At 40.0% G+C, this 72,089-nt stretch overlaps 2 protein-coding genes and 1 pseudogene across 3 annotated transcripts; all 3 read left to right on the top strand.

Moving 5' to 3' along the window:
* Positions 1-9,006: 9,006 nt before the first annotated feature.
* LOC132226321 (microtubule-associated proteins 1A/1B light chain 3B-like) lies at positions 9,007-9,722 on the top strand (annotated as a pseudogene).
* Positions 9,723-17,298: 7,576 nt separating this feature from the next.
* On the top strand, positions 17,299-69,245 carry MRPS31 (mitochondrial ribosomal protein S31). Of its 2 annotated transcripts, none has more exons than XM_059684511.1 (7): positions 17,299-17,532; positions 20,849-21,133; positions 33,532-33,687; positions 34,931-35,071; positions 41,677-41,750; positions 49,837-49,980; positions 68,945-69,245. In XM_059684511.1, the coding sequence occupies exons 1-7, from the start codon at positions 17,336-17,338 to the stop codon at positions 69,172-69,174; spliced, it is 1,227 nt and encodes a 408-aa protein (XP_059540494.1). In that variant the 5' UTR covers positions 17,299-17,335; the 3' UTR covers positions 69,175-69,245. The 2 variants fall into 2 exon arrangements, with proteins under 2 accessions (XP_059540494.1, XP_059540493.1); XM_059684510.1 differs by having other exon boundaries at positions 17,302-17,532; positions 33,529-33,687.
* On the top strand, positions 43,482-48,799 carry LOC132228316 (ubiquitin-conjugating enzyme E2 variant 1-like). Its single transcript, XM_059684509.1, has one exon. The coding sequence runs from the start codon at positions 45,441-45,443 to the stop codon at positions 45,732-45,734; it is 294 nt and encodes a 97-aa protein (XP_059540492.1). The 5' UTR covers positions 43,482-45,440; the 3' UTR covers positions 45,735-48,799.
* Positions 69,246-72,089: the final 2,844 nt, after the last annotated feature.

Raw genomic sequence — 72,089 nt, 5'->3', positions numbered from 1 at the left:
TAATGGATATATGAGGAAGAAAAGAGAAGGAGAAAAGAACAGATAGCTTATTTAAACAAGTAATTGATGAGAACATCTCAACCCTATAGAAAGAACTGGACTGTCTCATCCAAAAAGCTAATAGAACACCTCATTATTCAAATCCAAAAGGCCTTCTCCAAGGCACATTATATAAAGCTGTCAAAAATTAACAATAAAAAAAGAATTACTAAGGAAGCCATGGAAAAGAAGATAGTAACCTATCAAAGAAACCCCATTAAATTATCATTGGATTTGTCAGAAGAAACTCTACAACTAGAGTAAAGTGTAATTAAAATATGAAAAGAGAAAAATCACCAGGAAAGAATAATATATCCAGCAAAGTTATCCTTTAGAAATAAAGAAGAAATAAAGGCTTTTCCAGACAAATAAAAGCTGAAAGAATTTACCATCACAAGACTTGCATGACAAGAAATGCTAAAAGGTGCTCTTCTGCCTGAAACAAAAAGACAAAATGACACAAAATTGTGAGTAAGATGAATAACAGACAGAAGCAGGAATTGCAGCTCTTGTTCAGAATAGGACTGAATTCCTAATTAAAAGGCACAGAGTTACAGGATGAACTAAAAAACAAGTTCCTGCACAGCCAGTGTGGCTTAGTGGTTGAATATCTACCTATGAACCAAGAGGTCATTGTTTGATTCCTGGCCAGAGGACATGCTCAAGCTGTGGACTCGATCCCCAGTGTGGGGCGTGCAGGAGGCAGCCAATCAATGATTCTCAAACCTCAGAGGGAAGGCAGGGAAGGGTGGATGGGAAGAGATCAATCAATGAACTTGTATGCATATATGTATAACGTGTGGACATGGACAATGGGGTGGTGAGGGTCTGGGGCGGAAAGGGGAGGAGGCTGGGAACAGGCTGGAAGAGGTTAATGGGGGAAAAAGGAGGACCTATGTAATGCTTTCAACAATAAAGATTTTTTTAAAAATCATTCTATTCATTGATGTTTCTATCTCTCCCTCTCACTTCCTCTCTGAAATAAATTAAAAAACACACACATATATAAAGTTTTAAAAAAATAAATAACAAATTCCAACTATAATCTTGTTATATTAGGAGATGCTTCTCAGCTACAAAGACAAACATAGACTCAAGGTAAGGGGGAAAGATAATATTCCAAGCAAATATTATTCAGCGAAAAGTGGGTATAGCCATACTTCTGTCAGACAAAATAGATTTCAAGATAAATAAGAGACAAAGATGGGCATTTTATGACAAAGGAGACAATTCATCAAGGAGATATAACACTTATCAATACATATATATACATATATATCTCTCCAACCTGGGAGTACCAAAATATGTAAAACAAATACTAACAGACCTAAAGGGATAAATTGACAAAAATGCTATTATAGTGGGGTACCTAAATATACCATTGACAGCAATGCATAGATTATCCAAACAGAAAGTCAGTAAGGAAATAACAGCCATAAATGACCCATTAGACCAAATGGGCATAACTTATATCAACAGAGCTTTGCATCCCCAAACACTATAATTCTTCTCAAGTGCACATGGAACATTTTCCAGGATAGACCACATATTGGGGCACAAAACTAGTCTCAATAAGTTTACGAACACAAAAATCATACCAAGTATATTTTTTAATCACAACAATATGAAAGTGGAAATTAGCTACAAAAAGAAATTTGGAGGCTCTGGTCAGGCAGCTCAGTTGGCTGAAGCATTGTCCTGATATGCCAGGGCTGGGGGTTCCAACCTTACCAGGCCACATACAAGAATCAACCAATGAATGCATAAATAAGAGGAACAACAAATTGATGTCTCTCTCTCTCTCTCTCTCTCTCTCTCTCTCTCTCTCTCTCTCTCCCCTCTTTCTCTCTCTCCTCTCTCCAGCTAAATTTTAAAAAACAAGAAGAAAGCTGGGAAAACCACAAATATGTACAACTTAAACAACATCTACTGAACAACTACTAGGTCAAAGAAAAAATAAAAGAAGATATCAAAAGATGATACATAGAGACACATGAAAATGATAATACAACATATCAAAATTTTGGGAATGCAGCAAAAGTAGTACAAAGAGAAGTTTATACCATTACAGGCCTACCTGAAGAAAAAAAAATCTCAAATAAACAATTTAACATTTCATCTTAAAGAACTAGAAAAAGAACAAATAAAACACCAAGGCAATAGAAGAAAGGATATAATAACAATTAGAGCAGAATTAAACAAAACACACAATAAAAAGACAATAGAAAAATATTAATGAAACAAAGAGCTATTCTTTGAAAAGTTAAATAAAATTGGCAGTTCTCTGGCTAGACTCACTAAGAAAAAAGAGATAAGACTCAAGTAAATAAAATCACAAAAAAGAGAAGTTACAGCAGACACCACAGAAGTACAAGGACTATAATAATATTATGAAAAGCTATAAACCACAAAATTCTATAACCTAGACAAAAAATTAACAAATTCTTAGAAATATATAACCTTACCAGACTGAACCATGAGGAACTGGAAAACCTAAGTAGATTGATCAACAATAAAGAAATTGAAACAATAATCAGAAAGCTCTCCCCTCTGAAAAAGTCCAGGACCAAATGGCTTCACTGGTGAATTATACTAAACATTCAAAGAAGACTTACTACCTACCCTTCTCAAGCTCTTCCAAAAAATTAGAGAGGGAATATTTCCTAACTCATTGTATGAGGCCAACATTATCTTGATACCAAAACCAGGCAAGAACAACACACACACACACACACACACACACACACACACACACACACACACCCTTACAGGCTGATATTCCTGATGAACATAGATTCAAAAATCTTAAAATACTAGCAAATCAAATATAATAATACTTTAAAAGGATAATACATCATTATCTAGTTGGGTTCATTCCAGAGACACAAGGATAGTTCAACATGTGCAAATCTATCAATATGATATACCACATTGACAGAAAAAAAGATAAAAAATCATCTGATCATATCAACAGATGCAAAAAAAAGCATTTGACAAGATACAACATCCATTTATGATTAAAACAATAACAGGTATGCAAGGGAAGTATCTGAGCACAATAAAGGAAATATATGAGAAACTAATCATATTCAATAGTGAAAAACCTAAAGCTTTTCCTCTAAGTTCAGGAACAAGACAAGGATGCCCACTCTCTCCACTGTTATTCAACATAGTATTGAAATTCCTAGCCAGAACAACCAGGCAAGAGAGAGAAATAAAAAGGCATCCAAATTGCAAATAAAGAAGTAAAACTGTCACTATTTGAGGATTACATGATTTTATATGTGGAAAACCCCAAAGAGTCCACCAAAAGACTATTAGAAACAATAAAAAATTATAGTAAAGTTGCAGGATACAAAATCAGTGTATTAAAAATCCATTGTATTTCTATATACTAACTAGAGGCCCGGTGCACAAAAATTTGTGCACTCGGGGGGGGGAGGGGGGGTCCCTCAGCCTGGCCTGTGCCCTCTAGCAGTCTGGGACCCCTCAGGAGATAACGACCTGCTGGCTTAGGCCTGCTCCCGGGTGGCAGAGGGCAGGCCCAATCCCTAGGTGCAGCCCCTGGTCGGGCTCAGAGCAGGGCTGATTGGGGAGTTGGGGCACCGTCCCCTGTCACACTCAAGGCAGGGTCGATGGGGAGGTTGTGGAGCAACCCCCTGTCACGCACAGAGCAGGGCCAATCCGGGGGTTGGGGCGCTGCCCCCTGTCACACACAGAGCAGGGCCCATCAGCGGGGTTGGGGCTCTGTACCCTGTCACGCACAGAGCAGGGCCCATCAGGGGGTTGGGGTGCTGCCCTCTATCACCCACAGAGCAGGGCGGATCAGGGGGTTGAGGCGCCGCCACTCTCACACTCAGGGCAGGGCCCGTGGGGGGGGGGAGCTCCCCCCTATCAGGCACAGAGCAGGGTGGATAGGGAGGTTGTGGCCCCGCCCCCTGTCACACACAGAGCCGCAGGGCGATCAGGGGGTTTGGGCGCTGCCCCCTGTCATGCTGATCCCGGTGCTGGGAGGCACGTTACCCTTTTACTATATAGGGTAGAGGCCTGGTGCATGGTTGGGTGCCGGCTGGTTTGCCCTGAAGCGTGTCCTGGATCAGGGTGGGGGTCCCCACTGGGGTGCCTGGCCAGCCTGGGTGAGGGGCTGAGGGCTGTTTTCAGGCTGGGAGTGACTGCAGTTCCCAACCGCTCCTTTTTTCCTTTTTTTTTTTTTTTTTTTTAATTCTGGGCCAGCTTTAGCTTGAGGCTTGGCTCCAGCTCTTAGGCCTCCGGCTGAAAGTAGGTTTCTGGCCTTTGCATACAATGTTGCGAATCTGCTAGCTGAAGTTGGGCGTATTTGTTACAGAGTTTCTTAAACTGCCAGCTCAGAGGCCTGCAGCCGCAGGCGGGAACGTTGGTTTCCTCTGTCACTGAAGCAAGCAAGCCTCATGTTAGTTTCAAGCTGCCTGGCTGCGGCCGCCATCTTGGCTGACAGTTAATTTGCATATCTCGCTGATTAGCCAATGAAAAGGGTATCGGTCGTACGCCAATTACCATGTTTCTCTTTTATTAGATAGGATAGTGAAATATCAGAAAAAGAAATGAAGAAAGCAATCCCATTTACAGTTGCAACAAAAAAGAAAAAATACCTGGAATAAACTTAACAAAGGAAGTAAAGAACCTATATACTGAAAACTGTAAGACATTGTTGAAAGAAATTGAAGTACTTACAAAGAAATCGAAAGATATTCTATGTTCATGGATAGGAATAATCAACATAGTTAAGATCACCATACTACCCAAAGCAATATACAGATTCAATGCACTCCTTATAAAAATCCCAAAGACATTTTCCAAAGAGATAGAACAAAAATTTATCAAATTTGTGTGGAACTACAGAGAAATCCTGAATAACCAAAGCAATCCTTAGAAGAAAAAACTGCCGGGGTTCTTGTCCCAGCATCAAGAAGGGTTCAGGAATCTGGAAAAGGGGCTGTGCGTAGATGACATAGGAATCCAGAGACTAATAAAGAGTCCGGAGATGAAATATAATTTTGAAAGGCATTTTGGGGGTCAGAGGAGCTTAGCTAAAGGAGCTAAGTTCTAAGGTCTTAAGACTAAGGCCTTAGGCCCAGGACCCCATGCTTTTTATTAACACAACTTGTCCTGAGGAGAGGTGGAGATATATACTTCAAAGGGTCAGGGTTTGGTACAGAGTCCATTGTCAGAATGGGGGAATTAGCCTACGGCTGTTCAGGTGTTTGGCCAGTAGGAAGCAGTAACATGTAGATTAAGATGCCTTTTAGCTGTCTGGCAGCCACAATCAGTTTCCTATTCAGGTTTGGGGAAATGCCTTTACCCATTTCCAAATGCAGGTGACTACATGCGTGACTCAACCCTGTTGAGTCCCCAAGTCTCATCAACCTTTTGATGAAACTCTTGAAATTATGACATGCTGGAATTGGTCACTGGCAAAAAACAAAGCTGGAGATAGCACTCTCCCTGACTTCAAATTATCCTACAGAGCTACAATAATCAAAACAGCATGGTATGGGGGGATTTCAAGATGGCAGCAGAGTAGATGGAAGTTACAACACTCACTTCTTCACAGGACCAAACTGGAATTGCAACTAAATTAAACAACAATCATATTGAATAATCAACTGAAGACTAGCAAAGAGGAGTCTTTAAACAGGATTTATAGAAAAAGACACATTGCAACTGGTAGGAAAGGTGGAGACATGAAAAGGGCTGGCCCACTCCTATATGCAGTGGCTGAGGTTCCAGAAGGATAACTCAGCTGTGGAGGAAGGTCCCTCTGAGAAGCATGACGTCTAAACCCAAGCCAGGCTCCACAGCCCAGAGTACCAGAGACAGGAAGAAGCACCCACATAACATCTGGCTGTGAAAATCAGTGGGATTTCTGTAGGCCAGGGGAAGGTAATGGGAGACACAGACATTATCTTGAAGGGCCAACACACAAAATCTTGTTCACAGCTACCCTCCCTGGGCTCTAGCAGAGGAAGGGTGGAGTGAACTAGAGTCACATGAGTAGAGTCCAGGGTTTGTGGCTCTGGGGAGAGACCTGAGAGGACAGCCACCAGATCCCTATGCTGAGACATTTTCTCATACCACAGTTGACATCTTTCTTGGGTGGAGTACTCCTTCCATGCATCATCAGCCTGGGGTAAAGCAATTGCTCCACCCTCTGGACTCCTTCTTGCCCCCCTCTGCTAAACTTAAACCTGGCTGAGGAGGCAGCTGTCTTGGCCAGGGTATAGAGGTCTGGGCAGACTCAGGGGATGACTGAGTTGTTTGGCTTTGGGACAGGGGCCATTCCCTCCACTTTCTAGTAAACTTGACAGGCACTTCCCCCTCATGGGAGATCTGATAGAACCATCCTCCCAGCTTCTGGCAGACCCACCCTCTGGGCTCCAGAAGCCCCACCTGCTTGACTCCTAGTGCCTCTGCCCTACTGAGGTCATGGCAAAATCTTGGACAGACTGAGTCATGTAACTCTGGCAGAGGCCACACCCATCACCTTCCCTGAAACATGACTGCACCTCCCCCTCAAGGGAGATCTACTAGCCCCATCCTCTTGGCACTGCCAGGGCCTCTGAGCATAACAGGCAGCTGGCAGGCAGAGGCAGCTGGAGGCAGATCTTGTGGCACTTTTGCTGGCCTTCCCCCACACAAAGCCCGCTTTGTTGTGCAGCTTGGTCCTTCCTACGTACCCAAGCTTAGCAGAACAAACTGTGAATCACTAGTAGCTCCAAACAGGTTGCCAAGGGTCGGGTACAGAGAGCATCTGACATTGGTCTGCAACAGAGTCCCTCTCAAGATTCCCCAGTGACCAGATTCAGACAATATCAGGATCCAATAAACTTCACAAGAAAAATCTTGACAAGCATCAAACCCTGCTGAGGTGAATTCTGCTTCATATCGTAAGCACCTGAACAGCAGCTAACATGCCATGGTTGGGGTTGAGCCTCATAGTCAGCCAGCCTGAAGGTTGATCACACACACACACAAGTCAATAGCAATCAATACTCAATTACAACAGGAGGGCCCACATAAACCACACAAGGGACATTCCTGGAGCACCTACCTCAGGTGATCAAGGTGACTGTGCCACTGGGTCCCACAGGACACCTACTTCATAAGGCCACCTTGAAGACAGTAGTCATAGCAATCTATCTAATACAAAGAGGCAGGCCCCAAAGATAAGAACAGGAGAAATCTCCAGAAAAAGAACTAAATGAAATGGAGACAAACAATGTATCAGATAAAGAGTTCAAAACAATGATTATAAGAATGGTCAAGGAACTGAGAGAACTACAACAGCATGAAAATGGACATAGAAACCATAAAAAAGGACCAGTTAGACATGAAGAATACAAAATCTGACATCAAGAATGCAAGGGAAGGAGTAACAGTAGGTTAGATGAAGCAGAGGATTGAATCAGCAATTTGGAAGACAAGGTAGAAAAAAACACCCAGTTAGCAGAAAAAAGAAAAAACAATAAAGACCTGGCTGGTGTGGCTCAATTGGTTGAACATCGTCCCATGCACTAAAAGGTCAGTGGTTTGATTCCTAGTCAGGGCACATGCCCGGATGCCGGCTTGATCCCCAGTAAGGGCCATGCATGAGGCAGCCAGTCAAAGATTCTCTCATCATTGATGTTTCTACCTCTCTCTCCCTCTTCCTTCCTCTCTGAAATCAATAAAAATATATTTTAACAACAACAATAACAACTCGGCCCCCTAACCTGGCTGGCCCCACCCCAATGGGGGTGGGGCTGGCCAGCCAACCTCCCATGTCCCCTCCCCCTGCCGGCCCGGCCCCATCAGCCCCCATCAGGCCGGCTGGACCCCACCCATGCACAAATTTGTGTACCAGGCCTCTAGTTTTTACTATAATAGTAAGAAACATATAGTACTTACTATGTGCTAGGCTCTGTTATAAATACAGATACATATTGTAACCCACTTAATCCCCACAACAACCCTGTAAGGTAGGTACTATCTTTACTTCCTGTTCCACAAATAAGGCACCTGAGACCCAGAAAGGGTAAGAAAACTTGCCCAAGTCCCACAGAAGGGGGTGGAGCCTGGTCCTTGCCTCTGCCTGCCACGGAAGAGCCAAGTTCTTCTATGTCTCCTGTAACACTGGAGCTGAGGAGTTTTAATGTGACTGCTTTATTCTCCTTTTGCTTCTATTTTCTTGGGGGAAATTTTTAAATAGTTTAAAAAACATATTAGAATTTATTTTTCTCTAATTATGGGAATTTTGTGAGTGGTCTACATTACATGGCATGCTTCCAATAGCTTTAATATCTGCTAATGGTATGAGGCCCTGTCTCCGGTCTCCATATAGTAGAATATGCTTTTGTTGTTGAATTCTGTTGTTGACTGACATTTGCTTGGCATTGTATATCACCAACTCTAAACAATGTCAGCAATAAATATTTGTGACCTGAAAAGGCAGAATCTCTTGTTCATAGTCCTTTGAGCATTCATGACTTGTCTATGTACTGTTTTAGATTACCTTGTGATCAGCTCTGGCATTAGTGCATGATGATAAGTGTATTGCTGCACTTTCCAAAAAGGGTTATCTCCTATTTCACAAAGTTAAAATCAAGCTTGAAAGTTAGAGGGCTTAAGTGATCTTTGAATCACTTTTTAAAAATAGCAGCTTGTCCAGCCAGTGTGGCTCAGTGGTTGAGCATTGACCTATGAACCAGGAGGTCAGGGTTCGATTCCCCTTCAGGGCACATGCCTGAGTTTCCAATTGATTCAGCTCATCTCTCTCATCAATGTTTCTATCTCTCCCTCTTTCTCCTTTCCTCTCTCTCTAAAAATCAATAAAAACATTTAAAAAATAAAATAGCAGAGTTGTTTAAAAGTTATTATTAGAAACACTTGACCCATGCCACCTAAAGCTGGTGGGACCCTCTGCCTTGCCGCCTGCTCACAGCCTCGCTTACCATGCCATTGGAGAAGGCCTTCCGCCCCACACCTTCCAACAAAGAGTAAAAGATCTCTGACTTATCTGAGAGCAGCATCTGACCAAACTCCCAGTGATAATAGAATGATACAAGAGTGGGAAGCAGCCCTAGCTGGTATGATTCAGTGGATAGAGCATCGGCCTGCAGACTCAAGGGTCCCGGGTTCAATTCCAGTCAAGGGCATATGCCTGGGTTGCCAGCTCGGTCCCCAGTTGGGGGTGTGAAGGAGGCAGCCAATCAATGATTCCCTCTCATCATTGATGTTTCTATTTCTCTCTTCCTTTCCCTTCCTCTCTGAAATCAATAAAAATATATTTAAAACAAGAAAAAAGAGTGGGAAGCAGCTTCCTGTCCTGGATAAAACCAAGTATCTTGTGCCTGATCATGTCAACATGAGTGACCTCATCAAGATAATTAGAAGTCGATCACAGCTCAATGCTAATCAAGCCTTCTTCCTGTTAGCGAATGGGCACAGCATGGTGAGTGTGTCCACATCGATTTCAGAAGTGTATGAAAGTAAGAAGGATGAAGATGGATTCCTGTATATGGTATACACCTCTCAGGAGACATTTGGAATGAAATTATCAGTGTAAGACTAGAAAAATGAATCTGTTCTAGAATTTTTTAGACCCTTACCAACAGGAAAAAAAGGGATGTTACCAACAGATTGATCAGTTCATCTAAATCACAGATGACCAAAACAGTAGTGTCCTGCCTAGGAGTTTTAGAAAGTTGTGTTTTGCTTTAAGCAGAAAAACTGAGTTCCAAGTGAGCACATTCAGCTTTGGAAAACAGTATTATTTAACCTAGGCTGTCTTGTTTTAAAGTTTAGAAATTGACAAACAAAATACTTTGCATTCTAAGTTACCAATAAAATAGATCTTCAAGTCTTTTAATGTTCTTTCCCCAATAGGAACTTGCATTTTGAACATTCAGAGAAAGTCAGAACCTGCCAACTTTTTATTGAAGAGTTTCTATCCAACTAGAGAAATCTCAGGCATGGCCCCCAAAACACATTTGCCATAGTAATTTGCAAAAAGCAGGCTAAATGGAGGTGTAAAAGAAAATGGTGAATTGCTGTTAAAGGGTCCTGATTCCTAGCAAGTATTCCCACGGCAATGCTCTTGCAGTGTTAGGAAGTTCTTATTTGGTTTGTTCTCCAGGCAGTACCATACATAGTATCACTGCTCAGTAGGAACCTTGAATAATTTATTTTGGCCAAGTTTCTCAGAAGGCCCAGAGGGGAAAAAAAGTGACATTTCTTCTGTTTTGAATATTCTCTGATCAAGGGCTCAAACTAATAGTGCTGCATTGGTAAATAAATAAGCACTTGCATCCATTTTATTCTTTAGGACAGTGGTAGAAAGTACAGAACCCTGCAGATGATCCATGTTTTATGTTAAGTGTGTGACTACAATATGTTGTTTAAAAGTTTCCACGTTTTTAAGAGTATTTCAGTTATCACTGTTAGATCAAACAACCATCGGAGTTCCCCCACTCTAAGCGCATGTCAGTTGTGAAGAAAACAGTAAAAGGGGATATATTCTCTTCACATATATTAATGTCAGAAGTTAAACATTTTCCAAGTCTAACCAGAATAATCAATACTTCCTACTACCTGCATGGTTCATTATTTACTGTTTTCATGGGAATATCACAAAAAGATCACAGGCCACTTTATATGTAGCAGGTCATAATTTGCCCTTATATATTTAGAAGTGTATAGAATACCTGAAAAAACACCCACTCTTTTTCTTGCCACAGCATAATTTGATTAAAGAATCTGATTAATTATCACTGTGCTACTGGATGCTACAATGCAGTGTCTTGTAAATTTATTTTACCAGTACAAGATTTTCTTGTTGTGGACAATACTATTATCAATGCATCAATCACCCCCCTTAAACAGTCTCCTTGACACCTTTTTCTCTGCCACCTCTGACTTTAGGCTATTTCAGCAACTATTCAGACTTAATTTTAACCAAGGAAAAGGAAGCCAAGGACAAGAAGGGGAAGTAAAATTCAAACTAATTCATTTGTTACTTATTCATTATCCTGATAAGGAATAGATGGAAGGGGAGATAAGACAAGTAATAGGTTTAAAAAGTTACTTAGTGGTGTAAACTAATTTATGACAACTTTATATTCTACCACAACTGATGATCTATCTTGCTGGGGGCAGGAGAGTCTTCAATAGTATAATAGTAGAAGCTCTTTCTTTTAAATAATGCAATCAACACCCACAACCTCAATTTAAAATACATTCTGATTAAAATCTCTCTAGTAGGTAGGTCCCTAAAGTGTCCGTTGCTCTTTCTTTTTTGGTCCCCCTTCCCCTTTGCTCTTTCTTAATTTGACTTACCACACTAATGTCAGAAGCATGATTTTGGTGACACCAGCACCTGCATGTTATCAGTGGAACTTCAACATTCAGACTGGAATAATGCCAATGAAACACAAACATGCCATTTAGCAGACATGAGAAATAGGGAAACAACCTTGGTTAGGAGTTGGGAGACTTGTGGGCTGACACTTACCGGTCATGTGAATTGATTTACTCACCTAACTTATCTGAGGCTCATTTTTCTCATTAGTAAATTGAAGCTAAAAATCCTTGCCCTGCTTATGTCAATGGTTATCATGATGATTAAATTAAGTAATGTATGTGACAGATTTTTGCAAAATTTTTTGCAAATTGAAACATGAAAATTTTTAAAGGTCATTAAAGTGGTTGGAAATTTAAAAAACAGCAACAGTGTGGACAGATAAAGTGAATGGATATTTAAAAGTTTACTACAATGTAGTATAAGCCTCCAAGATGGTTCCTAATGAACCATTTCTCCTGGTATTTGAAGAGAGATATAATCCCCTTCCTTTGGACATGGGCTGGCCCTGTGGCTAATTTTTCATCAATAGAACATTGCAGAAGTGATGCTGTGTGACTTTCCACTCTGGATCATTAAAACCTTGGCAGCTTTAGCCTGGGCCTATAGATGCTTGCTCTAAGGCAAACTAGCTTCTTTATAAGAAATACAAACACCCTAAGGTGTCATGCTGTTAGAAAGTCCAAGCTAGCCAGGAAAAAAAGTGTAAGAGAGAAAGAAAATCTCTTCTCCCTCTACCCATCCAAAGTTCATTGGGACTCTGTCAATTTGCCTGCCAAAAGACAGATTAACAAGAGAATCCTATCTAATAAAAGAGAAACATGGTAATTGGCGTACGACCGCTACCCTTCCCATTGGCTAATCAGCGAGATATGCAAATTAACTGCCAGCCAAGATGGCAGCCGGCAGCCAGGCAGCTTGAAACTGAACATGAGGCTTGCTTGCTTCAGTGACGGAGGACTCCAACGTTCCCGCCTGCCTTGCCGGCCTCTAAGCTTGCTGTTTAAGAAACATTGTAATGAATATAGCAGCTAAACAAAACCCCAGAAACCTGCTTTCAGCAAGCCCAGGCTCTCAGAGCTGGAGTTGATACAGAGTTTCGATTACAGAACCCAAACAAACCAGATACCTGCTTTCAGCAGCAGAGGCCTCAGAGCTGGAGCCAAGCCTCAGAGCTAAAGCTGGCCCAGAATAAAAAGAAAAAGAAAAAAAGGAGCGGTTGGGAGCTTCAGTCACCTGCCAGCCTGAAAACAGCCCTCAGCCCCTCACCCAGACTGGCCAGGCACCCCAGTGGGGACCCCCACCCTGAAGGGTGTGTGACCAGCTGCAAACAGCCATCATCCCCTCACCCAGGCTGGCCAGGCACCCCAGTGGGGACCCCCACCCTGATCCAGGACACCCTTCAGGGCAAACCAGCCAGCCCCCACCCATGCACCAGGCCTCTATTCTATATAGTAAAAGGGTAATATGCCTCCCAGCACCAGGATCAGCGGAGCTGAGAGGCCTCCGGGCACCAGGATCAGCGTGACAGGGGACAGCGGCCAAACCCCCTGATCGCCTTGTGGCTCTGTGTGTGACAGGGGGCGGGGCCACAACCTCCCTATCGGCCCTGCTCTGTGCCTGATAGGGGGGAGCTCCCCAACCCCCTGATCACCCTGCGGCTCTGTGTGTGACAGAGTGGGCGTCCCCACCCCTCCACCCCACGGGCCCTGCTCTGTGTGTGACGGGGTAGAGCCATAACCTCCCCATCGCCCCTGCCCTGAGTGTGAGAGTTGGCGGCGCCCCAACCCCCTGATCAGCCCTGCTCTGTGGGTGATAGAGGGTGGCGCCCCAACACCCCCCACACACGGGCCCTGCTCTGTGTGTGACAGGGTAGAGCCATAACCTCCCCATCGGCCCTGCCCTGAGTGTGAGAGTGGCGGTGCCCCAACCCCCTGATCAGCCCTGCTCTGTGGGTGATAGAGGGTGGCGCCCCAACCCCCTGATCCGCCCTGCTCTGTGTGTGACAGGGGGCGGTCCGCCCTACTCTGTGAGTGACAGGGGGGAGCTCCTCAACCCCCTGATCCGCCCTGCTCTGTGCGTGACAGGGGGGAGCTCCCCAACCCCCTGATTGACCCTGCTCTGTGCATGATAGGGGGTGGCGCCACAACCTCCCCATCGACCCTGCCTTGAGTGTGACAGGGGGCGATGCCCCAACCCCCCAATTGGCCCTACCCTGAGCATGACTGAGGGTGGCATCGCAACCTCCCGATCCGCCCTGCTCTGTGCATGACAGGGGGCAGCGCCCCCAACTCCCCAATCTGCCCTGCTCTGAGCCCAACTAGGGGCTGCACCTAGGGATTGGGCCTGCCCTCTGCCACCCGGGAGCAGGCCTAAGCCAGCAGGTCGTTATCTCCCAAGGGGTCCCAGACTGCGGGAGGGCACAGGCCGGGCTGAGGGATCCCCCCTCCCCCCACGAGTGCACAAATTTTTGTGCACCGGGCCTCTAGTAATAAATAAAAGTGGCCGAAACCGGTTTAGCTCAGTGGATAGAGCATTGGCTTGTGGACTGAAAGGTCCCAGGTTCGATTCCGGTCAAGGGCATGTACCTGGGTTGCGGGCACATCCCCAGTGGGAGATGTGCAGGAGGCAGCTGATCGATTTTATACACTCCTACCTGGATGTTGTCGGGGTGCTCAGAGATGAGTAACTCAAAGAGCTAGTTAAAACTCGGGCTTATATAGCATCTTAAGAGAACCATAAAATTTTAGAGAAGTGACAAGACAAAAGTAAAGGATTTTAAATTGCTATGGCAGCAAATTGTGGGAAGGAAAATCTATGGAGGAACTAAGATAAGGGCTACTTAGTAAAGTTGGTTATGTATATAACAGGTCTGAGAGTTTTTATAATCATGAAAGATCATACCTCCTCCAAGATATTTAGTTCCGTCTTTAGGATGATAAGGCTCTCAAGTTGTCTCCAGTGATTTACTTTTGTTGTCTTGGTAAAGAAGGAAGGGGGAACCACTTTACAAATTGAGGTCCCACTTATAGACATATAATGGGAGTCCAGAAAGAGCTTTTCTTGTCTACACAGGGTGGGGCAAAAGTAGGTTTACAGTTGTGAGTACACAAAACACAGTTTATTTTTGTATTATTATTTATTAATTATTGTATTATTTTCCATACAAACTATTGTAAACCTGCTTTTGCCCCACCCTATATTTGCTTCATTTTGAATGCCTGCAGCTAAAAATTATCCTTATATCAAAGTGGCACATTTTGGTGTAGTGTATTATGCTACCCTTCAGAGGCCACTTGGAGGGAGGGAGGTTGGGAGGGAGGGAGGGAGAGAGAGAGAGGGAGAGAGAGAGAGAGAGAGAGAGAGAGAGAGAGAGAGAGAGAGACCTATTTCTTGCAGGCATTCCAGATGAGCCATCAACTATGTGAGTGAAAAAACCATCTTGGGCATCCAGTTCAGATTAGTTGCTGTCTGGCTGCAACCTCATGAGAAACCCCAAGCAGGAACCACTCAGCTGAGCCCATTCAACCACAGAACCAGACAAATATATGTTGTTTTAAGCCAGTAAGAGTGGTCTGTTATGCAGCAATTGGTAAGTAAAATATATAGTATTTTGTTTTTTTCATTTTCATGGAAGGCTTATCGAATTAGTTAGTGTAGGATTTTATAAGACATTTAGGACAAAGTCACTGATATATATCAGGACCTACTTTATTTGATTTGCTGCTTCTTGACAAAGACACATTGTCCTAAAAAGTACATTTCAAGGGGCACTGGGAAGAAAATATCTAGTGAATTAATGCTAGGAAAAAGGAGGGGGGGGGAAATCTACTTTCAAGCTACATTTTTGTTGCAAATGCTTTGGACAATTGCATAAGTTATGGTTTTTCTAAGAACAAACTTATTATTTTTATTTATTTATTTTTAAATATTTTTATTGATTTCAGAGAGGAAGGGAGAGGGAGAGAAAGAGAGTAACATCAAAGATGAGAGAGAATCATCAATCAGCTGCCTCCTGCATGTCCCCTAACTGGGGATCATGCCTGCAACCAGGGATGTGCCCGGAAATCAAACTGTGACCTCCTGGTTCATAGGTTGATGCTCAACCACTGAGCCACATTGGGGCCAGATTTATTTTTTTAAATGTATTGTTCTCTTATGGTTTGATTTATGGCTGATCAAGATTACCCTAATGATTATATTTTTAGTTAAAGTCAGGTTTGTTGAGATATCATTTATATACAGTAAAATTTACACTTTTCATGTGTACAGGTCTGAGAGTTTTGATAATCACAAAAGATCATACCCACTCCAAGATATAGAGTATTTCAATAACCCCCAAAAGTTTCCTTGTACTCCTTCATACTCAGTCACCTCCTTTCATCCCCAGCCCCTGGTAACCACTGATCTGATTTCTGTTCCTATAGCTTTGTCTTCTTTACATTGTCATATAAGTGGAATCACATAGTCTCTTGTGTCTGGCTCCTTTCACTTAACGTAATGCCTTTGAGATTCATCCAAAGCAATATTCTGTTCCTGCACCAATTATGTCCCTTTCCCTTTATGTTATTCTAAGAATATGCAAAGCTATGAATAGCTAAATAAGTCATAGGGTCATTGCAGTGTTTCAGGAAGTTTTGTCTGAGGATCACCTACATTGGAATCACCTTGGGTGCTTGTTGGACTCTCAGACTCAGACCTACGGAGTCAGTGTCTGAGTAATGTGTGAGCAACCATCCCCATGTGACTTTTATGCACCACCAGAGGCAGAAACCCTCAGGTATTCCAGTGGACAAGAATATCAGAGTTAGATGGTTCTGAGTTTGAATCTAGTACTGACATTTACTAGTTGTATGAACTTGGGCAAATTACTTACACTGTCTGCACCTATTTTTTCTTTTGTACTTGTAAATAATTTATTTACCAAATATTTTTGAGCACCTATTATATGACAGGCACAGTTCTAGGAAGCAGGGTTGCAGCAGTGAATAAGATAAAGTCTGATCCTTCGTGGAACACAGCACAGGATAAGTGTTTAAGCACATAAATATATGAGAAAATTTCAGATAGTGATACTCTAGAAAATGAAACAGTTTTGACATAGAGGGTACCTTAGTTAAGATACAATGTAGGCTGTAAGTTAGTGTACTGTGTTTAGCATTGTCACAAAGGTTCTGTATGGACGAGTCGTGGATCTTAGCAAGATCTTCTCAATGTAAGCTGAGTTTTCAGCATCACAAAAAATGTAGTACCAATCTTGATTCTTATTCGAAACTGCAGAGAAATTATGTCAACATTCAACCGCTAGTATGGCATTCTAACCTAGAGGGTCCCATGTAACCATGAGCTGGCATTTCTGGCAGAGTTTATGCTCATGCATTCCAGATTTGAGAACCCTTCATCACTTCTGGGCCACTGTTCACGGCCTTTCTGAGGGACGGAATAAAACCAAGTCTTTTTCTTGCATCGTTTTATCTCTAAAGCCAGTTCTGGAACATAAAAATGTATCTCATCTTTTCACTCTTCCTCAAGAATAGAGACTGAAAAGAAATACTAATTTGTGGGACAGCATGCCCTATGGTTAATTTTTTTTTTAACCTCCTTGGTGGCCATGGATCATTTTGAGGCTTTTAATGAACATTGTGGATCTTCTCCCCTAAACACTGCACAGTAGGGTCAGTTCTCCGCCTCATCTTAGTGGCCCCATCTGTAGTGTTTGCACAGTAGATCGCTCCCTCCACACTCGGCTCTCCTGTCCGGTCCCGCCTCAGTCCTAGGGAACCTCCGTCAACTCCATCGTCGACTCCGCCTCTGCGACTAGCATCGTCGGGAGGGAGGAGCCAAGGGCGAGCCCGGAACGCAGTTACCCGACCCTGTGGCCCGCCGGAGCGCTGAGGGAGGGGAACGCGTCAGGCTGAAGAACGGATGCGAGAGGCGGGGGACGTGTTTGGCCGTGGACACGCTGTTCCCGCTCGCGGTTCAGTTTGTTTCTGGGCGATGTTTCCAAGAGTCACAGCGATCCTCCCTGTTCGCCCTCTTTACCGCCTCCCTTTGTGTCCTGGAGGCCCAGAGGCGGCGGCGGCTGCGACTGTGCTCTTCGGCGCTCCGCACGGACCCGTCAGGTACCTCATCTCCGTGCTGTTGGCCCCGCACGTCTTCCGGCAAAACCCCTGCTCCCTCCAGCACGTTCAGTTATCCTTCTCCCGCTTCCTGCGCTCTGTAACCCGCGGGATCTTAGAAGCCTTTGCTTGAAATTTGAGGAAAGGGAAGTCCCGGGAAGATAAAACGACTTGCCCAAGGTCATAGTGCCCGTGGGAAACAGCTGCAGGTGCGTCCCGGGTCTGTTGTCCTGTGCTCTTCTGTGACACACCGCGCCTCTAACTTCTCGCCACCTTCGCCCTCATTTTATCCAGGCTCCGGAAGCCAACTTTCCTTTTTTGCCTCCCAAGACTGTGATGGTCTCTTTCCTGGCCCTGTTGATTCTTCACTGTGTTATTGAACGTGCTTACAGTGCGCCAGCACTAATGTTAAGCCCGAATAGGCCGTCCTGCCGTCACGGAGCTTCCAGCTACACCAAGGAGGACATTCAAGTGCAGTGATAGCTGAGCTAGCACGGGCAGCACAGGATGCCTGTTAATGTAGACAGTTGCTGAGTGGGCGAATAGGGACACCTAACCGTTGCAGGAGAAGTTCAAAGTACCCTTTCTGGGAAAGAAACCAGAAGTAATCTGAAGGCGGACTCGGGTGGGAATTAGCCGGACAAGAAGAGGAGTTGTGGCATACTGGGTATTTATTCTCTGGGGACGCTCATGCTATGGAAACTTAATTATACTGCACATATTCCGTGCAGTACGATTTTGGGCCACCGTGTAAGCACAGCGCTAAAGCGTGCTGGTAGCGGTGGGACGGGGAGACGCGGGGTGGAGGAGGAAGATCGCACAGGTCGGACTGATAGGCTGTGACAGGACAAGGGTGGGATAGTCAGAGCAAAGAGTTCAGCTGGTTGCCTTGAAGGATTAGGGTCCCCAATGTTAACAGAAGAATGAGGAGCAGCTCTGGGGACGCTTTTAAAATATGTCACGGTTTTTGGAATACAGAAATATCCATTTGTGGCAAGAGGCCCGTTCAATACAGAAATGTGAGAAATGGAAGGTAGTCCGAGGGGAGTTCTTGAGGGCGGTTCTGGATGTGTTGCATTTGAAGTGCTGAGGAGATGCTCTCTGTGAAAACATACTCAGGTGGGAGGTTCGAGCTGGAGGTTTGTTATTTTCGTGCTGAGTTGCTTCCTAGACATGATTTTCCTGGTATAAATATACTTTCCATGGCACTATAGCATGGAAACATTGGAGAAAAACATTGAAATACGGGTTATATGTGAGATTCATTCGCCTGATTGCCACTTTTCTGTGACACCTTTAATTTTATTTAACTTTCATGTGAGAAATAATAGAGCATTTTCCTAAGTTGAGTAATATGAGGATGCCGGTTATGCAATAGGTTTTTCATTCTAATTAAGTACTTGATGTATTAACCTCTGACATTTATTTTTATAAATAAAATAGTTTGTTTCAGCATTTTAAAAAATAGCCATTTTATTTTTCATTAAAGGGTCCCTAATGTGGCACTACCATTTGCTGGCTTTGAGAACTTGATACAGTATTTAACCCACAGTCTGATGGTAGGGTCTTTGAGATCAATTGCATCGGAATCACCTGGAGTCTTGGTTAAGTGCATATCTTTGAACTCCATTCCAAATTTACCAACTAAGAATCTCAGGAATCTAAGTTTTGAATGAGCTCTCCAGGTGACTCATATGACCTCTAAAGGTTAAGAATCATTAACTTAACCTCTTTGAGCAGCAGTTTCTTCTGTAAAGCAGGAATAATAAAATTGTTTGGATTTTAAGGATTTCGATAACATACATAACACAGCTACTCAAATGTGGTCCTCTGACGCCACCATCAGCATCACTTGGGAACTTGTTAGAAAGCAAACTTCAAATCCTTCCCCAAAGCTACTGAATCACAATTCTTTGCTGGGACCAAAGAATCTGTGTTTTAACAAATCTTCTAGGGTAATTCCTATACATTTAAAAAATTTGAGAAACAGTGCTCTATTCTGTTTGCTTCAAGATAGGAACAATAAATTCTTAGTTACTAATATATCATCAGTGCCTACTACTGTATAGTGCTCAGTTTAAAGTAGATATTTGCCAATTTAATGAGTGACTTTTTATACACTATACTCTCTTACTGAAACTAAAACAGTCATTAGTTTTTAAAGTTCTTTAATATCAAAATACTCTTTTTTTCTGTTCCATTTTAGCTTCGCTTACAAATAGTGATTGGTTAAATGGCACATAGCTTAATGAGAAAGTTAACCAGCTTAGATAACACCCAGAATTTTTTTAATAGAAAGTAACATTTTTTAGATAGAAATTTATTTATTTTAATGTTGTTTAATTATGACTTTTTAAAGATGTTTTAGTATATCATATTAAGAGGAAGGCCTTGGCAGTCAGTCAGATTTGAGTTTAAGAATAATAAATTGAAATTTAGTAATCATGCCAGTGTGTCACAACCTTTTTTTAAATGTCTTGGAGCACATAGAAAGTGATATTTTTATCAAAGTCTGAGGTGTATGAAAGGAGGCACCAGCAGTCCCAGGCCTAGGTGATCAATATCTCAGCACATCTGTAACCCATTTGCGGCCCACCAGTATGTCTTAGACCAGTAATGGCAAACCTATGACACACATGTCAGAGGTGACACGCGAACTCATTTTTTTTGGTTGATTTGTCTTTGTTAAATGGCATTTAAATATATAAAATATCAAAAATATAAATCTTTGTTTTACTATGGTTGCAAATATCAAAAAATTTCTATATGTGACACGGCACCAGAGTTAAGTTAGGGTTTTTCAAAATGCTGATACGCCGAGCTCAAAAGGTTTGCCATCACTGTCTTAGACCTTAGTGAGCTCTGAGCTTCATGACCTTGGGTAAGTTACTTCGCTTCTCTGATTTCCAGTTTGCTTATCTGCAAAATGGGGATAAAATCTACCTTATGGAGTTGATGTGGGTATGAAAAAATTTACCAAAAATTTGTTGTCTAAGACTAGGCACATAGTATATGTTTAATAAAAGTTAAATTTGCTGTCATTATGGTTGTTAACAACAACAATAATAAAAAACACTAGATCAATTATGGTGGTCATTTTGCAATATATATATATATATACAAATATTGAATCATTATGTTGTACACCTGAAACTAATACAATGTTATATGTCAATTATACCTCAATTAAAAAAATATAAAAAGGAAAAGGGAAGGGCTTGAATTGAAAAATTTAAAAACACATAGAAACAGTTTTTTCAGTCTTTGCTTGATTATTTTTGCATTGTATTTTTTTTCTTTTTTTCTTTAATCTTTCCAGGACAAGAAATTATATCCAAAGATATTTTGGCACTAACAATGCGATCTGTAGCAAAAAAGATGGGCAGTCCATTCCAACCCATGAGATTTCCAAGCAGACAAAGAGCCAAGACAATGTAAAGGAGAATTCGAAAAAAGACTTGCTAAATATCCTTAAGGACATGAAAGTTGAAATAAGCACAGTAAATGTACAAACCACAAAGCCACCCAATAGAAGACCACTTAAAAGTTTGGAAGCTACAACTGGAAGACTTCAAAAAGCTACAAAAGATGCCCCAAAGAAGAGGTAAATGATTTATAGTTTGAATGTTCTTTAAAAGTAATTTCTGGCCGAAACCGGTTCGGCTCAGTGGATAGAGCGTCGGCTTGCGGACTGAAAGGTCCCAGGTTCGATTCCAGTCAAGGGCATGTACCTGGGTTGCGGGCACATCCCCGGTAGGAGGTGTGCAGGAGGCAGCTGATCGATGTTTCTCTCTCATCGATGTTTCTAACTCTCTATCTCTCTCCCTTCCTCTCTGTAAAAAATCAATAAAATATATTTTTTTAAAAAAAAGTAATTTCTGAAACTCCAGTACATTTTTTCTTCTAGAAAAGAACATTTTTAGAAATCTTTAGTCCATCTTCAAATTAGAGTGCTTCCTCTCCCCTAAATACCTCTTCCTCTATACTTTTGTTTGGGACTGATAAATACATTCTCTTTTAGCCTATCAACCTGTGTCTGCCTTCTACACTCAGCAGTGACTCTTGGCTCTGTGAAGCTTTCCCAGCCCTCCTGTCCCTGATCCCATTTCTCCTTTCTGAGTCTCTATATATTGAGAATCATCTGAATACTAGTTAGTCTGTTAAAATTTTCATCTCTCTACTTTTTTTACTATTGTCACTAACATTTTTTAAAAGAATTTTTTTACTTAATTTTCCACTTGTTTGATTTATCTTCCCTGTTGGGCAGATACCTCTTTAGAGCAGGATCTGTATGCCTCATTGTTTTTTTTCCAGGGTTTAGAACAGTATCTAAAAGGAATAGATAATGCTTACTGATTTACTATTACCAGTGTTTCAAGGGACAAAATGGATTCATAGATTTGCATTTATGTAAAAGACTCTTTTATCTATGAAATAGAGATATGCAAACTGTTTTAGAAAAATTGCAAACTAAATATCTGCACACAGATCATCCTAAGTGCATTTAGAAGCTGGGTGTGTGACATCTATGCTGAAGCCTTTTGTAAAGTGAAGCTTTTTAAAACAAAACAATCATTATTATATATAACTAGAGGCCCGAAACACGAAATTTGTGCAAGAGTAGGCCTTTCTTCCCCGGCTGCTGGCACCGGCTTCCCTCCCACCGCTGGCAGGCACCCGGGATCCAGGCTTCCCTTGCAGCCCTGGCTTCATCCGGAAGGTTGTCCAGAAGGACGTCCGGGAGGATATCTGGTCTAATTAGCATATTACACTGTTGTCATTATAGATTATATACAATTTAAAAACTTTACATCATTTAATCACTTCAGTAACCTGTTTTATCTATGTGGATTTTGTCCCTTGTTCTTCTGATGAATTTTCCAAAGTTTAGACAAACTTGCAGCAAACTTGTCAAAACTCTTAGAGACTTTTGACAGTGCAGGTGAGGGGGAATGGACGGATTAGTGGAAGGTAGTCAGCAATAATTCTGACCCAGACTTGAATTATAGCTCTTCACATCCAGGCAGAATTTTTACATTTAAAAACTTTAAAAATATTAAATTATAGTAGATGGGATCAGTGAATTAATGGAGGCCAAATATCAGTTTGTAAACAGAGACTCTAATAATTACTTGAGAAATGCTGTTATTATTCTATATTTAAATAAGAAGGGAATATTTGTATACAAGAGGAAAGGGGAGGTAATCTAATTGAGAATTTCCCACACTTTCTTACATATGTCTCTGTATTAACTGCAATATAATTGTCTCTTTAAGTTGTTAATTAACAAATCATTTACGTCCTTATTTAAAAGTAGCTTCTTGTCTCTGAAGGGCTTGTTTATATGAAATTTCCATTTTAAAAATTCCACCCAGCATGGAATTTTAGTATGTTTTTTTATAACTTTTATATGACTTCTTTTGACTAGTAATTTTCAGTGCTCTGAGCTTATTTGGTGTCTTCAAAATATTGCAATTACTTATGCTTATCAAGAGTAATATATTTCACTAATTATAAGTGCAGTGATATTTTAGCATTTGTGATGTACTTTAAATGGCAGAATTTTTTTGTAGTGATAATGTCTTACATGAATGACATCATTGATTTACATAATAAGGTATGTGACTTTAAGATCCCCATTACTGATTTCTCTTAGCAGAATAAATAGGTAAGGTAGATTCCTATTTCCCAGAATGATTTAATTTTTTATTATTTTCAGAACTTTTATGGAATCTCTTATTTTCTACATTATATCACATTGTATCAAAAATATCTCTGTAAAGCGTAATTGTGTGGTAGAGAGTAAGCTAATTCAGTGAGTGACCATAATAGGTTCTGAAGGAATACACGAGGCCAAAAGTGGTAAGGCATTATAAATTTATTAGGTCATCTGGAAAACAGATGGCTGAGCCCCCAAATGGTGCTAGCACTCAAGAGTGGGGAGTCAGAGATTTTAAAGGACTCCAGGGGGGCTTTTTCTGAGTGGAGAATTCTCTGGGCTGGTCCTGGGAAGATCTGGAGGGGAAAGATAATATTCTTAGCAAGTGGAATGTGGTCTTAGCCAGTGGAATGTGGTCTAAGCAAATGGGAATGTCTGTTGTGAAGTGCTCTAAAGGTCAGTTCCCAGGGGAGGGGGTATCGATTCAATGATTTGATCAGACCCAGCAGGTCCCTCATCCTCCTCCTTTTAGAAACAAAATATACACACACACACATACATATATACATATATATATGTATATAAAATAGGTAATGCACACACAAATATATATATACTTACCTAGAGTGAGTTGTTTATTAGCTCCCGACCTATTTATGACCCATTGTGCTTTTTTTTATAGTTATACAATTTAATTAACTATTATAGAAATGGTTAAAATGAGTTGAATGCTATGCAAAGATTCAGTAAAGGTAATTTTTGAAATTGCTTTCCAATTAGATATGAATGAGAGAAGCATAAACATTTAGGAAAATTCTACACTCAGATTGCTTTGTAAGCATTTTTAACTTCTTGCTCCATGTTTCTACTTAAAGAAATCAAAATTGGGAATAGTGGAGAATAGTGTGTGGTGTAGATATAAATGATATATCTTGGAATTGCTATCAGTGGTCCTGTCTTCAAAGAAGCTTGGTCTTACATCAACAGATTGGTGAATGAGGTACATTTGTTTTGAATTTTTAAAAATCTGTTTTATTTTATTGCTTAAAGTTTTACAAATAGTACATATGTCTCTTTTTTTTCCCCATTGACCTCCCCCTGGCCTTCCCTACTTCCCCCCCTCCCCCGTACATGCCCTCACCCCCCACCGCCAATATCTTGCATCCATTGTTTATGCTTATACGCATGCATACAAGTCCTTTGGTTGATCTCATACCCTCCCCTGCCTTCCTGCTGTCGTTTTTTAATTATTTCCACTGTTCCCTCCCCACTTTTTCTTAAGGGATTCCAGATGCACAGAATTGGATTAGTTATCATCTTTAGTTCGTGATGCACTGTCATCATTGCTTCATGCATGGCCTATTTTTATTTATTCATTTTTATGTTAATCTTCACCTGAGGATACTTTTTCATCGATTTTTAGAGAGAGTGGAAAGGAGGAGGAGGGGGAATGGAGGAGGGAGAAACATTGATGTGAGAGAGAAACATCAGTTGGTTGCCTCCCACTCAGGCAACCTAGGTACGTGCCCTTGATCAGAATCGAACCTGGGACCCTTTCCACTGAGCCAAACTGGCTAGGGCCATGGCCTGCTTTTAAAAGTTTCTTTATTTGTTTCATATATTGAACCACCATTGACATAATTACTGTGTATAACAATTACTGAAGAATTTAGTGGCATAAAAAAAACATTTTTTATGCTTATAGATTCTGTGGGTCAGCAGTTTGAACAAAGCAAAGGGTAAATCTCTGCTCCATGATGTCTAGGGCCTCAGTTGGAAGATTTGGAAGTCCAGGGGCTGGAATCATCTGAAATTAGCTCACTCATAGGTCTGGTAGTTGCTACTAGCTGTCAGCTGAGACCTTGACTGGGATTGTTAGCAGAAACACCTACATGTGGCCTCTCTATGTGGCTTGGACTTTATTACTGCATGCTAACTGGCTTCCCATGGCGTGTCCCAAGACAAAGAGAGACAGGAGAAATTTGCATTGTTTTTATGACCTAGCCTTGGAATCAGATTGGCCTGGCTGGGTAGCTCAGTTGGTTAGAGCATCATCCTGATACACCAAGGTTGCGGGCTTGATCCCCACCAGGGCACATACAAAAGTCAAGCAATGAGCACATAAATCAGTGGTTCTCAACCTTCCTAATGTTGCGACCCTTTAATACAGTTCCTCATGTTGTGGTGACCCCCAACCATAAAATTATTTTGTTGCTACTTCATAACTGTAATTTTGCTACTGTTATGAATCGTAATGTAAATATCTGATATGCAGGATGTATTTTCATTGTTACAAATTGAACATAATTAAAGCATAGTGATTAATCACAAAAACAATATGTAGTTATATATGTGTTTTCCGATGGTCTTAGGCGACCCCTGTGAAAGGGTCATTTGACCCCCAAAGGGGTCACGACCCACAGGTTGAGAACCACTGGCATAAATAAATGGAATAACAAATTGATTTTTCTCTGTCACCCCCTTCCTCTCTCTCTAAAATAAATAAAAATTAAAAGTTAAAAAATTGGATACCACCACTCTCATTTCCTGTGTGCATTAATTTTTTAAGAGTACTTGTCTTTTATCACAGCAATTGCCAGAAAATCACCTTCACATGTATATATCATCTAAAGGAATGCCTTAGTGTAATGTTAAAAGCGTGTATTATGTTGAGTTACTATTCACGAGGTCAGTGACAGACACAGTACAGTGGGGCCTTGACTTACGAGTGTCCGACTAATGAGTTTTTTGAGATACCAGCTGTCTCTCCTCCAATTTTTTGCATTGAGTTGTTAGAGTAATTTGAGTTAATGAGCTCCTTAACGAGCTCGGTCTCGGAAGGAAATAGGAAGGAAATAACTCGTAAGTCAAGGCCCCACTGTATTCCCTGTTGTGCTCCAGGAAGCCTTAGGGCACAGTTTGGGAACTAAGGTCCTGTTCTACATGAGTTCTTCAGAGGCCGTGGACCACACCCTTAAGTTTCTTAGAAGTCCAGTTGCTTGTTTGAAAGGCTCTTTGAGGTACTAATTTAAATCTTTCTAAGACCTTAATAAAGGGTTTATAGCCATGGCCATCTTTACTTCTTGACACTGCCTGGATTTGATTTCTGTTCAGAAGCCATTTCTGAATTTTAGCATTGTTCTGTCTGGAGGGACTTAGAATGAGAAAGATCTCCCAATTATATAGCTTGGAGATGGTTTGCCTTTCAGGCATAGCGGATAGAATTTCTTAGGTCTTGAGTTTGGAGTGTACAGTAGTTTTTCAAATTCCACATATGTTTTCTGTAGACAAATATCCCCAGAAGTGGAATTGCCAGGTCAAAGAATTTATATGTTTTTTAGATTTATGATACGTGTCACCAAATTGCCTGAAAAAAGTTACAATTTACGTGTCCACTAAATAGTATTGTTCACTTCCTCAGGGTTCCTTTTCTGAAATTGTCACACAGTTCATTTTAAAGAAGTTCAGAAGCACAGAAGGGTATAAAGTGAAAACGTATGCATTCATGAAATAGTCTGAATTATAGAATAGAGTAGATTGTTAAAAAATATTTTTAAAAGTTCTCATCACTGCCCAGCTCATGTGACTTGGTTGAGCATATCTCCATGCACCAAGAGGTCAAAGGTTTGATTCCCTGTCAGGGTCCATGCCCAAGTTTTGGGCTCAATTCCCAGTAGTGGGTATGCAGAAGGCAGCCTATCTATGTTTGTCTCTCACCGATGTTTCTATTTATCCCTCTCCCTTCATCTCCATCTAAAAATTCAATAAAAACATCTTTTAAAAAGTTCTCATCACCTTGTTAAATATCTATGTAGAAGGATCCCTGTGTTTTGATGATAGAAGTTCCCCCACAATTTTTGTTAATTAGAATATTTCAAATTATAAACCCAGAAGTTATGACTATATAAAGAACACCATGGTCATGAAATGTATGGTTCTAGAAAATGAATGCTCATCTATAGTCTTCATATTCTGATCAAATAGGGTGAACCAAAAAAATGTATACACATTTTAACAGCTAATAACTCACTTTTGAAAATGAAATGTATATTAATAAACACTGCCTTTATAATTATTCAAAGTGTGTGTATACATTTTTGGGGGACACCCTATATATACTGTGGAATCTTGGTTCTTGAACTTAATTTGTTCCGGAAGACTGTTGGAGAAGTGGTTTGTTTGAAAACCGAATCATTTTCCCCCCATTAGAAATAATGTAAATTGAATTAATCCATTCCAGACCCCAAAATGATTCCCTGTTTTAACCTTTCTTATATACAATACATGTCTAATGTACTGTTTAATCTATAAACAAACACTTCTTATCTTAAATTTATCGAACCACCCCTACTAGCCTTAAACAAATACTGTTCATTCCAGGGGTGTAACATCTTTGTTTTTTCACATATTGCCTCCAAAATGCTGTCACTGGCTAACTGCTTTTCCCCTTTCTCCAAATCAGTGGTTTTTCTGCCTTTGCCTATGATTGTTGTTTTGTGAGCACTTTCATACCCTTTTCAACATCAGCACACTTGATAGCCTTTTTATGTTTTAAAATTGTGCTAATTGTACATTTCACCAGCAACAAAAGAAAAAACATGAACATATTCATAGCACAATTTTCTGTGGTCTTAAAACAAGGTTTAGGAGTAAACTGACTCATTCTCTTCTTTGTTTGTGCCCTGAGAGACGCTTTTTGTCATGTATCAGAATGAAAGGGTTATCAGGTTTCGAACTGAAGTGAACAACTTGGTCAAGAACTGAGTTGTTTGCAATGGGAGATATTCCAGAGCTGAGGTTTGACTGAATTAAAATTTGAAAATATACTCAACAAGTGGTTTATGAAAGAAACACAGTGATTTGAGATAAGGTTTAAGCCTTATTCACAGGTAACAGTTAAAATTAGTACTAATCAGATTTTAGATCCCCCATAGCTCAGTAAAGTCCTTAACCCTTTGCGGTCCAATTTTATTTTTGGAATTCAAACAGTCTGGTCCAAATTAATTGATGGGATTGAATGTTGAAGTTATCTTTCTCACTAGACAGCTTGACGTTGGACCTGCTCCTAGTGCCTGGTCTATCGAGTCAGCCTCCACGTTGGACCAAAAAGGGTTAAAATCTTTATCCAGCAACTTCTTAGGGATTTGGGAACTTCGATTTGCATATTAGACACCAGATAATGCTATAGAGAGCCAGGTATAGCAAAACATTAATTTGGGTCTCACTCCTTGAGATTCTTGGTGACTTAAAAAATGTAAATAGGAGAAACCAAGATGGCGGCATAGATAAACACCTGAAATTGCTGCCTCGCACAACCACTTCAAAAATACAACTAAAAGCCGGAACCGGTTTGGCTCAGTGGATAGAGCGTCGGCCTGTGGACTGAAAGGTCCCAAGTTCGATTCCAGTCAAGGGCATGTACCTGGGTTGCCGGCACATCCCCAGTAGGAGATGTGCAGGAGGCAGCTGATCAATGTTTCTCTCTCATCGATGTTTCTAACCCTCTATCTCTTTCCCTTCCTCTCTGTAAAAATCAATAAAATATATTTTTTTAAAAAAATACAACTAAAAGACAAAACGGACATCATCCAGAATCACAGGAAGGCTGGCTGAGTGGAAATTCTACAACTAGAAGGAAAGAGAAAAGCACATTGAGACTCAGAGGAGGTGCAGAAGTAAAGTGCAGAGGTGTGGAGGCGCAAGCAGAAAGGGCTGGCAACTGAGGATGCGGCTGTCTTTTTCAATCGGGAGGGAGTCTCAAGCTCCCAACTGCTCTGAACTCCAGTTCCGGGTGAGTCTCTGGGGACCCAGTCTCATATGGGGAGAAACTGGACTGTCTGGCATCGGGCGGAACTCGAGGGCGGCTTTCTCTCAGAGATGCTTACAGCGATTACGACGGGACACTGAGACCCAGGGCCTCTTAGGGCAGGGCTGAGGATCAGCCATAGTTGTTCGCTCCGCCTTGTTGATTCCCTGAGACCCCGCCCCACTCAAGCTGTGCACAGAGGCTTTTGCATATGAATGGCCTGGCCCTTTGTAATCTAAAATTACCTTAAAAAATGCAGCTGGGTCAGAGAGAACCAGAACTTCCAAAAGAAGGCCCAAGGCCCCAAAGCAGCTTGCATTGATTCACAGCTGGGCCTCATCTGGGCACCTCCAAACCCCAAACAAAGAAGACAAATCTGCAGATCTCTCCATAGTTCCTGCTGGGTAGCCTCAAGTCGAGGCTAAATTAGCACCTCCTTAGAGATCCAAGAGCCAGTGTATCCAGTGGTCAGAGTAGGACCATCCAGATAACAACTCCTCAGATCTATAAGGGACACACTCAGGGGGCAGACTCAGTGAGCACCAAAGCCCCACTGAAGCACGTCTTGCCCCAGAGGGGGGTCTTCAGCACAGAAGTTCTCCACCGTAGACACAGCTGATTCTCCCAGCCAATTGGCCTGGAGGTCAATTCCTGCCAGTGATACCTACAACAATCAAGGCTTAACTACAACAAGTGTGCACACAGCCCACAAAGGGGTGCACCAAGAATGTCCACCTCAGGTAACTGGGGAGGGTGAGCCACTGGGCCCTATAGGACACCTAGCACAGAAAGCCACTCTATCAATACAGGGAAGCATAAAAAATGCGGAGCCAAAAACAGATCACAAATGACAGAAATGGAGGAGAGCAAACTACTGGATATAGAGTTCAAAACCACACTTCTAAGGTTTTTCAAGAATTTTCTAGAAACTGCCGATAAATTTAGTGAGATCCTCGATAAATCTAGTGAGACCCTCGAGGATATGAAAAGGGACCAACTAGAAATTAAGCATACACTGACTGAAATAAAGAATATTATACAGAGTTCCAACAGCAGACTAGAGGATAGCAAGAATCAAGTCAAAGATTTGAAATACGAAGAAGCAAAAAACACCCAACTGGAAAAGCAAAAAGAAAAAAGAATCCAAAAATATGAAGATAGTGTAAGGAGCCTAGGGGACAACTTCAAGCATACCAACATCCGAATTATGGGGGTGCCAGAAGAAGAGAGAGAGCAAGATATTGAAAACCTATTTGAAGAAATAATGACAGAAAACTTCCCCTACCTGTTGAAAGAAATAGACTTACAAGTCCAGGAAGTGCAGAGAACCCCAAACAAAAGGAATCCAAAGAGGACCACACCAAGGCACATCATAATTAAAATGCCAAGGGCAAAAGACAAAGAGAGAATCTTAAAAGCAGCAAGAGAAAAACAATTAGTTACCTATAAGGGAGTACCCATAAGATTGTCAGCTGATTCTCAATAGAAACTATGCAGGCCAGAAGGGAGTGGCAAGAAATATTCAAAGTGATGAATAGCAAGAACCTACAACCAAGATTACTTTACCCAGCAAAGCTATCATTCAGAATTAAAGGTCAGATATAGAGCTTCACAGATAAGGAAAAGCTAAAGGAGTTCATCACCACCAAGCCCATATTATATGAAGTGCTGAAAGGTATCGTTTAAGAAGAGGAAAAAGAAGAAAAAGATAAAGGTCCCAAAATCAAACCTGGGACCTTTCAGTCTACAGGCCGACGCTCTATCCACTGAGCCAAACCAGTTCCAGCTTTTAGTTGTATTTTTGAAGTGGTTGTGCGAGGCAGCAATTTTAGGTGTTTATCTATGCCGCCATCTTGGTTTCTCCTATTTACATTTTTTAAGTCACCAAGAATCTCAAGGAGTGAGACCCAAATTAATGTTTTGCTATACCTGGCTCTCTATAGCATTATCTGGTGTCTAATATGCAAAAATTATGAACAACAAATACATATCTATCAGCAAGTGAATCTAAAAATCAAGTGAATAAATAATCTGATGAACAGAATAAACTGGTGAATATAATAGAATCAGGGGCATAGAAAGGGAGTGGACTGACTATTCTCAGGGGGAAAGGGGTGTGGGTGATGCGGAAGAGACTGGACCAAAATCGTACACTTATGGATGAGGACAGTGGGTGGGGGGTAAGGGCAGAGGGTGGGGTGGGAACCGGGTGGAGGAGAGCTATGGGGGGAAAAAAGGAACAACTGTAATAATCTGAAAAATAAATATTTAATTAAAAAAAAAACCTCAGGGACACAGACAACAGTACGGTACTTACCAGAGAAATGAGGGTTTGGAGCAGGTGGAATATGGTAAATGGGGAGATAAATGGTGATGGAAGGAGACTAGACTTTGGATGATAAGTGCGTAATGCAATGTGCAGATGATGTATTGTAGAATTGTACACTTGAAGCCTATGTACTTTTATTGACCAATGTAACCCCAATAAATTCAATTAAAAGTAAAATAAAGAATGGAAAAAAATTTAAATAATTTCTTTTTATGCCTGGCATATTTTTCTTTTTTAAAAAATTTTAAAATATTTTTAACTGATTTGAGAGAGAGAGAAAGAAACATTGACTTTTTCCAAATTATTCATGCATTCGTCGGTTGATTTTTGTATATGCCCTGATTGGGGATCAAACCCTAAACCTTGGTATATTGAAACGATGCTCCAACCAACTGAGCTACCTGGTCAGGGCTATCTGGCATATTTTTCTATTAACTTACCCTAATTTACAGAAGAGTATCACTTCTTTAGCCTTTTGATATAGAAAATTTAAAACAAAGTTGGCACTTGCCAGCAGCTCAGTTGGTTAGTATTGTCCCAATACACCAACGTTACAGATTCGATACCGTCAGGGCACATGCAATTGTCAACCAGTGAATGCATAAATAAGTGGAACAGCAAGTCAATGATCCTCTTTCTCTAAAATCAATAAAAATTAATACATAAACAAAATTAAATAATGAACCCTTTTGTACCTGTCACCCAACTTCAATAATCAACGTTTTTCCATTCTTGTATCATCTGTACCTTCATCTACTTTCCATCTTCTACTTGATGACTGTAGGAAGTGGGCCTCTGTGATCCATCTCCAGCATAGTCAACTTTTATTGGAAATGGTTACTGAATTTCCCCAGGGCAAACAGAATGTAGGGAGGAGGGAAAAGGATATAAGAACAAAGAACTATGTACCTGAGCTGGTATCTTGGTGAGAAATTCCCACTCCCCAGATGCCCGCCTCAGCTAGATAAGGGGAGGTGGAGACAACTAGAAAATGCCTCCACCCATTTTTTAAAATAACCCAATAGGAGACAATAAGACCTAGGTGACATATGAGGAAACTATTAACCTCATAGTACTCAGCCAATGAGGAACCAGAAGAGGGACTCTCACACCCTAAGGGGATAAATAGGCTGTGATCGCTAATCCATGTGTGCCTGTACAACTGGACACCTGCTCTCAAGAATGTATTAAAAGTCTCGTTTTCGCCATACTTCTGTCTCCGAATCTGTTATTTGAATTCAGACAGGTGAGCATTTCTCATGATGACGACGATGATTTTTTTACATACACTGAAGTGTATAAATCTTAGTTGTAGGATTTTGACAAATGAATCTGTCCATGAAATCCACACATTTATCAACATGCAGAACATTTTCCATTTTCATCTTCCCAAGCAGTAGACTTCTGTCCTAAGGCAACCATTATCCTGATTTTTTTCACTTGAGATTAATGTTTCCTCTTCTAGAACTTCATATAAATGGAGTCATACAGTATATACTATTTTTATACTAACTTTTTAAATGCAGTTTCAATCATTTTGTTGCGTGAGCTAAGTACTACTCCACTAACTAAATGGATATATCACAATTTGTTTTTCTTCTGATGGTAAACATTTGGGTTGTGTCCAGTTTTAGGTTACTATGAATAAATATTCTCTATGAACAGTTTTAGTCACTTTTATATTTGCTTGTAATATATACTGTTTTTGAATTAAAATGGCACCTAATTAAAAATCCAATAATTTATAAGTTTTAAGACTGATCTTTATCCCTCCACCTTAATACATTTTTCTGAGTTAGTATTATGCCTCAGCAAATATCCATTTCACATTTAAGTTTATATAAAACTGATACCTAATATTTAAGAATTCTTGATTTTGTCAGAAATTGAATGATACCCTTTTTAATATGTCTTTATTGATTTTAAAGAGAAGAAGGGAGCGGGGAGAGAGAGAGCGAGACATTGATATGAGAGAGAAACGTTGATCGGTTGCCTCCCATACATGACCAGGGACCAAACCCTCAACCTGGGCATGTGCCCTGACTGGGAATTGAACCAGCAACCTTTTGACATATGAGCCACACTGGCCAGGACTGAATGATTCTTTTTTGAGCAACAACACAAAAAACATTTTCTCTGAAAAAATCATTTTACTTTCCACTAAACTAATAATGCCTCTTTTTTCTTTTTCATTTTCTTTTCCAGAAGTGAGTCACTGAGTCCTGAGTTGGTGGCTGCTGCATCTGCTGTTGCAGATTCTCTCCCTTTTGACAAGCAGACAACCAAGTCAGAGCTGCTCAGGCAGCTTCAGCAGCATGAGGAAGACTCAAGGGCACAGAAAAATGGAGAAAGAGCTAAAATTAGGTTAGTGAATCAAATAGTATGTCAAATAGTAATACTGGTATCTCAAAATAGGCTATTTTCATGTAACTGAGTTATATACATAAATATTCATTTATATGTAACATATGCCTCATAAATGGCATAGTTGTTTAAAAAAACAACTGATGTCTTAAGTAAAATTACAATTAAGTTATTAATTTTTATTTTCAGAAGTTACACAATTTCTTGTTCCTTAGAAAGAAATGATAAATTTAGTGATGTTACTAAAAATAAATAAAGAATAAGTTTCTCTGAGAAGATTAATTTTTTCTCATTAAATAATTTTCTGGTGTTATGCACAATATGATAATCTTCAAGCCTGTTTTCTTTTTCCCTCTTATTTTTAGCTGACATCCTTCCACTTCTCTCATCTCTCATTACTTTATACCAAGTTATACCACTTGCTGCTGAAATGTAGTCAGGCGTGGCACTGCTTTGTTTTGCAGAGCAATCTAAGTCAGTAGTTCTCAATGAGCATATTGTAAGATTTCTCTCAGGAAGTTAAAAAAAAATACAGATGACTTGACTGTCAGATCACTCATTTATTTGTATTTGAACAAAATGGAAGGCAATAAATATGGCTAAATTTCAACTTTAATTTAGTTGTTTTAATCTATGTGATAAGTATACAGATACTGATTGTATATCAACTGCTCTAGATGCTTGATAATTTTACATAGGTGACACTTTTATTTTTTTATTTTTAAAATATATTTTTATTGATTTCAGAGAAGAAGGGAGAGAGAGAGAGAGAGAGATAGAAACATCAATGATGAGAATCACTGATCAGCTGCTTCCTGCACGCCACACACTAGGGATCGAGTCTGTAACCCAGGCATGTGCCCTGGCTGTGACCTCATGGTTCATAGGTCAGTGCTCAACCACTGAGCCAAGGCAGCAGGCAATAAGTGACACTTTTAATTTATATTTTAAATGAACACATCTGAAGAGCATCTTTTTTTCTCTTATTACTTTTTTTTTATTGTCTATACTATTACAGATGTCCTCATTTCTCCCCACTTTGACATCTGTAGAACACAGAAGGAAACAAATCTTAGTGGTCTGTGGATTGTGAATGTTAATATGTGACATATTATCTTTTATTTAAATGTAAATTATGTTGTATTACTGCATAGGAATGAAATAAAAATTAATTGATATGAGTCATGTTTTCTATTATTCAATAGGTAAAATTTGTAATACACTTGATTTTTTCTTATTTCAGTTTCAGTAACATAATATCAGATATGAAAGTTGTCAAATCTGCCACAGCTAGAGCTAGTACAAGACCAGTTCATCAGATTCAGTTTGATGAAGGATCTGACAATTATGTTGGCCAAGAGAAGACCATCGATCTTAGAAAAAGGTATTGAAACTTTGCAGTCTATCTGGTTTTGTTTGTTTCACTGTAGTTTTACTTTATTGCTATGCATATTATTGCTGATAGGTATCTGAACATTATGAATGTATTTATATCTTTCTCCTTATTCTCCATGCACCATTTCCTAGAGAGGGGAAGATTATTTTTTATTCATTGATTGATTTAAGAGAGAGAGAGAAACATTGATTTGTTGTTCCATTTATTTATGCATTCATTGGTTGATTCTTATATGTGCCCTGACCGAGGGATCACACCTGCAATCTTTGCTACCCAGCCAGGGCTAGGGAAAGATCTTCTGAGTTTAACATACCTAAACTTTTATTTACCATAAATTAAAATTGTCCTTGCCGTACACCTGGGGAATAAAGGTCTCCTGATTTAGAATAAGTAGAGCTGACTGTATTCTGAACAAATGAACATTTTGAGAGAAACATTATTTTTCATTCTGATATATGCCTAATAATGTATGTTCATATACCCTTTTTATCTCTATATAATAATCTTTTTTCATACCTTAGAGAATTAACTCACTGTCAAAGAAAAGATGATCCTATAATACCTTAAAGTGGTAGATTACTTGTGGTAATTTGAATTTAGCAATTTGCAGTTCTTAGAGATGCTAAGCCCTGCCTTACATATTTTATTATAGAAAGCTATCTGTATTTACATAAAGTTTCTGGTTTCTTTTGTTCTCTCACAAGCCCATAAAGTGATAGTTGGGGAACCAGATATTTAGCGTGGTCTGAGAAAAACTAACTGAACTTTATAGCATATGGGCTCACAAATGGAATGTTTTTGATGTATATTTTATGGATTTTAAGTACAATCTCCGCAATTTGAGTTAGTTCCTTCCAAGTGTTAAATTACTAATTTGTACAGGAAGATTGGAAAAGATGGTAAGCAATTAACAAAAGAAGTTCAAGAGGTTATAGTGACTTTGGAAGAATATTTGAATTACTAATTTAAAGTGATTTTTACAGCTATGATATATTATTGAATAAAGTAGGATGTGTATTAGAGTTTTACTTAAGATTCCTCAAGAATATTTAAATTGAATCTTTTTTAATCAGTCTTTGAGATAATTCCATGCAACTACATCAGAATGCTATACCATAGTTTAATTTTTAATGGTATTAGCTATCATTAAAAATTAGAAGGCAGCAGAGAGAAGCTAAAAAAGTAGGAAAGGGATTTATGTGCATACTAGGGGCCTGGTGCATGAAATTTGTGCAGGGGGGCATGTCCCTAAGCCCGGCCTGCACCCTCTCCAATCTGGGACCCCTTGGGGGATGTTCAACTGCTGGGTTAGGCCTGATCCCGAACTGGCAGTCGGAGTTTCCTCTCACAATCTGGGACTGCTGGCTCCTAACCACTTGCCTGCCTGATTGCCCCTAACCGCGTCTGCCTGCCAGCCTGATCACCCCCTAACCACTCCCTTGCCAGCCTGATTGATGCCTAAATGCTCCTCTGCTGGCGCAATCGCCCCCAACTGCCCTCCCCTGCCAGCCTGATGGCCCCCAACTGCCCTCCCCTGCCAGCCTGGTCACACCCAACCGCTCTCCCCTGCTAGCCTGTTCGCCCCCAACTGCCCCCTTCCAGCCTGGTCACCCCCAATGGCCCCCTCGCCCCCACCGGCCTGGTCACCCCACGCAGCCTGCTGTTCAGTCGTTTGGTCATCCCTCACCCCCCTGCCGGCCTTGTTGCCCCAATCAGCCTGCTGTTTGGTCATTACTGTGACGGTGTCCTGGACAATTTGCATATTTCTCTATTATTAGTATAGATAATGACTGTGTTAAAAAGCTGATTAAAGAATTCTAGAAAAGGGGAAGCAATGGTGGGATACCAAGTTGTTCACCCTGCTCTGACTTGGGACAGACTGAGACAGTCCAGGCTGTTCTGATTTTTTTTCAGTTAGAGACAGAGAGGTGTGAGTCACAGAGCACTGACTTTAGAGTCACACTAATCTGCCATAGAATTTTAGCACTGTGCGACTAATTCTGTAACTGGGGAAATCGTTTTGTTTCTCCATCTATAAAATGCTGAAAGTGAAGCCTGGCTTAATGTCTTTCTTGAATAATAGGAAAGAAACATGTATAAACCATATTTAGTAGTTGCACAGCAAATTGTTTCCTTCCCTTCCTCTTTACTACATTGTGCTTTTAAAATTCCATACTTTGCTGAATCATTCCCTCTTTACTGTGAGTTACTTTTCTTTTGTTCCTAAATATATATTTTATTGATTTTTTAGAGAGGAAGGCAGAGAGATAGAGAGTTAGAAACATCGATGAGAGAGAAACATAGATCAGCCGCCTCCTGCACACCTCCTACTGGAGATGTGCCCGCAACCAAGGTACATGCCCCTGACCAGAATCGAACCCGGGACCCTTCAGTCCACAGGCCGATGCTCTATCCACTGAGCCAAACCGGTTACGGCTGTGAGTTACTTTAATCCATCAATCTGTTCACCTGACTTGAGGTTGAGGGATGCTTGGTAGGGAGAAGAATGCAAGACACTGAGGATAGTTCTGGAGCACAGATGCCTATGTTTACAATACTTGGGAACTTGCTAGAGGGAAATATGTGATGTGAAATCACCTTGTCTAATTTTAATATGGACTTTACATTTTTCAGTTGAATTTAGTAGAAAAAAAGTAATTTTATCCCGAAAATAATTCAAAATTGTTTTAAAAATTAACCCTACCTTTTAAAAAAATATGAGAAAGGGAGAGGGAGAGAGATAGAAACATGGATGAGAGACACATATATTATCTGCCTCATGCACATCCCCTACTAGGGACTGAGTCCGCAATGGAGGCATGTGCCCTGCCCAGGAATTGAACCTATGACCTCTCAGTGCTTGGATCGATTCTCAACCATTGAGCCATACCAGCCAGGCTAACCCTATCTTTATAAACTGGTTTTAATCTGCCAGTAAATGTACTCAAACATGAATGTGAATTGAGGGATACAGCAGTTGATTAAAATATAAAAGGAAAAGTTACCTGACATTAATTTCAATAGTTAAAAATAGTTATGTAAAGAAAGTTCATTATTATTTTAAAATTACAGAACAATTGCTTAGTTTTTGTTTTGCTTTTTAATTTTTTAAAATTTATTTCAGAGAGAGGAAGGAGAAGAAGGGAGAGGTAGAAACATCAGTGATGAGAGAGAATCATCAATCAACTGCCTCCTTCATGCTCCCTATTGGGGATTGAGCCTGCAACCCGGGCATGTGCCCTGGCTGGGAATCAAATCATGACCTTCTCTTTCATTGGTTTATGTTCAACCACGGAGCCACACCGGCCAGGCCAGAACCATTGCTTTGTAAGTGGGAATGTTTTGATTTATCTGCAATCATTTATAATTATAATTTCTAATTAAACACGTAGCCTGGTCAGTGTGGCTCAGTGGTTGAGCATCAATCCATGCACCAAGAGGTCATTGGTTCAATTCCCAGTCAGGGCACATGCCCGGATTGCAGGCTCAATCCTCAGTAAGGGGTGTGCAGGAGGCAGCCAATCTGTTTCTCTTTCATTGATGTTTCTATCTCTTTTTCTTCTCCCTCTCCCTTCTTCTCTCTCTAAAAATCAATTTAAAAAACACACATACATATTTTAAAAAACAGGCTTTATTTTCTGCCTTTTAGAAAACTGCTGACTTTAGCAACATTTTTGTGTGTGCGGGCGGCCTCTTTGGGTTCATTTTGTTTGGGACTCTTCATTTCCTAGACTTGTATGTCTATTTCCTTTGCCAGGCTAGGGAAGTTTTCAGTCATTATTTCTTCAAATAGGTTTTCAATCCTTCGATGTTTCTCTTCTTGTACCTCTGTGATGCAAATGTTGTCCCAGAGGTCCCTTAAACTATTCTCATTTTCTCTTATTCTTTGTTCTTTTTGCTGTTCTGATTGGGTGTTTTCTGCTACCTTATCTTCCAAACCAGTGATATTATCCTCTGCTTCATGTAATCTGCTATTGATTCCATCTAATGCAGCGGTTCTCAACCTGTGGGTCGAGACCCCTTTGGGGGTCTCATGACCCTTTCACAGGGTCGCCTAAGACCATTAGAAAACACATATATAATTACATATTGTTTTTGTGATTAATCACTATGCTTTAATTATGTTCAATTTGTAACAATGAAAATACATCCTGCATATCAGATATTTACATTATGATTCATAACAGTAGCAAAATAACAGTTATGAGGTAGCAACAAAATAATTTTATGGTTGGGGGTCACCACAACATGAGGAACTGTATTAGAAGGTCTCGGCATTAGGAAGGTTGAGAACCACTGATCTAATGTATTCTTCATTTCTGTTTTTGTATTCTTCATTTCTGACAAGTTCTTTTTTAAGACTTCTATCTTTTTGTGTAAGTTCTCACTGAGTTCATCTACTCTTCCCCTAAGTTCATTGAGCATCCTTATAACCAGTGTTTTGAACTCTGCATGTAGTAGATTGCTTGCCTCCATTTTGTTTAGTTCTTTGTCTGGAGATTTGATCTGTTCTTTAATTTGAGACATGTTTCTTTGCCTCCTCATTTTGGCTGCCTCCCTGTTTGTTTCTATGTATTAGGTGGATCTGATCCATCTCCCAGTCTTGGCAGGGTAGCCTTATGTGGTAGGTGTCCTATGGGGTGCAGTGGCACAGTCTTCCTGATCACCTGAGCCAGGTGCTCCAGAAATGTTCCTTGTATGGGTTGTGTTTACCTTCTTGTTGTGGTTAAGTCTTGATTGCTATTGGCACATCAGTGAGTGGGTGGGATTGACCTTCAGACTGACTGGTTGTGAAGATTGGCCATGACTACAGCAGACAAGCTGTTGTTTGGGGGCTGACCCCACAGAGTGGGATTTGCTGTAGCAGGGCTCTGATGCCTGCTGTGTCATTTGTGGAACTAATTGACTGGTGCTGTGGTGTGCTCTGAAGCTGGCCTCTTGGTGTGTTGGCTCTGGGGCCTCTTGGGGGTGGGGGGCGGGTATCATTACAGGCCTAAGTCAGCTGCTACCTGTGCCCAACCCTGAGGCCACTTGGTAGGACCTACAAAGTGAGTGTTTGGTAGCTGCCTCTGCTGAGTTTGGAGGTGCCTGGGAGAAGCTAGGCTGCAAACCAATGCCAGAAGCCAGCTGCCACTAGTGCTGAGCTAGGGACTACTTAGCAAGAGTTATAGGGCACACTGAGGCTGGTCACTTCTTGTTTGGGGTTGTTTGGAACCTTTCAGAGATTTTAGGTAAGTCTGCATTGAGGGCTGAGGCCAGCCACTTGTGAATAACAGCCACTGAAAGGTTCTGCCATGTGCACAAATTATGTGGGGTGGGTTCTCAGGGAATTACCAGGGTGAACAAGTTTGATGGAGGCTCAGATATGGCACTAGCAGGCTGGATAGGGGGAGGGCTCAGCAAAAGGACAGTGGCACCTGCCAGCACTTTTAGTACTGGAGAGAACTGCTCCTCCAACCTACACCCTAAAGCCAGACAATTCAGTCTTCCCTGTTTGTCCCTGGTGCTTTGAGCAACTACCCCAATTCAAAGTCAGTGAGTTCCTTAGTGAATAAGCCCTTTAAGAGGAAAACCTGGAACTCTAGCAGACCTCCCTCTCACCCGGGCAGAATCCAAGCTAATTCTCATAGCCAGATGTTGTGGGGACTCCTATTCCTGCCACTGATGGTCTAGGCCAGTGGTCGGCAAACTCATTAGTCAACAGAACCAAATATCAACAGTGCAACAATTGAAATTTCTTTTGAGAGCCAAACTTTTTAAACTTAAACTATATAGGCAGGTACATTGTTATTAACTTAATTAGGGTACTCCTAAGGCTTAGGAAGAGCCACACTCAAGGGGCCAAAGAGCCGCATGTGGCTCTCGAGCCACAGTTTGCTGACCACTGGTCTAGGCTGGATGCCCAGTAATTGGGCTGGGACTCTTCACCCTCAGGGAGGACCTCTACATCAGAGCTATCCCTCCCGATTTATAACCAACACATGTGAGTTTGGGACCAGTCCTTTCAAATCTCTGCTCCTTCTATCAGTATCATGGAGGCTACTCCTTTTTATTCTTAGTGAAAGGAGTTCTGTTTTGTTAGTCTTCTGGTGTTTCTCAAGGGTGGTTGTACTATAATTTAGTTGTACATTTTTTTTGTTAATTGTGTAATTTTGATATGGTCTCAGGAGGAAGTGAACACAGAGTTAACCTACTTTGATATCTTGACCAAAGTTCTAGATTCATTTATGACAACTTCTAATTTTGCATATTTTGATAGTTTCCCACCACATTGAGTTTTCTAAAACATTAATATGAGATGGAGCAAATAAAAATTATGGCAAATTAGGCTAATCTTTACAATTAGGTATTTTGGAAATTAGGCTTTTCACTGTTTTTTTGTATTATGATGTAAAAATTCAAGTTCATCTGTTCCTATTTTTAGTTATTAGTCTTAAAGATATGGCAGTTTAATTAAAATGTCTGGTGTCATCAGTAGAATTACTTTAATATCTACATTGAATACTTTATATAATTTTTTTTCTCATAAACAATTTTTATTGGCAGTGTATAAATACTCATTGAATAAATTATTTTTTCTTCTTTAATTTTAGGAAAAGTATATTTAAGGGAAAGAGACTTAATATTTTTGATGTTAAGGCAGCTACTGAAGAGGCACCTGAAACAGGTTTGTTAAGAAAAGAACAACACTATTTCTCATGTATAGAAAAATTCTATCTTTCATAAATGTCCTTAATGTTTGATTGCATAATAATCAGGTATTTAAATATTCCATCCTGTCATTGGCATGGATCCTGCTTATGAATGTACTTGCTGACATTGCTAGCCTTTGTCATATTTTCATCTTGAAATGTTTCATTCTGTGAGGCAATGGGAAGTAAGGGGTGACTACCAGCCACATGAATCCAGAGCTATAGATTGGCTAGTAATTTGGAGTAGAACATTGATCTCCCACTATGTGCAGTGTACCTGTGTACTATTGCAGAAAGATACACTGGTTTCTGCCATAAGTCATCTCACTGTCTAGAAGAGGAGATAGCATTGGTAGACCTAACTTACTGATTTAGTGATTGCGTAGGAGATGGGATGAGGAACATTCAAGGAATATATTTAGCAGACTTGTAGTGTTTTTTTCTTAGTGCACAGTCTGTTCTCTGTTTTTTTCTCCTTTCTTCTTTAGGCAAGAAGTCAAATCCTTCAAATTTGCCATTTTAAGTCTAATTAAAGAGAAATAAGAATATCTTTTTGCTTGGCATTACGTTTGATTTACTGATAAAATAACTGAAGAAACTCAATACAAATGGTCTCCAGCTTACAAGTTACTTCCAATTCTAAAGATTGTAAGCTTTTTGGACCTTGGTAGACATAATTTTATATTTAATATTTAAGTTCCTAAGCCCCCCCTCCAGTGACTCATGTTAACTTTCTATCATTTACTGGTTTTCCTACTGTTCAATAAGCTCATGATATTAGGAGCTAGGTCTCAGTGATCTTTATATAGTAGCACCTAGCGAAGTGGCTTACAGATAATAGGAATTCGTTATTTTTTTTTTAAATATATTTTATTGATTTTTTACAGAGAGGAAGGGAGATAGAAAGTTAGAAACATCGATGAGAGAGAAACATCGATCAGCTGCCTTCTGCACATCTCCTACTGGGGAGGTGCCCGCAACCCAGGTACATGCCCTTGACCAGAATCGAACCTGGGACCCTTCAGTCCGCAGGCCGACGCTCTATCCACTGAGCCAAACCGGTTTCGGCAGGAATTCGTTATTTTAAATCTTAAAATCCTTTTTTGAACAAATTGGGATAAACTATATATCCATAAAGGAAAGGAGTTCATTCAATCAATGTTTATATATTTAAATGAAGTTGAAGCTAAGAGAACACCCCACCCTGTATTGTGCCGACTGCATTCTGTCCTGTGTGATGAAAAGGAAATGCACAGGCATGGGGAAAGGATCACCTTCCCCCTAATGAAGTGGCAACTGTTAAGCTTGCCTCAGAGAGGGAATTTGTTGTCAGGGCAATTGCTATTGTCCATCTAATGAATAGCCAGAAGAGACACTTGGATTCTTGAAAGAGCCAGCTTGCATTTTTAAAATCAGAAATATTATTTCTAAAACTGAAAGTAGCTAGCAAGGAGGTAATAAAAGTTATATGTATTTTACAAAATAGTATAAAATAATGAAACTCAAATAAGGAAAGTAATGCACAAATTTATGTCAATTTACTCTAAGGAAGGTATTGTTTTAATAAGCTATATTACATTTAAATGTCATTTTCCCCCAATTAAATACAAGAATAGCAATAATGTGCAAACCTAAATTTAGTATTTATTCACTGTTGTTTCCCTACCACCTAAAATAATGCCTGACTTACAGTTGGCATTCAATAATTATTTACTGAACAAATGAATGAGTTCTTCTGTCCCATGATTGCCACATTTTGTTCCCCACTAAGTTCTTACTAGTGCTGCAAAGAATATAGTCCTATACCCTATTGCTTATCCTGGAGAGATTTGGTTTGGGTATCTGGATTATTCAGCCTCAGATTATGCCATACTAACCTCTCTGAGTTTCCCATCCATCACTTATGAAATGGAGCTAATCTCAAGGATTAAATAAAATAATATAATTAATGTGTCAGGCATAATGCCTGAATCATAGTGCACATTCAATAGATAGTCGCAGCTATTAACATCAATCTTCTATATATATATAAAAGGCTAATATGCAAAGTGTCCCCTTGGGAGTTCAATCACTCGCTATGACGTGCGCTGACCACCAGGAGGTAGCGCAGAGCAAAGGAAGGCCTCAGCCGGCAACTGGGGAAGGAAGGCCCCGGCCGGCAGCTGGAAGGCCCCGATCGGTCATGATCGCCAGCCAAGCTTAGGGACTCTACCCGTGCACGAATTTTGTGCACTGGGCCTCTAGTTAATAATGATGAAACATCAGGAATGGTGGTGTGAGAGATCCTCTCCTCTTGAAATTACAACAAGTTAACTAGCTATAATTCAACAAAGAAGTCTCTGCTCAATACAGAGGCATGCCTGAGAAACTCCTATATTGAAACATCTAAAGATGGGTAACCAGGAATAAACAGGGAGATGAGAAGGGAGAAAAATGTTCACAGCCCACAGACATAGCCCTGTAGCTGGTGTGGAGAAGGGAGGAAGCTGGCACTGGGAGGCACTTTCTTCAGCCGGGAGGAACAGAGAACATTGTGGGGCAGTACAGCAGGGTGAACAGTGTCTAAGTCAGCAGATACCTGATAGAGCACAGGGTTGTTCCATGCAGTTCTCCACAGTTGGTGCAAACTGTGGTGCTTCAGACAAAGAAACAGAACCACAGAGCCCTGGCACTTGTTGGACTCCCCAAATTCGCCTCTGGTTGCTCTTGGAGTTGGTGCGAGGAGCATATTATCTGTAAACCAAGAACAATTATGGTAGAACTGCTGTTTCCTTCTGTGACAGATCCCCAGGTGGGGAGCTTGAGGTGGGATTCCCATGGAGGTCAGGGGTCACCAATACAGTGAGTGCAAAACCAACCCCACCCCAACAGCACAGCTGTACTGTCTTACGAAAGCCATGGAGGTCAAGACTAGGAGATTACAGAACTAAAAAATTTTGTGATGCAGCACCATCTACTGGAAAATAGTAGAAAGACCTCTACAAAGGAAGCTGGTATATAAATGCCTAGGCAAAGGAAAACAGCAGATACCATGAATAGCCATAGTAATGAGGATGATCAGAAAGGAAATGGAAAATCCCTAGTAAGTCAACTGGAACACATGGAAATATGTGATATAAATGACAGATTTCAAGATTGCATTTCTGAAAATACTCAACAAAATGTGAGAAAATACAGATAGGCAATTAAATGCACCCAGAAAAAAGAAAATGAACAAAACAAGTACTTTACCAATGAAATTGAAATTTTAAAAAAGAACCAATCATGCCCAGCCAGCATGGGTCAGTGGTTGAACATCAGCCTTTGAACCAGGAGGTCAGGGTTCGATTCCTGGTCAAGACACATGCCCAGAGAGCAACAGGAACTAAGAGGAGCTCAAACCGTTATAGTCTCGCCTTCAGAACTTTCAGAAAACATCACAGCCCTGCCAATACCTTGATTTGAGCCCAGAAAAACGTCCAGCCCACAGAACAGTCAAACTTCAAGTGAAGGCCAGTCTTCGAGCGACAGAGATGCAAGATGGCAGCCAGCACGGGCTTGGGAGTAAAAGTCCCTCGCAATTTTTGACTGTTGGAAGAACTTGAAGAAGGCCAGAAAGGAGGAGGATATTGCACAATTAGTTGGGGTGTAGAAGATGATGAAGACATGACACAAGATTGACAGGGATGATAATTGGGCCTCTAAAGACAGTTTATGAAAACCGAATGTACAGCCTTAAAATAGAATGTGGACCTAAATACCCTAAAGTACCCCCTGTTGTAAGATTTGTAACAAAAATTAATATGAATGGAGTTAATAGTTCTAATGGAGTGGTGGACCCAAGGGCCATATTAGTGCTAGAGAAATGGCATCGTCCATATAGTATCAAACATGTCCTGCACGAGCTTTGGCACCTAATGATGTTTAGTGAAAATATGTCACTCCCTCAGCCACCTAAAGGACAGTGTTACAGCAACTAATCAAAAAGAAAACCACAGGCCCACCCCTCCCCGATTCGATTTAAGCAGTCTTCAATTTCCACAGTAGTAACTTTTCTAGATACATCTTGTAGACATCAAAGTACTGGAAAGGAAGCTCCTATTCAAAGGCAGTTTATCTTAAGATACTGTAAGTGATACTAATTTTTTGTCCGTTTGAAATATATAAGTTGTGCTATAATAAAATAAAATAAAAAAAAGAAAAAGAGACACATGCCCAGGTTGTGGGGCTCAGTCCCCAGTGTGGGGCATGCAGAAGGCAGCCAATCAATGACTCTCTCATCATTGATGTTTCTATCCCTCTCTCTCCATTCCTTTGTGAAATCAATAAAAATATATTTACAGAAAACACACACACAATCAGAAACCCTGGAAATGAAACATGCAATTAAAGAGATTAAAAAGTGAACCGTGTAAAGAAAACAGCCAACAAGATGGAGAGAAGAATTAGTGATATCGAAGATAGCCACCTAAAAATGGTGCAGAGGGAAGAAGAGAGAGACCCGAGCATAAAGAAAAATGAAAGAGTTCCACAAGAACTATCAGAAAAAGCAATATTAGAATTATAGGCATTGCAGAGGAAGAAGAGTAAGCAGGGAACAGAGAGTCTATTCAAACAAATAGTGGATGAGAACTTCCCAAACATATGGAAAAAACTAGGTCCTCAAATCCAAGAAACAAAAAAGAACACCTAGTTACCTCAATCCAAAGAGGCCCTTTTCAAGGCACTTGGTATTGAAACTCAAACGTTGATGACAAAGAAGTTCTCAAAGCAGTCAGGGAAAAAAAGGAAGTGACCTGCAAAGAAAAACGCACCAGAATTTCATCTAACTTCTCAGCAGAAAATCTGCAAGCCAGAAGAGAGTGGAACCAAATATTCAAACATTTGAAAGAGAAATTACCAGCCACGAATAATATACCCAGAAAAATTATTCTTTGTATATGAAGGAGAAATAAAGATGTTCCCAGACATACAGAAGCTGAGGGATTTTAACACCAGAAAACCTCCATTGCAGGAAACACTCAAAGGGGTTATTCTACCTGAAACAAAGAACATAAGGTCACAATACTAAGAATAAGATCACCAAAAACTTACAGTATAAACAGGGATAATTTGTGACAACAAAAACATAAAAGGTCTGAACTAGCAAAGGAAGATGAAGATGACATGCACTCAAAAGAAAAAACTACACTATATATGTAACTTCATTTTTTACAAGTTTCAATAAAGGAGCCAGAAACACACAATGGACTAAATATAGTCTCTTCAATAATTGGTGTTGGGAAAACTGGAAAACCACATGCAAATGAATGAAGCTGGATTACAATTTGTCTCCATGTATAAAATTAACTCAAAATGGATCATAGACCTAAATATAAAATCTGAAACAATAATTTACATAGAAGAAACTATAGGTACCAAACTTATGGACCTTAGTTGTAGAGAATATTTTATGAACTTGACTCCAAAGGCAAGGGAAGTAAAGACAAAAATAAATGAATGGGACCATATCAAACTAAAAGGCTTCTGCACGACAAAAGAAACTGAAAACAAAACAAAGAGGCAGTTAACCAGATGGAGATGATATTTGCAAACAGTTGCTCCGACAAAAGTTTAATTTCCAAAATATATAAAGAACTCAAAATCAACACCAAACAACCCAATCAAAAAAGTGGGCTGACGTCCTGAAAGCACACCTCTCCCAAGAAGACATACAAACAGCCAATAAATATATGAAAAGATGTTCAACCTCACTAGCAATTAAGGAAATGCAAATCAAAACTACAATGAGATACCGTCTCACACCTGTTAGAATGGTTATTATCAACAAGACAAGTAATAGCAAGTGCTGCAGAGGTTGTAGAAAAAAGGGAACCCTCATTCATTACTGGTGGAAATGTAGTCTGGTACAACCACTATGGAAAGCAGTCTAGTGATTGATCAAAAAAGTAAGAATTGAGCTACCATTTGACCCACCAATCCCTCTCCTAGGTATATACCAAAGAAACACAACAACCTGAAAAACATGTATTCACAAAGATATATGTACCCCTATATTCATTACAGCATTATTCATAGTGGCCAAAACATGTAAACAACCAAAGTGTCCTGCGATAGAGGACTGGATAAAGAAGATGTGGTACATATACAAAATGGAATACTACTAAACCATAAGAAAGGGTGATATAGCACCATTTGCAACAACATGGATAGAACTTGAGAACATTATGCTAAGTGAAATAAGTCAAAAAAAGCTAAGAAGCATATAATTTCACTCATGTGGGATATAAAACAAACTCATGAACACAAATAGCAGTGTGGTGGTTGCCAGAGGGAAGGGGGTGTTGGGAAAAGGGGTCCTAATATATGGTGACAGGAGAAGATTGAACTTTGGGTGCTGGGCACACTGCAATATATAGATCTTATAGAAACCCACACCTGAAACCTATATGTTCATGTTGACCAATGTGACCCCAAGAAATTTAATTTTAAAAAACAAAATGAGGATGATCATTATCATCATGAGAAGACAGGTTGATCAGTGTCCACTGAATGAATTTTAAAAAGTGTGACCATAATAAGTTATTTACTGTTATTACTCTGTAAATATGGCTAATATGCTTAGTTACTATGATCTTTTCTCTGTATCAGCTGTTCTAGGCCAACATACTTAATATCCAGCATTTGATGCTGGCTATTAGGCATGGTCATACATGAACTTTAATTTTAAGTCTTTGTATGGACATATGTTTTCTTTTGAGTAAATATTTAGGAGTAAAATGGTTGCATGATCAGTGTATTCTCAACTTTTAAAGAAACTGAGAAACTATTTTCCAAAGTGGTTGTACCATTTTATGTTCTCACTACTGGGAATATGACTCATTCTTGAAAGATGTCTTAAATTTTCAAAACAAGTGATTGAAATATTACATGATGGTATTTATAAGCTAATATTATACTACCTTACTAAGAGTTTGTTGTGGGGATTAAATGAATTAATATACGAAAAGCACTTAGTAAAGAGTAAGTTCTTAGTGTCCATTAGTAGTAGTATTACTGTCATTATTATTATTATAATCATGTTAATTTTTCCTTGGTCTTTATTATTAGCATATAGTGACTTATCTTAACAGACTAAAAATAGGCTTGACTTTAAAGAACAGAGTCCCATGTTGTATTAAAATATTCATTTTTATAAAAATGCTAGAGGCCTGGTGCACAAAATTCATGCACTGGGTGGGGGAGTGTCTCACAGCCCAGCCTGCACCCTCTCCAATCTGGGACCCCTCGGGGGATGTCCGACTGCCAGTTTAGGCTCGATCTCACAATCCGGGACTGCTGGCTCCCAACTGCTCACCTGCCTGCCAGCCTGATCACCCCCTAACCACTCCCCTGCCAGCCCAGTCACCCCCAACTGCCCTCCCCTGCCAGCCCAGTCACCCCCAACTGCCCTCCCCTGCCAGCCCGGTCACCCCTAACTGCCCTCCCCTGCAGGCCCGGTTCCCCCCAACTGCCCTCCCCTTCTGGCCTGGTCACCCCTAACTGCCCTCCCCTGCTGGCCTGATAGCCCATAACTGCCCTCACCTGCCGGCCATCTTGCAGCTGTGGGCGCTGCCGTCTTTGAGGGCGTGGCAGTCAATTAGCATATTCCTTCCTTATTGGCTGTGGGCACCGCCATCTTTGCAGGTGGGGCAGTCAGCATATTCCCTCCTTATTGCCTGTGGGTGCCACCATCTTTGTGACAGCATGAGAGTCAATTAGCATATTCCCTCTCTATTAGATAGGATCTTTAAACAAAATATACATTTCTTTTTTTCTTTCCAGTAGAGAGGCCAGTAAGACTTTAATGGTTGATTACCACTAAAAGTAAAAGTTAAGGCTTTTAATTATTGTACTTGTAGTCTTTATGTATCATTTCTGTTTCAGTTTTAGCTCTCAGAGAGCGAACTTTCACTGTATAGTGTATTATAATGTGCTTCAAGATATGAAGATATATCACCAACTCAGAGTTGATTATAACATTTTTAAAAAGAAAGATATTGACATTGACTTGTCCTTATTTGAAATGTTTTTATTATATAGAAACAGCACCTTCACTTTGGGATGTGGAATTTGCTCAGCAGTTAGCTGCAGTAAATGAACAGTCCTTTCAGAATGGTTTTGAAGAGATAATCCAGTGGACAAAAGAGGGGAAACTGTGGGAATTCCCAATTAACAATGAAGCAGGTAAGTTTAACTCCAGAGGTTTATAAAATTCACTGATTGAGCCCTGCCAGCATGGCTTAGTGATTGAGCATCAACCTATGAACCAGGAGGTCATGGTTCGATTCCCAGTCAAGGCTTATTCCTGGGTTGTGTGCTTGATCCCCAGTGGGAGTGTGCAGGAGGCAGCTGATCAGTGATTCTCTCTCATCATTGATGTTTCTATCTCTCCCTCCTTCTCCCTTCCTCTCTGAAATCAATAAAAATATTTTTTAAAAAATAAAAGATTAGCTAAAAGTTGCAAACACCTCATTAATTCTTGGGAAAATGTAGTTCGTATTTTAACCTTTGTAGTTTTCTGCTGTTACTGTAATATTTCGATTTTTTTATAACCTCTCATTTTTTTGGATTAATAAGTAGAATGGAAGCTTAAATATCAGAAATAATCTTATATTTTCATAAAGTACTAGAGGCCCGGTGCATGAAATTCGTGCACAGGTAGGGTCCCTAGGCCTGGCCGGCGATCAGGGCCAATCTGTGGGGTGACCGGCGAGGCAGTTGGGGGGCCCCCACTGGCACCTGCCTTGGGCAGCCTGGGGTCTCCAGGCTGGAGGCAGCTCCTGCATTGAGCGTCTGCCCCTGGTTGTCAGTGTGCATCATAGAGACCTATTGTTCCACCATTTGGTCGATTTGCATATTAGGCTTTTATTATATAGGATTACTTTTTATAATAAAACTTTAGAGACTTAGCAAATTCTTATATTTTGTATATGTGTATGGTGTATACAGTAATATAGCATACTGGATTTAATCTATTACACAACATGTATATTAAAGTTTTATGGTTTCTATATTCTGTAAGGTATCAGATTATAGTAAAAAAAAAACAAACCCACAAAAAAACAGAAAGTAAAGTAGTTGTGCAAACCTGAGTATATATCCTCAACTCTGTCAGTTATTAGCCATTTGCCTTTGAGGAAGTTACTTACTTTGAGCCTTAGTTTCCTCATCTATAAAATTAAGGCTACCTCATTGGAAGACTATAAGAATTAAATAAGATAAAGTTATTGATTTGCTCAGCACAGTTCTTGGCTTGTAATACATATGAATAAATGTTAGTTCCTTACCCCTCATGTATGATCATAGAATTTTAAATGGAGTGAAAAACTTAGAAAATACAAGGTGTAGTATTAAGGGAAGATTTCTTATTTAATGACACTTGAGTTTTCTAAGTCTTCATGGTTAAACACATGGTTTTAAAACCCAGTATTGAGTCCTGGCTGGGTAGTTCCGTTGATTAGAGCATCCCCCGCATACACCAAGGTTCGATCCTCAGTCAGAGCATGTACAAGAATCAACCAGTGAATGCATAAATAAGTGGAACAACAAATCAGTGTTTCTCTCTCTCTCTCTCTCTTGACCTCTCTCTCTCTCTAAAATCAATAAAAATTTTTAAAATGTTAAACTGAATATTGAGGTAGAATAACTTAAGACTTTATTTAGATGAGACAAGTGAAGTATAGTTGATTAGGAGTTCAAGTTCCCAAGTGAGTTATAAACTTAATCTCCCCAAGCCTTGTCTCCCTCATCTATAAAGTGATGGGAATAATAATAGAACTTATTTTATAAGATTCATCTTAGAAACAAGTGAGATTATACAAGTAAAGCATCATCACTATCCTCTGGCTTTCTATAACAACAATATTTTGAGGAGATATACTGCTGTAACTATTTTCTGTTCTATACTGTAACCTTTAAAAATCTTTAAACATTAACAAGGATATTATATATTTTCTAGAAACTACCAACTAGGGTAATAGGAAAGCATGAATTGGTGGTTCATTGTCATCAACAGTAAATACTTAAGTTCATTAAAATCCCGAGTCCTTACTCCAAAGGAATTTATCTGAAATTTGACCTGGTTTTTGAATGTTTAATCTATAATAACACATTGTATCGGGAAACGTATTTATACGCTTTACTTATGCGTTTTATGTTGACTGGTAGTAGAGCGCGGGATATGTATTAATACGTTTTTATAGACTAGCGGTAGAATGCGGGTAACATATAAATACGTAAACTAAAGTTATTGTAATTTTACCGAACATTGCCATTTGCGCAAAAAATTAGCAAAAATGGCCTGCGCCACCTGTTAGCGTGCGATAAAAACTACCCGCAAACAATGTGTTAACAAACGCTTAATATGCAAATCAACCGAATAGCAGAACAACTATCCAGACGACCTTCCGGACTACCACTTTATGACACCACAGGCGCCAGGCCAGCCAAAGCAGGTGCGCTGCGATTGTTCAGGCCATTGTCCCGTGATCGCCCTGCAGAGGGAGGCCCAGGCCATCCTCTGCAGGGTGATTGATCATGGAGCCCCACCCAGGTGGGCAGGGCTACCCTCTGCTGGGTGATTTATTGGGGAGCCCCGCGATAGATCGCCCCAAAGAGGGAGGCCCAGGCTACCCGGCCGGTAGCACTGCGGCAGGTGGGCGGGGCCTCCCTCTGCGGGGTCATCAATCTGGGGGCCCTGTGATTGATCACCCCACAGACGAAGGCCCAGGCCACCAGCCAGTGACACTTGTGGCAAGTTGCGGGGCCAGCCAGCGATTGCCTTGCAGAGAGAGGCCCAGGCCAGCCAAGCCATCACACCCCATGCCTGTCGGCCGCAGAGAGAGGCAACTGATGGCGGGGGAAGGGGGCCGTGCCGCACAGATGGCAAGCAGTGGCAGCAACAGGGGCGGGTCCAGCTGCCAGCACCTGGGGGAAGGAAAGCCCTGATAGGCCCTGATTGCCAGCCAGGCCTACGGACCCTACCTGAGGGGTCCCAGATTACGAGAGGGCACAGGCCAGGCTGTAGGACACACAATACACACACACACACACACACACACACACACACACACACACACACACACTGTACACAAATTTTGCGCACCAAGCCTCTAGTTTTTAAATAAGAAAAAAAATGTTTTAAGTCAAGTTATGAAGATAAATGTGTTCCATATATTCTGTGCATATTATTGATACTTCATGGTCAGAAAGGGAGGTATCTCATTTCTAGTTCCTTCAGGCAATTATTTGAAAAACGGAAGGAACGATGGCAACTTTCTCACTTTGCTCACTCCCCTCAATACATCTTAGGAACCTCTGATTACTCAGAGAGACTGGCATTAGAACCTGGAGCCCCAACAGTTCAATAACATTCTTTTATACTGGGTGTACTGGTTAATAATGCAGATTTTTTTCAATAGATGGAGTTACACATACGTTGATATATATGCGATTTGATATATATGCTATTTTGTTGTATTGACAGCAAGCTTCAAAACTTCATATGTCAAATTTTCTGAAGGTATTAACATCATAGATATTTTTACGCTTAAAAATGTTGAATTTCGTGCCAAAAAAAAGAGCATTTGCGGAAAGTTTTAATTCATTACTTTATTTTGAAGAAAAGTGCCGCTGAAAGCTTCAGGAAGCTTATGGTGAACATACTCCATCTCCAGATACTTGTGAACGCTGGTTTAAACGCTTTAAAAGTAATGATTTTGATGTGAAAGACAACATCCAGGTCTACTGAAAAAGTTTGAAGGCCACCAGTTACAAGCATTATTGGGTGAAAATGCGTGTCAAACTTAAAAACAGCTTGTAAAAAGACTAAACATTGCTCAGCAAACAATTTCCGATTGTTTACAAGCAATGGGAAAGATTTTAAAGGAAGGAAAATGGGTGCCACATCAACTGAACGAAAGACAAATGGAAAAACAAAACAAAAAAAAAATCAGTAAAATATTGGTTCAGCGGCACGAAAGAAAGTCTTTTTTGCATCAAATTGTGACTGGTGATGAAAGTGGAATTATTTTGAGAATTCCAAACGCACAAAATCATGGGTTGATCCAGGTCAACCATCAACATTGATTGCAAGGCCTAATCACTTCGGAAAGAAGACAATGCTCTGCGTTTGATGGGATCAGGAAGGTGTGGTGTATTATGAGCTTCTAAAACCAGGTGAAACCATTAATATTGATGGCTACCAACAACAAATAATCAATTTGAACCACGCTTTGATCGTGAAATGACCAGAATGTGCCAGAAGACATGGCAAAGTAATTTTGCTTCATGATAACCCACCATCACACACTTCAAAACCAGTTAAAAGATCTTGCCTGGGAAGTATTAACCCACCTGCTGTATTCACCATACCTTGCTCCTTCAGATTACCACTTGTTTTGATCTATGGCACATGCACTTTCTGAGCAGCACTTCAAAACATACGAACAAGTGGAAAATTGGGTCTCTGAATGGTTTGCCTCAAAACAAGAAAAGTTCTATTGGGACGGTATCCACAAATTACCTGAAAGATGGGGCAAATGTGTAGCTAGCAATGGACATTACTTTGAATAAAGCACTTTTGATGTTTCTCTTGAAATTATCGTGTTTTCTTTGACTACAAAAACTGCATTATTAACTGGTACACCTGGTATTTCTTATACTTAAATTTTAAGATTAATAAAATGTCATGCTCTATCAATAATTAGCTTCATGAAGTTTTACTTTGATGCTTTCAGGGAAAGATGTTTTGTTTTATTTTTAGGGGTTCACCATTTCAGTTTTGGAACATAATACTGAAAATGACAAACAGCATGCCCTGTTTTACAATTTAGTTCCTAGTGTTGTGTTTTCCCATTACATAAAAAATATGATTTATTGTTTTGCCACTTAAAATGTATAAATTATTTTTCTTATTCAATGTAGGGTATTTTTTTTTTTTTTAGTTTTTGTTTTAAGAACTGGTTTGTCCCTCCTGTTGTGCTTTGCCAAATTAAGGGTGTCTGGAAATGTTATCCAAGAGTAATTTTCAATACAGGCTTCAGTGGACGAAAAGCTTAGTCATGTATGTTAATCATTCTTTTGTTTTTATTCTTCACTTGGTTTAAACTTTTTCACTTTTAATGTGTCATCCTTTGCTAGGTATCTAAAATATGTGCTATAATATGAGCTAGCAAGAATAATTATGAAAATTCAAAATTACCATAAAATTCTAAAGAGGGCTCTGTTGTTACGGTGGATGGTAAAGTGTAGAAAAAATTAGGGCAAGTATAAAGATTATAGGGCAAGTATGTGTTATCTGAAATAATTTATTGGTTGTTTTATTGTATTTTTAATGTACTTTTATTATTGATAGTATTACAGATATCTCCCATTTTCCCTTCCTTTATCCCCCTCTTCCCAGCCCAGTCTATTGGTTGTTTTAGATGACATGATGGCCCATGAACAAGAGCCACAAAGTACTGACAGGAAAAGAAATAAAAGTTTTGACAATAAATGCGAGTGGAAAGAATTTATAGTGAACTGAATTTGCTTCAGTGCTGTCATATACCCTTGTCAAAAATAATTGGTTATTGCTATTAACTGGGTTTACCCTTTTTTGTTGTACCATATTTTTAGCTGTATTCATTAATATTTCATTGCATTCAATATTATTTATCGCAGAATTAAATTTGTTAGACACAAAATTAACATGTTCACTTTAGTTGATTTATATACCATATGGGATTTTCTTCCTGTATTTAACTTCCCATTCTCTCTTATTTTCTCTTTACTATATTATGTTTTATTTAACTTATTAAAAAGATATTTTAAATTTCATAAACATATGGAAGTTTACTTGCAACAGAGTCAAATAATATAAAGGAATGGGGAGTTTACTTTACTGTATTTCTCTTTTCTTTTCCTGAAACAAACATTGTAAATAGTTTGATATGTGTCCTCTCAGTTCACTTTAAATGGCAGTTACGTATTTACATTTTGTTTTGTTTTGACCTATATGGGACCATAGATTGTCCTGAAGCATTTTTTCTTACTTAGTGATATGTGTTGAAAACACTTGGTAAGGGATTTTATTTATTTAAAATCATGTTTCTCGGCACCATTGGGTCCTTCAACCTGAGAACTTTGTTTTTTCAATTGGGGAAAAAATTTCAATTTTCTTTTATTATTTGATAATTTGTGTCTTTCAATCTCTCTTTTCTCTCTCTTCTTTCCTTTATTGATTAAGGTATTACATATGTGTCCTTATTGCCCCATTACCCCCCCACACACACTCATGCCCTCACCCCCTGGTGTCTGTGTCCATTGGTTAGGCTTATATGCATGCATACAAGTCCTTTGGTTGATCTCTCCCCTTTACCCCCACCCTCCCCTACCTTCCCTCTGAGGTTTGACAGTCTGATCCATGCTCTTTTGTCTCTGGATCTCTTTTTGTTCATCAGTTTAGTTCATTATATTCCATAAATGAGTGAAATCATGTGATATTTATCTTTCTCTGACTGGCTTATTTCGCTTAGCATAATGCTCTCTAGTTCCATCCATGCTGTTGCAAATGGTAAGAATTCCTTCTTTTTTTACCACAGTGTAGTATTCCATTGTGTAGATGTACCACAGTTTTTTAATCCACTGTCTTTTAGTCATATCTTTGTTTTTCATAACAAGGTGTTACTGGCTTCATAAATTGATCTAGGAAGTGTCCTTCCACTTTGTGAAGAGATTGTGTAAAATTGGTGTTTATTTTTCTTTAAAAATTTTATAAAATTGTCAAATGAAGTGATCTGGGCTTATCGATTGCTTTTTTTTTTTTTAGAGCTTTTAAATTACACATTCCTTTCCTTAAATAGTTATAAAGCTGTTACGTATTTTTGGGGAGGGTTGAGTTTTGGTAGTTCAGATTGTTGAATTTTTTAGTGTAAAATTGTTTGTAATGTTCCTTTACTATTCCTTTAATGAGTTTGGGATTTATAATAATAACCCCCTTTTCATTCTTAATATTGGTGGTTGGTGACTTCTCCGCTTTATTCTTTATAGCACTTAATAGATAGATTTATCAATTTTACTAACTTTTTTAAAGAACAAGGTATTGGTATATTTTTAAAATTTTTATTGTTGAGAATATTACAAATGTCCATCCCCCTCCACCCGGGTCCCCTCTCACCCCAGGCCTTCACCACCCTACTGTCTGTGTCCATAGGTAAAATCTTTGGTTAATCTCTTCCCACCCCTGAACCCCCTTCCCTCTAAGATTCATCAGTCTGTTTCATGCTTCTGATTCTATTTAATTCACCAGTTTATTTTCTTCATTAGATCTCGTTTGTGTATTTTGTTTTTTAGATTCAATTGTTGATAGATAAGTATTTATTGCCATTTTATTGTTCATATTTTTAGCTACTTCCTCCCCCTTCTCCTCCTCCTCCTCCTCCTTCTCGTCCTCTTCCTCTTTCTCTTCTTAAAGAACAGCCTTCAACATTTCAAGTAATACTGGCTTGGTGGTGATGAACTCCTTTAGCTTTTTCTTGATTGTGAAACTCTTTATCTGACCTTCAATTCTAAATGATAACCTTTGCTGGGTAGAGTAATCTTGGTTGGAGGTTCTTGCTATTCATCATTTTGAGTATTTCTTGCCCTCCCTTCTGGCCTGCAAAGTTTCTGTTGAGAAATCAGCTGACAGTTCTATGGGTGCTCTCTTATAGGTAAATACCTGCTTTTCTCTTGTTGCTTTTAAGCTTCTCTCTTATCTTTAACCCTGGGCATTTTAATTATGATGTGTCTTGGTGTGTCTTTGGGTTCCTCTTGTTTGGGATTCTCTGTGTTTCCTGGACTTGTGAGTCCATTTCTTTCACCAGATAGGGGAAGTGTTCAGTCATTATTTCTTCAAATTGTTTTTCAATATCTTGCCCTTTCTCTTCTCCTTCTGGCATCCCCAAAATGTGAACGTTGGTACGCTTGAAGTTGTCTCAGAGACTCCTTACACTATCTTAAATTTTTTTTTCTCTTCTCATTGGGTGTTTTTTGCTTCCTCATATTCCAAATCGTTGATTTGATTCTCGGAATCCTCCACTCTACTATTGAATCCTGTAAATTATTCTTTTTTTCTTTTTCTTTTTATTCTTGTTTTTTTTTGGTCTTGTTTTGTTTTCATTTTATTTTATTATTTTTTTAAATCTTTATTGTTGAAAGTATTACATATATCCCCTTTTTTCCCCTATCAACCCCCTCCAATCCACCCTTCAGCCTCTGCCCCAGGCCCTCACCACCCCACTTTCTATGAATTATGCATACAAGGTCCTTAGTTGATTACTTCCCACCCACCCACCCTCCCCTGCCTTCCCTCTGAGATTCCACACTCTGTTCCATGCTTCAATGTCTCTGGATCCACTTCGTTCCTCAGTTTATTTTGTTAATTGGATTCCATATATGAGTGAGATCATATGATACTTGTCTTTCTCTGACTGATTTATTTTACTTAGCATGATATTCTTTAGGTCCCTCTATGCTGTCTCAAAGGGTAAAATATTCTTTTCTACCGGTCCATAGTATTCTATGGTATAAATGTACCACAGCTTTTTTTATCCACTCATTTACTGACGGACATGTGGGCTGTCTCCAGATCTTAGCTATTGTAAATTGTGCTGCCATGAAAATAGGGGTGCAACCATTACTTCTAATTGGGGTTTCAGATCTCTTAGGATATATTCCTAGAAGTGGGATCACTGGGTCAAATGGCAGTTCCATATTTAATTTTTTGAGGAAACTCCATACTGTTTTCCATAATGGCTACACCAATCTGCATTCCCTACAGCAGTATACTAGGGTTCCCTTTTCTCCATATCCTTGCCAGCACTTGTCATTTGTTGATTTGTTGATGGTAAACCATTCTGACAGGTGTGAGGTGATAACTCATTGTTGTTTTAATTTGCATCTCTCTAATGACCAGTGACTTTGAGCATTTTTTTCATAAGTCTCTTGGCCATTTGTATGTCTGCTTTGGAGAAGTGTCTAGGTCCTTTACATATTTTTTAATTGGATTGTTTGTCTTCCTTTTGTTAAGTTGTATGAGTCCCTTATACTAAGAGTATATTTTAGATATTAACCCTTTATCAGATGTATCATTGCCAAATATATTCTCCCATACAGTGGGCTCCCTTTTCGTTTTGTTGAAGGTTTCTTTTGCTGTGCAGAAGCTTTTTATTTTGATGTAGTCCCATTTGTTTATTTTTTCCTTAGTTTCTTTTGCCTTGGTGATATATCTTTAAAGAGATTGCTACGAGAGATTGTCTGAGATTTTGGTGCCTATGGTTTCTTCTAGGATTTTTATGGTTTCCCAACTTATATTTAGATCTTTTATCCATTTTGGGTTTATTTTTGTGTATGGTGTAAGTTGGTGGTCTAGTTTCATTTTTTTCCATGTATTTGTCCAATTTTCCCAACACCATTTATTGAAGAGACTGTCTTGACTCTGTTATAAGCTCTTGCCTCCTTTGTCAAATATTAATTGAGTGTAATGGTTTGGGTCGATTTCTGGGATCTCTTCTGTTCCATTGATCTATATACCTGTTCTTGTGCCAGCACCAGGCTATTTTGATTATAGTGGCTTTGTAGTATAACTTGATTTCTGGTATTGTGATTCCTCCAACTTTGTTCTTTCTCAGGATTGCTGCAGCTATTCGGGGTCTTTTGTGGTTCCATACAAATTTTTGGAGTGTCTGTTCTAGGTCTGTCAGATAATCTGTTTGTATTTTAATAGGGAGTGCATTGAATCTTTGGGTAGTATGGACATTTTAATGATGTTGATTCTTCCAATCCATGAACACAGTATACTCTTCCACTTCTTTATATCTTTTTTAACATTCTGTAATTTTTCGAGTACAAGTCTTTTACCTCCTTGGATAAGTTTATACCTAAGTATGTTAATTTTTTTGTTGCAAGGGCAAATGGGATTGTTTTTTTAGTTTCTTTTTTTGTAAGTTCATTATTGGTGTAAAACAAGCCATCCAATTTTTGGTGTTGATTTTGTATCCTGCTGCATTGCTAAATTTATTTATTAAATCTAGTAGTTTTTTTTCTGGAGTCTCTAGTGTTTTCTAGGTATAATATTATGTCATTTGCAAATAATGAGAGTGTTACTTTGTCCTTTCCAATTTAGGTGTCTTTTATTTCTTCTTCTTGTCTGATCCCTCTGGTGAGGACTTCCAGTACTATTTTGAATGAGTGATGAAAGCAGACATTCCTGTCTTATTCCTGTTTGTAGAGGAAATGGTTTTAGTATATTGAGTATAATGTTCGCTGTAGATATGTCAAATATGGCCTTTATCATGTTGAGGTATGCTCCCTCTATTCCCACTTTGCTGAGAGTTTTTACCAAAAAAGGGTGTTAGACTTTGTCAAATGCTTTCTCTGCATCAATTGATGTGGTTTTTGCCTTTCAATTTGTTTATGTGATGTATCACATTTATTGATTTGCAGATATTATACCAGCCTTGCATCCCCGGAATAAATCCCACTTGGTCATAATGTATGATCTTTTTAATGTATTGCTGGATGCAATTTGCTAATATTTTGTTGAGGATTTTAGCATCTACATTCCTCAGGGATATTGGCCTGTACTTCTCTTGCTTTGTAGTGTCTTTGTCTGGTTTTGGGATTATGGTAATGTTGGCTTCATAAGAAGAGCTTGGAAGTGTTCCTTCCTCTTGAATTTGTTGGAATAGTCTGAAGAGGATCAGTGTTAGTTCTTTGAACGTTTGTTACAATTCCCCTATGAAGCAATCCGGACCAGGACTTTTGTTTGCTGGAAGATTTTTTTGATTACTGCTTCAATTTCTTCAGTTGTTATTGGCCTACTCAGGTTTTCTGATTCTTCCTGATTTACTTTTAGAAGATTGTATTTTTCTAGGAATTTGTCCATTCCATCCACGTTGTCCAGCTTGTTGGCGTATAGTTGTTCATAGTATTTCCTTACAATCCTTTGTATTTCTGTGGTGTCAGTGGTTACTTCTCCCCTTTCGTTTCTCATTTTATTTATTTGGATCCTGTCTCTCTATTTCTTGACTAGAGGCCTGATGCCTGAAAATTCGTGCAAAAGTAGGCCTTCCTTCCCCTAGCTGCTAGCACCGGCTTCCCTCTGGCACCTGGGACCTGGGCTGGCTTCCCTTGGGCCGACCACAGGCAACTGGGACCCGGGCTGGCTTCCCTCGGGCCCCGGCTTCATCCAGAATGATGTCCGGAAGGATGTCCGGTTTAATTAGCATATTACCCTTTTATTATTATAGGTGAGTCTGACTAATGTTTCCTCAATCTTGTTTATCCTTTCAAAGAACCAGCTCTTTTAAATTAATATTTTTGTATTTTTTTTTGTTCTCTATAACATTTATTTATGCTCTAATCTTTATTTTCTTTCTTCTACTTAAACTCTGGGTTTTTCTTGCTGTGCTTTTTCTAGAACTTTAAGTTATAGGGTTACATAGTTTATTATTAATTTTTCTTGTTTTTTGAGGAAGGTCTGTAGTGCTATGAACTTCCCTCTCAGAATTGCTTTTGCTGTGTCCCATAGACTTGGTGGTGTTGTGTGTTCATTTTCATTTGTTTCTGAGAATTTTTTTATTTCTTTCTTGATCTCACTGGTGACCCATTCTTTGTTTAATAACATGCTATTTAGCCTCCATGTGTTTGAATGTTTTTGAGTGTTTTTACTGTAGTTGGTTTCTAATTTCATTCCACTGTGTTCTGAGAAAATGCTTGATATGATTTCAATCTTCCTGAACTGGTAAACACTAGCTTTATTTCCTAACATGCGGTCTCTCTTTGTGTATGATCCACTTGAGAAGAATGTATATTCTGCATCTTTGGGGTGAAATGTTCTATAAATGTCAATTAAATCCATCTGATCCAGTGTGTCCTTGAGTCAGTGTTTCCTTGTCCAGTTTTTGTCTGGAAGATCTATCCAGTGAAGTTAGCAAAGTGTTAAAGTCCCCTACTATGACTGTATTGTTGTCCATCTCTCCCTTAAAATCCTCTAGAAGCTTTTTTTATTTATTTAGGTGCTTCAAAATTGGGTTCATGTATGTTTACCAGGGTTATATCCTCTTCTTAGATCAATCCCTTTGGTATTATGCATTGATGTAGTATTATGTTGTTGTCTCTTGTGATGGCCTTCATTTTGAAGTCTATTTTGTCAGATATGAGTATTGCTACCCCAGCTTTTTTGTTTGTTTCCATTTGCATGGTAAATATTTTCCATCCCTTCACTCTCATCCTGTGTGTCTTTTGTCCTGAGGTGGGTCTCTGGTAGATAGCATATAGTTGGGTCATGTTTTTGTATCCACTTAGCTACCATGTCTTTTGATTGGGGCAGGTTGGTGCTAGTGCCAGGTCTTGGGCCTTTTATTGATAGGTTTGGGGCACGCTGTCACCAGCTGCAGCTTGTTTGAGAGATTTTAGCAAAGTCTGAAGCCTTAGCAAGGACAGGCCATTCACATGGAAAAGCCACTGCAAATAGGTTAAGTGGGCCTGCAAATTGGATGGGGCAAGGAATCACCAGGGTGGAGTGAACAGATGTGGCTACCAGTCAGCCTTGAGATCAGTGAGGTCCCAGCCCAGATATAATGACCCCTACGAGTAGCCCTGTCTTGGAGAAATCTGCCCCTGTCTTGGAGAAATCTGCCCCTGAGAAATCTGCCTATTCCAGACAATCAAGTTCCTCCCAGTATGTGTCCAGGTTCCCAGAGCTACTGCCCGGTGCTGGAGCTCAGACACAGTAGGATCTTGTAAATTTGTGTGCTGGCCCTTTAAAAGGAACTCCTGGGTCTCCAACAACCTCCATGTCCCTCAGCCCCAATCCCCGCTGATTTTTACAGCCTATAATTTTGGGGACTTCTCTTCCCAGCTCTGGGACCCTGGGATGTGGTGTGGGGCTGGGACACCTTGCTCCTCATGGGTGGCTTCTGCAGAGACAATATCCCAATTAAAAAAATAGCACACATGAGTGTTGGACCAACCCATTCCATCCCTCCTCCTTTCAGTGTGCTTTCTTTACTTCTCCAGTTGTAGGACTTCCATTCAGCCACCTTTCAGGTAGTTTTGAATGATGGCTCTGTACTTTATTTTATTTTATTTTATTTTATTTTATTTTATTTTCTAGAGGCCCAGTGCACAAAATTCATGCACTCGGGGAGGAGGGGTCCCTCAACCCAGCCTATGCCTTCTTGCAGTCCAGGAGCCCTTGGGGTATGTCGGACGGATGGCTTAGGCCCGCTCCCCGTGGACATTCTTAGCACCACCGCCACTGCGCTCGCCAGCTGTGAGCCTGGCTTCAGGCTGAGTGGTGCTCTTCCTGTGGGAGTGCACTGACCACCAGGAGGCAGCTCCTGCATTGAGAATCTGTCCCCTGGTGGTCAGTGTGCATCATAGTGACCAGTCATTCCGCCGTTCGGTCGATTTGCATATTAGCCTTTTATTATACAGGATTTTATTTTATACTAGTAGCCCTGTTCACAAATCCTGGACCAGTAGGTCAATGCCGCCCTCCTGTAGCTCTCCGCCTGCTGCCGCCCTCCTGTAGCTCTCCACCCACTGCCCTGCCCTCCTGTAGCTCCCCCGTCCCCCCCATAGCTTGTTGCCCTGCCCTCTCCTGTAGCTCTCCACCTCCGCTTGCTTGCTGCCCTGCTCCGTCCTGTAGCTCTCTGCCGCCTGCTTGTAGCCAGTAAGTCGCTGCCACCCTCCTGTAGCTCCCTGCCCGCTGCCCCACCATCCTGTAGCTCCCCCCACCCCCCTTCCCCCCTCATAGTTTGCTGCCCTGCCCCCTCCTGTAGCTCTCCGCAGCCTGCTTGTACCTTGCTGACCCACCCTCTGGCTGATCCATGATCTGGTTGTGATGTGCTTGGTCATTGCACATCAGGGTGTAATGGCTAATTAGCATATTCCTCTATTGTATAGGACTAGAGGCCCGGTGCACAAAAATTTGTGCACTCGGGAGGGGGTCCCTCAGCCCGGCCTGTGCCCTCTCGCAGTCTGGGACCCCTCAGGGGATGACCACCTGCTGGCTTAGGCCCACTCCCTGGGGGATTGGGCTTAAGCTGGCAATCAGACATCTCTCTGGCAGCCCAGGAGCCCTCGGGGGATGTCCACTTGCCAGCGGGGAGCAGGCCTAAGCTGCAGTTGGACATCCTTAGCGCTGCTGAGGAGGCGGGAGAGGCTCCCACCACCACCACTGTACTGGCAGCCATCAGCCTGGCTTGTGGCTGAGCAGAGCTCCCCGTGTGGGAACACACTGACCACCAGGGGGCAGCTCCTGCATTGAGCGTCTGCCCCCTGGTGGTCAGTGTGTGTCAGAATGACCAGTCATTTCCAGTCGTTCTGCTATTAGGGTCAGTTTGCATATTACCCTTTTATTACATAGGAAAAAGGCCTGGTGCATGGGTGGGGGTCCCGCTGGGGTACCTGGCCAGCCTGGGTGAGGGGCTGATGGGTGTTTTCAGGCTGGTCACACCCCCTTCAGGCTGGGGGTCCCCACTGGGGTACCTGGCCAGCCTGGATGAGGGGCTGATGGCTGTTTGCAGCTGGTCACACCCCCTTTAGGGTGGGGGTCCCCACTGGGGTGCCTGGCCAGCCTGGATGAGGGGCTGATGGCTGTTTGCAGGCTGGTCACACCCCCTTCAGGGTGGGGGTCCCCACTGGGTGCCTGGCCAGCCTGGGTGAGAGGCTTATGGCTCTTTGCAGGCTGGTCAACCCCCCCCCCCCCAGTGGGGACCCTCACCCCATGGAGGTTTGGCCAGCCTGGGTGAGGGGCTGATGGCTGTTTTCAGGCTGGCCACACCCCCGTTAGGGTGGGGGTCCCCACTGGGGTGCCTGGCCAGTCTGGATGAGGGGCTGAGGGCTGTTTTTAGGCTGGCCAAGCCCCTCTGGCAACAGAAGCTCCCAGCCTCTCCTTTTTTTCTTTTTATTCTGGGATTTATTTACCTTCTGTAATTGAAACTTTGTTGCTTTGAGTGGAGCTCAGAGCCGGCTGTGACAGGGAAGCCTGGCTTCCTGCTCGCTCCAGGTCCGTGGCCATGGCCGGCTGAAAGCAGCTATCTGGGGTTTATTTATCTTCTATAATTGAAACTTTGTTGCTTTGAGTGGAGCTCAGAGCTGGCCACGGCAGCTGGGAAGCTTGGCTTCCTCCATCATTGGGGCAACCAAGCCTCCTGCTTGTTCCATCTCTGTGGCTGCTGGCTGCCATCTTGGCTGGATTAATTTGCATATAGTCACTCTGATTGGCTGGTGGGCATGGCTTAAGGCATAGTGAAGGTACAGTCAATTTGTGTGTTTGTCTTTTATTAGTGTAGATAGTGATATATAGATCATTTTTAAAATAATTCTTTATTGTTGAAAGTATTACATATGTCCCGTTTTTTACCCCATTGATCCCCTCCAGCTTGCGCCCTCCATCCCATTCCCCACTACCCCCCACACCAGGTCTTCAGCACCCTAGTGTCTGTATACATGGGTTATGCATATATGCATACAAGGTCTTTGGTTGATTGCCTCCCACCCACTCACCCTTCCCTCCCTTCCCTCTGAGATTCTGCACCCTTCCATGCTTCCATGTCTCTGGATTCACTCTATTCATTAGTTTATTTTGTTTCTTAGATTCCACATATGAGTGTGATCATGTGATACTTGTCTTTCTCTGACTGACTTATTTCACTTAGCATGATATTCTCCAGGTCCTTCCATGCTATCTCAAAGGGTAAAAGATTCTTCTGATGGTTCTGTATTTTAGTTGTAATTTTTATGTAGTTCTGGGAGTCAGTGAGTACAGGCATTTATCTATGCCGCCATCTTCGTCTCCAACAAGGTATTGGTTTCTCTATTTTTGTATTTTTAATTTTATGATTCCTGTTATTATTTTTATTATTTCTTTCATTTTGCTTGCTTTGAGATTATCTTGCTCTTCTTTTTACTAGATTCTTGAGGTCAGAGCTCAGATTATTTATTTGAGACTCTTCCTCTTCTTATGTGTGCATCTAATGCCATATTTTTCTTGTTTTACCTGTGTCCCACAAATTTGGATTTGTTGTGTTTCCATTTTCAATTCTGTGTGTGTTTTTTAATTTCCTTTGAGATTTCTTCTATGAACCATTAATTATTTATAAGTATATTAATCTTCAACTGTTTAAAGATTTTCCTATTGTCTGTTACTTGATTTTAGTTTGATTCCATTATAAATAGAGTACATACGTGTAATATTTCGGTTATGTTGAAATTTGTTTTGTGATCCTTGATATGGTTTAGTTAGATGAATGTTTCATAGATGCTTGAAAAGAATGTCTATTCTGCCATAGTTTGGTAGAGTGTTCTATAGATGTCAGTTTGATCCTGATGGTTGTTTAGTTCTTCTATATCTTTGCTAATTTTCTACCTGGTAGTTTTTAATTGCTGGCAGTGGGATATTGAAATACCCAACTATATTTGTGGATTTTTCTGTTTCTTCTTTATTTCCATCATTTTTTCTTTCATGTATTTAGAAACTCTTGTTTGGTACATAAAAAATTCACATGCTATCTCTTCTTGGTGGATTTATCCTTTTATTATGTAATGTTCCTCTTTCACCCTTGTAATTTTCTTTGCTCTGTAGTCTACTTTAATTATTCATATAGCCACTCATGATTTCTTTTTTTTTTATTAATGTTACCAATATATACAGTAGAATCTTAGTTCTTGAACATTATTCATTCCAGAAGGCTGTTTGAGAAGCGATTTGTTAAAAAACCAAATCATTTTCCCCTTAAAAATAATGTAAATTGAATTAATTCATTCCAGACCCTCAAATGATTCCCAACCTTTCTTATTTATATACAGTACATGTCTTATTTATATACAGTACATGTCTGTTAACAAACTTATTTTCTTAAATTTATCGAACCACCCCCTACCAGCCTTAAACTAATCACTTTCAGCACTTGTTCCAGGGGTGTTTTTCAAGAAGTTAGTATGGGGCATCTTCACTTTTTCACATGTCACTGCCTCCAAAATGCTGTCACCAAGTGCTCTTCATTTATATAAATCAACAACAGTTTTTCTACCTCTGTAATTGTCTGTGATCATTGTTTCTTTCACACTTTTAGCAACATGATGAACTCAAGTTTTAAAATTGTGCTAATTGTCCATTTCACCAGCAACAAAGAGAAATATGCAAATTGGTGTCACTCTGCTACGTCCACCAGCCAATCAGAACAACTATGCAAATTAACCCAACAAAGATGGCGGTTAATTTGCATACGCAGGCACAGAGGGAAGTCTGAAGGCTCCAGCCCAGCAGTTCTCAACCTGTGGGTTGCGACCCTTTTCGGGGTCGAATGACCCCTTCACAGGGATCGCCTAAGACCATCGGAAAACACATATATAATTACATATTGTTTTTGTGATTAATCACTATGCTTTAATTATGTTCAATTTGTAACAATGAAATTGGGGGTCACCACAACATGAGGAACTGTATTAAAGAGTCGTGGTATTAGAAAGGTTGATAACCACTGCCCTAGCTGGAGTGAAGATTGAAGACTGAAGGCTGAAAAGTGAAGAGGCTTGGCTTCTCCGCTGCAGCCGCAGCAGAGAAGCCAAGCCTCACTGCGGCTGGACCAAAGGCCTGGGTCCCGGGTGCCGGAGGAAAACTGGTGCCAGCAGCCAGGGGAAGGAAGGCCTATTGCGCGAATCTTTGTGCAATGGGCTTCTAGTATATATATATATATATATATATATATAGAGAGAGAGAGAGAGAGAGAGAGAGAGAGAGAGAGAGAGAGAGAGAGAGAGAGAGAGAGATTCACAGCACAATTTCCTGAGATGTTAACAACACAAGGTTTGGTTGTAAACTCTCATACTGGCCCATTTTCTCCTTTGTTTGTGGCCTGTGAGATGTTTGTGTCATGCTTATGTATCAACGTGAAAGGGTTGTCAGTTGGAGAACCAAAATTAAAACAGAGACAGTTTTTTCCATGAACAACTTGGTCAAGAACAAAATTGTTTGAGATGGGAGACATTTGAGAACTGAGGTTTGACTATATTTTTCTCTAATCTTTTACTTTCAACCTACCTAATTGAAGTGAGTGTCTTATAGATAGTATATATCTACTTTGCCAACCTCTGTCTTTTCATTGGTGTTTCTAGGTCATTATATTTAAAGTAACTATTGATTTGTTAGGACTCAAGTCTTCCATTTTATTATTTGTTTTCTGTTCATTTTCCCTATTTCTCATTCCTCTGTCTTTTCTTGGCTTCCTGTGGCCTGCTAGAACATATTTTAGGATTTCATCGTGTTTTATTTATGTATTTTTTAAGTATAGCTTGTATAGTTTCCTTAGTTATTATTTTAGACATTAAAATATTTATTAACAGTAATTGCTGCTACACTTTGGACATTTATAGTATGCTAAGCATTGTAAAAGAGCTTTATAAGCTTTGTGTCTGTTTAATATTTACTAAAAAAACACACACACACACAAAAAACACGAAGCCCTGGCTGGTTCTGCTCAGTGGTTAGAGGATAGACACCTAGACATAAGGGTCCTGGTTCGATTCCTGATCAAGGGCATGTACCTGGGTTGCAGGCTCAAAGCCAGCCAGGTTGGGTAGCCCACTGATTTGTCTCTTACATCAATGTTTTTCTTTCTCTCTCCCACTCCACTCTCTCAAAATCAATGGAGGAAAAAATGTCCTTGGGTGACAATTAACAAAGATTCTGGGGGTTTTTTAATGCTCACCTGAGGATATGTTTATTGATTTTTAGAGAGAGGAAGGGGGAAGATAGAGAGAGAAACATCAATGTGAGAGAGAAACTTTGATCACATTGATCAGTTGCCTCCCGTATGTGCCCTGATCAGGAGTCAAACACAACCTTTTGATGTACTGGATGATGCTCCAATTTACTGGGCCACCTGGCGAGGGCAAAAGGTAGTGTTTTAACTCTCATTTTATGCCTGAGGAAACTGATGCTCAGAGAAATTAATTAATTTGCCCAGTCACAGTTATTAAATTGGTGGGCAAACCTAGCTCTGACTTCAAAGTTCATGCCTTTAACTGTAATACTATATTACATTCATGTTAATCTTATGATATAGGTCTTACATTCAAAATTATAATGTAATGTATTTTGTCTCTCATTTTTTAGGTTTTGATGATGATGGTTCAGAATTTCATGAACATATATTTCTGGATAAATACCTGGAAGATTTTCCAAAACAAGGACCAATTCGCCACTTTATGGAGTTAGTAACCTGTGGCCTTTCCAAAAATCCATATCTGAGTGTTAAACAGAAAGTGGAACACATCGAGTGGTTTAAAAATTATTTTAATGAAAAAAAGGACATTCTAAAAGAAAGTGACATACAGTTCAATTGAAGACCATGGAAATTTGTATTTCAAACTGTTGGAGATTGATATTATAACTAAATAAAAGAATTTTAAAAGAAGTTTACCTATATTGTAGTAATTATTGCATCTGATTTGAATGGAATAAATGTCAAGTTATTTAGAAATATACAATGGTAACTGAAAAATATTGCATGAAAAGAAATATCAGCCTTCATGGATTCAACTAGTAATTCTTTTAAAAAAGAATATCTTAGAATTAGTAATAAATTTAAAACAACTTTCTCTTTTTCTTTTCATTCAGTGATCAGACTTCTTTGAAACACAATTATTAGCCATATATATGATGACATGAGAGGACTATAACAGTTGAGATGATTTACAGACAGTTTTATATGCATAATATATATAAACATTTTCCATATTTGCATATATGTATTCTTATATGCTTCATACAAAAGTAAGTATCCTTGCCAAAGTCTGCATCACTGTAGAGAAATGACCTTGTAGAAATAAAGCCCTTAATTCTAATTTCTTCTTATACTTTAGGTCTTAATGCCAAAGTTAGAACCATTTAGTTTCTATTAAGGTACTTGGCATTGTCATTCAAATTCACAGAGAGATTGAAGATTAAAAAATATATATATATATAACTCAAAACAACAATTTAGTTTAGTGACCCCAGGCTAGTAGTGTTTCAGGTGTTGGCACAAGCAAACAAAACCCCAGCAGAAACCTAGGCTTCAAATTACAAACATAATGAAGCAAAGCACCGAGAATGCACACCTGCAGAAACAACAGACAACAGAATGAAACTTGTGGAGCCTTTAAATGTTGGGCTTATCATATTCAGAGTATAAAGTATGTGCCACTTGGAATAAAATTCAGAGCAGGAGACTGTCCAAAGAGATTTTTTAAAAATTAAAATTAGTGAAGGAATATAACAGATTAGACAGGAAATAGATCTGAAGAAATTATCCACATGCAGAAAGAGAAGCAAAGAGAAAAGAAATGTGAAAGGGGTAGTAATTAGTGTAAGCAGATAATGAGATTTCCATGAGAGAAAAGAAGAAATGGGTCAGAGGCTATCTTTGGACAGTTATTGGGTGAGAAGTTTTTACAATTTATAAAAGACATCAATTCACAGTTAAACGATGGTCTTTTGGTCGTTTATAGTTCTGTGCCCAACAACAGAATACATTCTTTTCAGATACACTGGAACACTTAAAATTTACTATTGTAATTTTATTATATAGGATATATATAAATATATAAACTGGTATGCACTGAATAACTTGAACTCAAAATATACAAGGCAAAAAGTGACAGAAATATAAAGAATTAGACAGCCCACTTGGTGTGGCTCACTGGTTGAGATCAACCTATGAACCAGGTGGTGGTCATGGTTTGATTCCTGTTAGGGCACATGCCCAGGTTGCCCTTCATCCCCAGGGCAGGGTGTTCAGGAGGCAGCCAATCAATGATTCTCATCATTGATGTTTTTATCCCTCTCCCTTCCTCTCTGAAATAAATAAAAACATATTAAAAATAAAAAGATCTGACTTGTTCTTTTTTAAAATATATTTTTATTTCAGAGAGAAAGGGAGAGGGAGAGAGAGATAGAAACATCAATGATGAGAGAGAATCATTGATCAGCTGCCTCCTGCACGCCCCCTACTGGGGATCGAGCCTGCAACCTGGGCATGTGCCCTGACCAGGAATCGAACTGTGACCTGGTTCATAGGTCAATGTTCAACCATTGAACCACACTGGCTGGGCTCTGACTTGTTCTTAAAAAAAATAGATTTACCATTATGGTGAGATATTTTAACATAATTGATGAGTTAAGCAAACAGATCAGAAGCTTTGACATACCTAATTAACAATTCACCCTAATAAAAATACTTTTTTTATATTTTATATCTGTTCTTTTAATCTTCATTGTTGAGAGTATTACAGATATCCCCCCTTTTCCTACCATTGTCCCCCTCCACCTGATATCCACCCTGCTTCAGGCCTTCACCCCCCTATTGTCAGTGTTCATAGGTAATGTATATATGCATATAAGATCTTTGGTTAATCTTTTATCACACCCCTCTAGCCACTTCCCTCTGAGATTCATCAGTTTGTTCCATGTTTCCATGCCTCTGATTTTAATTTATTCATCAGTTTATTTTGTTCATTAGATTTATTGTTCATTTATTTTTATTTTAGATTAAATTGTTGATAGATATGTATTTATTGCCATTTTATTGTTCATATGTTTATCTTTTTCTCTTCTTCCTCTTCTTTCTTTTTATTTTTCTTCTTCATCTTCTTCAAGAATACCCTTCAACATTTCATGTAATACTGATTTGGTGGTGATGAACCCCTTTAGCTTTTTCTTATCTGTGAAGCTCTTTATCTTCAAACTAGAGGCCCAAACGCACAAAATTTGTGCAGCGGGCTCAGCCCTCACAGCCCTGGCTGCTGCCTCGGCCCTCACGGCCCTGGCTGCCTTGCAGCCCCACCTCCCACCCACTGGTCGTTCCAGTAGGTCATTCCACCATCTGGTCTAATTAGCATATTAGCTCTTTATTAATAGGATAGGTTCTCAATATCTTGCTCTCTCTTCTTCTGGCACCCCCCCCCCCAATGCAAATATTGGTATGCTTAAAGTTGTGCCAGAGATTCCTTACACTATCTCCATATTTTTGGATTCTTTTTCTTTTTGCTCTTTTGATTGTTTTTTCCTTCTTCATATGTCAAACCATTTCTTTGATTCTTGGAATCCTCTAATGTACTATTGAGTCGCTGTATATTATTCTTTATTTCAGTCAGTGTATGCTTTATTTCTGACTGGACCTTTTCCATATGTTTGGCATTCTCACTAAGATCCTTGAAAGTCTCACTAAGTTCCATAAAGATTCTTGAGTAAACTTAAAATTGTGGTTTTGAACTCTGTA

This window comes from Myotis daubentonii, chromosome 2 (genome assembly GCF_963259705.1).
Source record: "Myotis daubentonii chromosome 2, mMyoDau2.1, whole genome shotgun sequence".
Lineage (NCBI taxonomy): Eukaryota > Metazoa > Chordata > Mammalia > Chiroptera > Vespertilionidae > Myotis > Myotis daubentonii.
The sequence above is the reverse complement of the archived record's forward strand: the minus strand, read 5'-3'. Positions and strand labels throughout refer to the sequence as shown.

What these genes read in the sequence shown, in the direction of transcription:
- LOC132228316 (XM_059684509.1), top strand. Translation starts at nt 45,441, where the DNA reads ATGATAATTGGGCCTCTAAAGACAGTTTATGAAAACCGAATGTACAGC.
- MRPS31 (XM_059684510.1), top strand. Translation starts at nt 17,336, where the DNA reads ATGCGAGAGGCGGGGGACGTGTTTGGCCGTGGACACGCTGTTCCCGCT. An exon ending in GCTCCGCACGGACCCGTCAG is followed by an intron (nt 17,533 to 20,848) that starts GTACCTCATCTC and finishes TAATCTTTCCAG; the next exon opens with GACAAGAAATTATATCCAAA. An exon ending in TGAAGAGGCACCTGAAACAG is followed by an intron (nt 41,751 to 49,836) that starts GTTTGTTAAGAA and finishes TTTATTATATAG; the next exon opens with AAACAGCACCTTCACTTTGG.